Source organism: Malus domestica, chromosome 05 (genome assembly GCF_042453785.1).
Source record: "Malus domestica chromosome 05, GDT2T_hap1".
In the NCBI taxonomy this organism is placed as follows: domain Eukaryota; kingdom Viridiplantae; phylum Streptophyta; class Magnoliopsida; order Rosales; family Rosaceae; genus Malus; species Malus domestica.
This window is the reverse complement of record NC_091665.1, coordinates 32,323,392-32,395,480: the sequence shown is the minus strand read 5'-3', so window position 1 is coordinate 32,395,480 and position 72,089 is coordinate 32,323,392. Positions and strand designations below refer to the sequence as shown.

The following is a 72,089-nucleotide window of genomic DNA, read 5'->3' as shown; positions in this document are numbered from 1 at the left end:
AATATGCACGTATAGATATATAGGTGTTATGTTAAATTAATACCACATCTACATGAGTTGATGTCAAATAAAACTAAAAAGTAATTATTTACCTTGGAATGTTCCCTTAAGGTGGCAGCCATCTACACCTATCAAAGGTCTACAACCAGATACAAACCCCTGTTTACATGCATCCAAGCACACATGAAGTCTTTGAAAATAAGGAGGATCCACCTTCATCATCATGGTGCTGCCTATATTTGTCTTTCTAACCTCTTCGCAATACTCCCATAACTTCTCTATATATCTCTAACTGAAGCGTTGTCTTCTTAATCTTAGGATCATCTTTAATCCTACCCATGTCTTTCAGAAAGAAAAGTTGAAGTTATGTTTTTGTTACATAAACCTTTGAACATGAATGACCAGGAATGTAGCTCTTGATTTGAAAAGTATTTTCACCCTGCATCACAAAAGCAAACAACCTCCAACTGCAACATTGCTTGCACTTAGCAGACAACCTAATCCTATTATTATTCCATATCTTACATTCATATGACCCTGGGACTCCATAATTTTGTATAGCCTGCTTTAACACCTTTTTACTTGGAAATTTCATCCGAATTGTGAGTTTTCCATATCAATGTCAACATTAAACTCTTTGCATCTACGACCATGTCCTTCTTCATCAGAGTTCAGTGGTGAATGTAATTCATCTGAGTTATATTGCTTCTCATCCATGTTCAAATCCTCAACTTGTATATCCGCTTCCCAATTTTTTTTTTTTTTTGTTTCTTATTGCATCCAGTGAAACTCTTTGGTGTATCTGCATTGTCATTGAAATTGTAATCAAAATTGTCATCTTCAAGCATTGCATCATTATCTTCATCATATAAGGAACTGTCTGTATCAAAATCACCAGTGTCACCATCATTATCGCTTTCCTCAGAAAGGGATTTCTCTGTATCAGATTTTTGCTCACCATCACCATCATATTCACACTCCTCAGTTTGTGTCGGTACATCATAATAATATTGAGGCTCACCATGATACAAAGCAATTCTCTTCTTGAAATAAGAATTCATTGCTAAAACCATTTCGGCAATACATGTTTTCATCAACCTGACTAAACAATTCCGTAGGGAATTCATTGAATGATTCTTCATAATTTATTTGAGCTTGTGATAATGGTGGTTGGGTTAAATCCTCAATAACTTGAGGAAAATCTGCACACATAAAACGAAATATCTTTAATATTAGAAAGCCAGAAGGAGAGTTTGGTGTCTTAAGGCTTCACAAAAAACAATTGGACTATAAAACCCCTCAAACAAAAAAAATCAAAACTGATAGAAAAAATATATATAAAAACCCCAAGGCTAATTTCGTCAGAAAAAAAATATATTTCATTTTTTAAGAAATAAAATTTTAGTAGAAAAAATTTAAAACAACAAACGTGGAAGACACAACTTCAACCACGTTCGGCAGTTTTCGAAAAAAAAGGGAAAAAAACACGAAAAATAAAAAAGGAAAAAACTTCCGTGCAAAAACTGAAACCCATTATCTTGCGAACTGAAACCCCATTATCTTGCCATGCCGATAGAATTAAAACCCACTACGGGATCCTGTTTTCTGGAATCTGGATCCGTCTCTCACTAACTCTCTCTCTCTCCCTCCTCCGCAGCCACCTCTCTTTCTCCCTCCTCCGCGGCCACCGCCAGCCGAACCTCCTGTCACTAGCTCCTCCCATCTAACTATCTATCCTCTCCAAACCACCACCGATTTAATCCCGAGGTATACACTTTTTGGTTTTTCAATTTTTTTATTTATTTTTATTTGTTTCATCAGTACAGGCTTTTGTATTTATTGTATTAATAGGAGAAATAACCCAAAGAGATGATAATTTGTATTTGATTTCAATTGCCAGAGTCGAAGCTCTGAAAAGGGAGCAGCATCCAACCGCACCAGCAACTTTCATGTAAGCTCCGATCTTCCTCTCGCTCTATCTCAGTTACCCATTTGTTGTTCATCTGGATCTTGCTTCGATTAAGCTATTTGTGACTTAAACCGTCGCCTTCATTTCCATCTTCTCCAGGTACCCAACTTCCCAATTTAAAAAACTAGGGTTCCATTACCCTTTCGAATTTCTCTCATTTTTTTTGTGATTTTGTTCCTGGGTTTGATTCTTTAATTTGATTTTACTGGAAGTGTTTTACAGTTTTGGGTTGGAGAGAAGGAGAAGGAGAAAAGAGAGGAAGCATTTTAGCGAGGGAAAGGTGAAACTCTGTTTGCTTCTTTTCCCATACAGGTTGTTCTGATTGGGATCAGTTTTAACCCTCTTCGTCTCTCTGCACACACAACCACTCCACTTCTTCTTCTTTTTATTTTTTTTATATATCCAGGACAGTTTGAAGATTTTGCTTCCTTGGAAATCTAGCGGCAAGAAATCATCCGTACGTTTTGGTTTCAAAGTTGTTCTTTATCGTTTCAGTTTAAGTAATTTGATTATTTTTTTACGAAAATTATGCAGATAAGAAGAAGTCCACCCATTGATACTACCAAGTTCCATGTAAGATGTTGGGGATCCTATATTTGCTTTCTTATATGTTTCTACAATTTGTCTCTGTCTGAGTGTTGAGATTTCTGGGCTTATTAGAGCACACTAAACCGAATAGGAATCGGCGAGCGAGAGAGGGTGGGTGGTGCCACTGCAATCCTACTTCTTCTGCTCTTCCAGTGCCTTCCATGTATTTCTCTTCATTATTTCTTGCTTTGTACTCTTTCTAACTTATATTTGTTCCATTTTGTTTCTCAATTTATATGTTGCGGTGAGAAATATGTCCTTTAGTTGTCTTTTTCTGTCGGCGTTTGTGATGATTGCTAATAAAAGAAACGTTTGTGATTAACCAAACGACATAGGTTTTGCATCAGCTGAAGATTTTGCTTCCTTGCAAATCTAGAGGCAACAAATTTTGTTGTATGTTAACCATTCTGTTTTCTATTTGTTTTCGTAACTCTTTTTGCTTTCGAAGTTTACTGCTCGGTTAAATTTTTGTACTAAATTCTTCAAGTTGTTAAGATTGGGTAAATTTAGGGATTCATGAATGGGTCCGTGGTTGAAGCTCAGGAAAATTAGCTCAATCGGATCTGCAAATGGGTTAATGCCTACTGTCTTAATTTTGGTTATGGTGGTATATGTTCGGCTCCGTCCTATTAGTTTGTGTTATTCTGTTTTTTCCTTTTCGAAATCCCCATGTGTTCTGTCAATTCGATAGTGTACATTTCATGAATCTTTTAACTATGATCTAATTTGTGTAAGCATCATTTTCCATTGTTGAATTTCAATGCTATGTTTCCATATTTTCCTTCAATTTTACCTTTATTAAGAATCATCCAAATTGAAATTTCAGTTTTAAGATTTCCAGAGGACTTCAACATATCAACTATGGAGGGAATTGATAGACGCAATATGTCAGAGGTTCTTACCTTATCTGTATTATTCCTCTTCTGTAGAGATGATCTATTTTTTCTTCTTTTTCAAAAATAAAATAAAATTCATTCTTTTTGGCAATTTCTCAATGTCGGTCGACAATGAAGAAATTCACTTCGGACAAACAAATGTTCAAAATTCTCAACAGTCAAATCAAAGTTATCATAGGAGCAATCAACAAAGGCAAAGACGACAATCTATGAATTCATCACAGCGGGCTCAAATTTTAATGCGACGACATGCCAATTATCAAACACGATTGAACTCAGTAAATATAGTACAAAATCAAACGGAAGTAAACCAAGATGACATAGGACCAACATCGGTGGGTAACTATGATTTCTTATTTTTTTGTCTCTATTAATTATATATTTGTAAATTCATACGTTGTATGAATATTTTTGTACAAATTATTAAGACACATCTATTAAGATTGAATGAATAGTTATCTTACATTGTCATTGCCTTTCGTACTACCAATGGAAACATCCACTTAATAATTCTGTTATGTCTATAACAATTTCAACATTCGGATTGTATATATTTACCACAGTGACCAACATTTTAACAAGTACCCCAACAAAAAAAAAACAAAAAAAAAACAAAAAAAAGAAAGGAAAGAAATATGTCTGGAACGGTAAGTGATAAATTTTTTATGTAAACTTGGAATAACAGTTCAACTATAATAGTCAAGGGAAAAATATAAAAACAATTACAATTATGTGCAGCCATCTTCTAGATTAAAATATTAAAATAACAGTTAAACTTGGTAAGTGATAAAAATTTTACGTAAACAGCTTCAAATTTATTGCTTCCAATTATGTGCAGCCATCTTCTAGATTTCACCATTCACCTCCATACTTGGTACTGTACTTTCTAAAGCATATACATTAACAATTACAATGGAAAAAAAACTAACACAATATACATTTAGAGGCGCGTATGCAAAAATGCCTCTCGCACGCACGTTAGTGCGTGCAGAGAGGCTAGTGCATTATTATTAAAGAAAGGCATATGCCGATTACACAATGCTATGGTTATTAGAAAAAAGCATCTAAATTCAAAGGAGCTAACTTTGGTAGTCATGGTTTCATAAGACAAGTTGCAACCAATAAAAACCAAGTAAAGTGATATCCTTATTTTCCTACCCAATCTACCAAGCCATCTCAATTGATTATAAAAGCACACAACAAATCCAACAAATCAAACCCTAGACCCCAATAATAATGAAAGCCGATGACGATCATCACCTTGGTTGTTTGGTTCAATTCGTCTACTTGGCATCTTCTTTAGAGTAGTCACCCAAATCTCAATCGACAACCCCACAAATTCTGACCTAATGGATGAACCCTAAATCACATAGTATTCAATTGGGTGAAACAAAGCATCAATTCTTAAAGATATGCATTGTATTAGTTTAGTGGGTGTACAATAAAATTACATTTTTGCCCTCTCACGTGCCTAGCACGTGTCAATTTTAACAATCATTTAACGGATTGTCTTGAATTGACTAACGGATATAAACACAAGGACTAATTTGGCCAAATTGAAAACATAGGAACTAAATTGACCAATAAAGTAAAACACAGAGACCATGTTGACATTTAAGCCTAAATTATAAACAATAATTAATAAACCAAGAAAAAACATTTATTTATAAAATATATGAAAATGTACATAAAAGATGTCCGAACATAAAAGAAAAAACTACAATCAGTCGTCTCGGTTTAATGCATCAGGCTACTGGGTATCGCAGGGCAAACTGGCTGGGAGGTCAAAGGTGGAGCAAAATCAGGTGCTAGCATCGAGATTTGAAGGCCGGACATCTGTAAGGCTCGTAAGATCATACTCATCTTATCGTCCTGGGCCAATAACTGGGCTGCAATCTCGGCTTCCCGAGCTGCTTCTTGGGCCGCAAGCTGACCTTTTAGGGTTGCCACTTCCTCCGTCAGGGCTTGCCTGTCTTGTGGTCGATCTGAGAGAGGAAGCACCCGTCTCACGAACCCGCACCTTCCCCATACACTGAAAAAAACTTAAATTTAGGACATGTAAATCAAACCCTACTCACGTCAAATTTAGGAAAACAAAAAGATGATAAGAATGAATTATGATACAAACTGTCAAATCTCTACTCTTCCCATATACATTGTCCATATAATTTCCGTCACTTTATCCGAGGCGTGCATCAAGTACAGATAATTCATAAATCAATGATTTTAAACCAAAGTGAGGAAATAAAGTGCATGTGTTTTCCACTATAACAAGAAAACAGCTCAGTGAAAAATACGGACATTGATGATAAAATGTAGAGCAGTATAATAAGTTAATAACTGATTGCAAACAGGAAAAAATTATGACTTACATGGGTACCGTCACGACCAGCTAAGGGAGAGTCATTGACACCAAAAGTCATGGAAATAGTTGGTGGATCCAACACAACTGTGGGCAATGCAGTCATAGTCTATTAGATGTAACCATAAGTCCGTTTTGCATAGAATGTACCACCATGACATGTTATAAAAAGATACAAAGTTTCTCAAAAGCAACGGATAAAAAGTTAAAATCCCTGGAATGATGCTAAAATACTATGGCAAAATAAGAAATACAGATCATAATGTTTTCCATCTTCTTGAGACAAAAGTAGCTAAAGTTATCAAAGCAACTAATTTGACAGACAAAACACAATGGATATAGGCTACCTACAACAAGGGGAGATGACAACTTAGTGAGAGCCCCAGTATCGAGCCTTCTCAAGGTAGGAACAGAAGTACAATGGATACAGGAAAATATACAACGAAGCTATAATTCATATTTACTAAAATAAATAGGAGAAAAATAAAATGAAAAGGAATTGCGGACAAACTAAAAGTAAAGTCTAAAACCAAGATTGCATTAATATACCTCAACGCTTGCAACTGTATGGCCAATAGAAGGGCGGCTTGTTAACCCCGCCATTGACACTATGTCACCAGCTCCAGCACATTCAATTACGACCATATGTGTTCCCTTCTTTTTCATCAGCTTCACAACCTGTAGAAGATGGAAGTAAAAAAAAAAAAAATTAGTATTTTAATATTTTAATATTTTAACATTTCAATCTGAAGTTGAGCCTTTCAATAACGTAAAAAGCTGCAGCACTTGATCACATATATCAAACTTTTCATTGTTCTCTGAGAGACGAAGATGCTTCAGAGGTTGTTTTTTCATATCAGATTCTTAGTCAGAGAAAATAAAGCTAGAAGCCTCAATAATCTAATTAATCAAATTTAAACTGATGGCGAGCGCTACAAGAGCTTGGTGAGCGCTACAAGAGCTTTAACCCAACATGGGTAAAATCTCACTATCATAAAGAATCAAACATTGTCCAGTGCAAAAGAAAACTTCTTGATTTTTAACAACCATGAGGCAAATATAGAACCACAAACCTTCCCTTCTTCAATTTTCTCAACTCCAGAATCTTTGTGACGAAGCCCATGAACTCTGTCACCAATGCGAATGGTGCCAGAAGAAACTCATCCAGTCAATATTTGTCCAAGGTAGAAGTCTCGTTCCATCATAGAAACCTTACAAAAACATCAATAAATGCTATTTTAATTTTGCCAGTACTATGAACAATAAAATGAACGAGAGGAAAATACAAAAATTAGTCATTTATCCGTTGAGTTTTAAAAAAAAATAATAAAATTGTTTGGCCAGTTTGTTTTACCAGGCCAGTGCAGATGACACAGGTTTTACAGTCACAGAATTATAGACTACTACAAATGAAAGTACGCCAAAACGTTCACAAACTTAACTGCATTTGACACAAAAGACAAAAAGATGCAGTGCATAGTGAACAAAATATAGGAAAGTAAGAACACAGCCTTTGTTTAGAACTTTTTTATTCTCTACGAAGAATCAAGAACAACGGCTTCTATCGAATTTGAAATGTGCACATGGAAATCTCAAGTGAAAGCACTTCATAATTAATATTGACTCAACCTGCATATTTCCAGTTTAAAGGGGAAGAGGAGAGCATACAGGGGAGCATTTGAAAAGTTGCATCAAGATTGGCTGTTGGTGGAGGAACATGACTTATAATGGCATCAAGCAGCCGTGACATGTTTCTTGCATCAGCAGGAGGATCTTTGGTGAAAGTGGTGGAAGCCCATCCTTCTTTAGCAGAAGCATACAGCACAGGAAAATCTAGCTGCTCCTCTAATTCAAAAATAGGAATAAGTTTAATTAGTTTTTCATCTGACTAATACGAAGTTAGGAAAGTGAAAATTAAAGTTAGGACATAAAGCAAAACCAAATAGAAATGGGCAGAGAGACCCAGGATTTTGTGTATTGTGATGCGAGGCTTCAAATATCAGATGTGAAATTTTTATTTTCTCAAAATTAAAAATAAATTAAAAAGAGCCAAATTCACCTTAGCAACCAAGCAAAACTCATCCTAAAGGAAACACAGTGTTTCACCAAAGCAAAACCCTTTTCCATGGATGCCAGCCTGGTTCTGCCTATCAAATGTTCTTTAAAAATATTATTTTATTTAAAACAAAAATCCTATATATATGGCGGCCATTTACAGAATTTGAATAATTGATTACAGAATCACATCATGTATCAAGCAAAACCCTAACTGCAAATTCAAAATCCAAAACCCTAATTTATAAAATGCAAAAAAAAATTCAACAAATTGTCTTACCTTAAGATTGGGGTGGCGAAGTGAGCACTTAGCAGCTAGTGGTGGAAGACGATGGTGAGAGAAAGAAAACCGATGGAGGACGACGCGAATGGGAGTTTGGTGGTGGAGGACGCGAATGGAAGGGGAAAAAGATGGTGATTGGCCACTTGGTGAGCGGTGACTGGTGAGAGGCCGTGCGAGATAGCTTGGGGAGGTGGAAGGAGAGGACGACTTACCTGGTTTTTAGGGTTTCGTTCGGCCTCTTCGATTCTGCGACAGAGGGAGAGACCGAGTGAGAGAGAGGGAAGAGAGACCGACTGTTTTCCAATTGCACGGCTTGCACCTCCATTTTGTCCAAATTTGGGAAATTTAAAGAAAGCGCCTATTTTTTACAATTAAACCGCCAAAAATTTTAACACATTTGTGTACATTCAGGCGTCGCGCAAAGTTGGTTTGCCCAAACGATCCATCTTGACGTTGCGCTAAGTTATATTTAAAAAAAATATATTATTATAAAATTTACTGAAAATGTGACCTTATTCCTTTCAAATTCAATTTTTTTACATAAAACCCACAATAATATATTTTTCTGACAAAAAATCCAATCCGAACTACAATAATAAATTTAAAGCTATTTAATAAATATTCATTTCATTCAATTTCTTAAATATTATAATACAAAATAAATAAATTTAAAGTTACTTAATAAATAAATAAATATATATATATATATATACACACACACATCATTCAACTTGATGGGATACGCATTCTACGAAACTAGTTTCAACGATCAAACCATCAAACTTGCTTGTATATACTTTGAGATCGCATACAGCAAAAATCGCAAAAAACAAACATTCAGAGATTAAGTAACGGGACAAAACTTTTCGACGATTATAAACGAAAAATCAAAATTTAACGGTTATTTTAACTCTGATTTTGATGATATTTTATAGCTACACTCCTTGACCCTATATGAATACAATGAACTAATTCAATCGTCGATTTAAAATAATTACACAAGTGGATACTACAAAATCTTATGTTATACTTAATGAAAGTATAAATATACACCAAGTGTTAGTGCATCTATTGTTTTTGATGGGATACGCATTCTATATAACTAATTTCAACTATCCAACCGTCAAACTTGTTTATATATACTTCGAGATCGCATACGCGAAAAATTGCAAAAAACAAACATGCAGAGATCAAGTAACGGGACAAAACTTTTCGACGGTTATAAACGAAAAATTACGATTTAACAGTTATTTTAACTCCGATTTTGATGATTTTTTACAGCTACACTCTTTAACCCTATATGAATTCAATGAACTAATTCGATCGTCAATTTAAAATATTTACACAAGTGGATACCACAAAATCTTATGTTATACTTAATGAAAGTATAAATAAACTCTTAGTGTTAGTGAATCTATCGTTTTGATGGGAAACGCATTGTACGAAACTAATTTCAACGATCCAACTGTCACACTTGTTTGTATATGCTTCGAGATCGCATACGCCAAAAATAGCAAAAAACAAACATTCAGATATCAAGTAACGGGACAAACATTTTCAACGGCTATAAATGAAAAATTATGATTTAACGGTAGTTTTAACTTTGATTTTAATGATTTTTTACAACTACACTCCTTCATCCTATATGAATACAATGAACTAATTCGATCGTCAATTTAAAATATTTACGCTAGTGGATATCACAAAATCTTATGTTATACTGAGTGAAAGTATAAATAAACTCTTAGTATTAGTGAATCTATTGTTTTGATGGGATACGCATTCTACGAAACTAGTTTCAACGATCCAACCATCAAACTTGTTTGTATATGCTTCAAGATTGCATACGCCAAAAATCGCAAAAAACAAACATTCAGATATCAAATAACGGGACAAACCTTTTAGATGGTTATAAACGAATAATCACGATTTAACGGTTATATTAACTCCGATTTTGATGCAAGAACAAACATTCACACAAGTGGATACCACAAAAGAAAAATGCAATGCAAGAACCCCAAAAGAAAAGTAAAAGGAAAAAAAAACTTTGCACGCCGTAGGTACACATGTGCCGCGCAAAACATCTTTGTGCGACAAAGACTTACGTCGAGCAAAGTTTTTTTTTTTTATTTTTTATTTTTTATTTTTTTTGCTTATGAGTACAAAATAAATAAATAAAAATCTACTTAGTAAATATATATACCATTGAACTTGATGGGAAACGCATTGTACAAAATTAGTTTCAACGATCCAACCGTCAAACTGGTTTGTATTAGGGGTGGGTTCGGTTCCGTTCGGTTCGGTATTTTGCCAAAACCGGAAACCGAACCGAAATTACTGTTCGGTTCGGTTTCAGCCCGGTTCGATTTTTTTTTTTTCAGCAGCAAAAAAAAAAAAGTTTCTAAGAAAACAACTTGCAGCCATTTTGTAATACATCTTTTAAAGGAGTATAAATAAAATCAAAGTCTCATTTCAACATAAGCATTCCAAATTTCTAATAGAATCATCAAACAAACTAACAAAGATAATGAAAATAAACATTCCATTCAAAGTTCAATTATAATCAAGCCTTCCAAAGTCCAAGTTAAATAAACATCAAAGTTCAAATCAAAGTCCAAACTTAAAATACACATCAAAGTTCAAGTTTTCCACACCTAAAATAAACATTGCAAAGTTCAAGAAGTCTTCCACACCTAAATAAACATTACAACTAAGATTATAAATTCAATAAACATCTAAAGTTCCATCCTTGCACATACTTCTTCAAGTTCTTAAGATCAACGCTTAACCATTTCGAGTTTGAATGCTAATTTGCTTACTAACGGTTGGGCGGCCTAGGGGGTAACATAACACCTTTTTTTGAACTTTCACTTGCCATTTCTACATACAAATAATAAAACAAATGATACTAATTAAAATGTTATTTAAAATAATCTAACAAAATCAAATGCAATAAATAAAATTACCTTTCTCAATTTCTTCACAAAACTCCATCTCCTCAATGGTTGGCTCATGATGTAATGCAACGTGAATAGACCTAAGCCAATTTTGAGTACATATCAAAGCCTCCACCATTTTTGGACTTAAAGAACTACGATATGGATCAATTATCCGTCCACTTGTGCTAAAGGAAGATTCCGAAGCAATGGTTGATACGGAAATAGCTAAGATATCTCTTGCAACACGTGCCAAAATAGGGTACTTAGAAACCCCATTCACCCTCCACCAATTCAATTTATCAAAGTTCTCCTCTTCTTCTCCTTCATTAGGATCAGAAAGATACTTGTCGACATCATTATGCACAACCCGAGCTCTCTTTACTTTTCTCATTTCACTTTTTTCTTTCAACTTTCTTTCTATTTCGGTCATGCTTGATGAAGAGTCTCCACTTGTTGTTTGAGAACTACCACTACTACTTATATTTTGTTGTGTACTAAAAGACATATCTTCATGAATCTTGTAAAGATCAATCAATAAGTCCTTCACCGCATTTGTGGCACTTTCAATTTTTTCTTCATCCTCACCAAATTGTATCTCAAAATAATCAACAACTTTCTCTAATTTGTGGCGAGGATCAAGCACAAGTGCAATAAAAAGATATTGATTCATGTCCTCAATTGAACCCCAATACTTGTCATATTTTTCTTGCATCAACATGGAGATCATAGATAAAAGTTCATCATTTTTCCTTTCATGCAAGAGACTTTTGATCTTAAACAAATCACCAAAAGTAGTATGAACGGTTGGAGTATTAGAACAACATACTTTTAAAGTGACTTCATAAAAAGGTCTAAAAAAGATTGCAAATATCCCCGCCTCACTCCAATCATCCATCGAAGGTGGCCCCTCCCTCGTACTATCATGATTGTCTTTAACAAAGTATGGAAGGTAATGACCATCATCTACTTTTAATCTATCAAAAGCCATCTTAAACTTTAAAGCCGATTCCAACATTAAAAATGTGGAATTCCATCTAGTAGGGATATCCAAAATTACAAGCCCTTTGCTATCTATTCTCACTTTCTGAACACACCTTTTAAAGCTTTCTAACCTTGGAGGGGAAGATCTTACATACCTAACCGCATTACGAATACTTTGTATAGCCGTATTCAACAATTTTATGCCATCATTCACAACCAAATTGAGGATATGAGCAACACACCTCATATGCAAATATTTTCCATCATGCAAGAGTGCATTAGGAATCCCCCACCCCCTTATTCGGTGCACCAAGTCCCTTAAACTGGAATCATTTGCGGAAGCATTGTCAACTGTAATAGTTAACACTTTCTCTATACCCTACTCCACTGAACATTCCTCCAAAAGTTGAGCAATGGACTCTCCTTTATGATTTGGAATGACACAAAAGTTCAAAATCTTTTTATGTAATATCCAATCATCATTAATAAAATGGGCGGTGAGAACCATGTAATTGGTTTGTTGAATAGAAGTCCATGTATCCGTTGTTAGACACACCCTAAATGTCTTCAATTGACTCTTCAATTTATCCCTTTCGGAATAAAACAAGCTAAGTACATTCTTAGCAATTGTCTTACGACTAGGCACTCTCCATATAGGACATGCTTGCATGCAAAAATGGCGAAAACCTTCTCCCTCAACAAAAGTAAAAGGCAACTCATCTATAATTATCATCTCAACACAAGCCTTAGTTACTTCCTCTTGAGAAAAACCTATAGCTTCTAACTTATCTTTCGTGCTGGCAAAGGTTAAGATATTTTGCCTATTTGTGGCAAATATTTCCTTATTAGGACCGTAGCTTCTACATCTTGCTAAATGGTTTCTTAAATTAGTTGTACAATTTTTATCCGGATCGGCCATATATGATTGGGCACAATACTTGCACAACCCCTTAACTCTACCACCCTCAATTTTTCTATCAAAGTGCTCCCAAACTAAAGACCTTTCATGACTTTTTAATGATTCCAAAAGAGCTTCTTCTTTACTTACTTGGTCACTTGCGTCACCTTCTTTTGGAGTTGCATCGGAGGGATTTCCGGATCCACCAAGAGAAGTAGGGGTTTGTCGAGGTGCCATCACGGCGTTTTGAGGCGGAGTTGATTCACCAACAATGTCCATCTAAAATAAGAGAATCATACAATTAATTATTCAAATAAGATGGGTATGGTAGGTTTTTGCTATGGTTGGTTACTCACTCTTATCATTACAATTAATGAATTAATTATTAAACATAAGGGCTAAGGTAATAGAAAGATATGACTACTTAGTACTTACTTCCGATGGTATACTCGAAGATGAGTTCGTTTGATGATGAGGGCTAGTTGATTTTGATCTCATTGAGTTTGAACTTGAGCTTGAGGCCCTTGAGACCTTTGACACCTTTGACTTCATCTAATTCAAACAAAATAATAAGAGGATAGTAAGTACTACAAACTTATACAAAAGTAAATGTTAATTAAAATATGAAAGGCCAATGATACAAAATCACGACAAAATATGGAAGGCAAGAATCAAACTCCCTTCACAATATATATAACCTGTAGCCAAACTCCCTTCATTAGGGATATTGTTTCAAACACACACATAAACAACTTGCAGCCATTATATATATACAACCTACAACCATGATATATATATATATATATATATATATATATAATAAAAACTGAATCACACATACACAACCTGCAGCCATTATATATATATATATATATATATATAATAAAAACTCAGTCAAAATGCTTCAGCTATGTGCGCACGTGTGTGTGTGGGTGTGTGTGTGAGAGAGAGAGAGAGAGGGAGAACAAACCGGGAGGCCAACAGCAATGCTTAGAAGCGCAATCTGGTTGATACCAGCTCTCAAATTCACACCTTGACTAAATGTTAGTTTTGGGAATTCTAGACTTCATTTCTGACCTATGTCTGTTATATATCTATAGCTTTAGCTAAAGCCTACAGGGGTTCCAAGAAGCAAGAATGCTAGTGTGCATGTTAACATGTCTTAGATCAAATTAATTCACCTCCAAAAAAAAAAAAAATACAAATTTTCAGCAATACAAATATGTTCTTCTTTTCTCTTAATTTCTTTATTATTTTTCTTGTGAGTAATTAATAATTAATTTCTTGGGTTCATAGGTTGCCTTCAAATCCTTGGTTTAATTCACATTTACCTCACTTTAGAACTCAATTGATACCTCTGCAGCAGTTGCAACTTTATGAGTTAAAAAAAACCATAAAGCCTACACGGTACAGTTTGCTCACTTAATTTCTGACCTATGTGCCCCAGTGACATTCCGAAGCATAAAAATACCCAATCTGAAGCACAATCAATCGTGGGAACTCAATTCAATTACTTTATGAAGCATAAAAATACCCAATCTGTTATTACAACTCAATCAATATATTCACTAAAATACAAATCAAATCTCTAAAACTGTATAAGTAGAATTGAAAATTAAAAGTGAAACTAACCTTTTGCTGTGATTGAGAGGATGCTGCTGCGAATCTCTAAGACAGACAGAGAGGATGCTGCTGCGAGAGAGACATATGAGGTGAGGCTGCTGCAAGGGGGAATGAGAGAGACAAAGAGAGGGCTGCTGCTAAGAGAGAGAGACATATGAAGGAGGTTGCTGCGAGGCTGCGTGCGAAGTGCGAAGTGCGAAGTGCGACTGCGATTTGGGGAGGGTAGGGGATTGGGAAAAACAAGAGAGAGAACGAGAGAGGAGGAGGGCTAGGGTTGGTTTACTTTCGGGAACCAGTTTTAGTTTAGGAATAAAACGGTGCCGTTTTAGACTTAGGGTTATTAATTAATAAAATATTATAAAACGACGTCGTTTTGAAGATGTTCGGTTCGGTTCAGTTTTCGAACCCCAGAAACCGAAATCGAACCAACCAGATTCGGTTCAATTTTTTTTTCGGTTCGGTTTTTTCGGCCTCGGTTCGGTTTTCGGTCCGGTTTTTTTCAGTTTTCGGTTTTTCCAACCCACCCCTAGTTTGTATATATTTCGAGATCGCATGCGCTAAAAATTGCAAAAAACAAACATTCAGAGATCAAGTAATAGGACAAAACTTTTCGACGGTTATAAACCAAAAATCAAGATTTAACGGTTATTTTACTCCGATATTAATGATTTTATACAGTTATACTTTTTAACCCTATTTGAATACAATGAACTAATTCGATTGTCAATTTAAAACATTTACACATGTGAATACCACAAAAGAAAAAGGAAATGTAAGAACCCCAAAAGAAAAGCAAAAGGCCAAAAACAAAAAAAACAAAAAAAAAAACTTTGCGCGACGTAGGTGCACCTGCGTCGTGCAAAACAACTTTGCATGACACAGGTTCACCTACGTTGTGCAAATTTCTTTTTTTTTCCCTTTTGCTTATGAGTACAAAATAAATAAATTAAAATCTACTTAGTAAATATATATACCATTGAACTTGATGGGAAACACATTGTACGAAATTAGTTTCAACGATCAAACCGTCAAACTTGTTTGTATATATTTCGAGATTGCATACGCAAAAAATCCCAAAAAACAAATATTTAGAGATCAAGTAATGGGACAAAACTTTTCGATGGTTATAAATGAATAATCACGATTTAACGGTTATTTTAACTCTGATTTTGATGATTTTTTTACAGATACACTTCTTGACCCTATATGAATACAACAAATGAATTTGATCTTCAATTTAAAATATTTACACTTGTAGATACCACAAAATCTTTCCGTTATACTTAATGAAAGTATAAATAAACTCAAGTTTTAGTGAAATTATCATTTTGATGAGATACGCATTCTACGAAGCTAGTTTAAACGATACAACTGTCAAACTTGTTTGTATATCTGTTGAGATCGCATAAGCCAAAAATCACAAAAAATAAAAATTCAGAGATCAAGTAACAGGCAAAACTTTTCCACAGTTATAAACAAAAAATCACGATTTAAAGGTAGTTTTAACTCTGATTTTGATGATTTTTTATAGTTACACTCCTTGACCCTATATGAATACAATGAATTAATTCGATCTTCAATTTAAAATATTTACACTAATGGATACCAAAAAATCTTTATGTTATACTTAATGAAAGTATAAATAAACTCCAAGTGTTAGTGAATCTATTGTTTTGATGGGATACGTTTTCTACGAAACTAGTTCAAACGATCGAACCATCAAAAATTGTTTGTAAATGCTTCGAGATCGCATACGCTAAAAATCGCAAAAAACAAACATTTAGATATCAAGTAACGGGACAAACCTTTTCAACTGTTATAAACAAAAAATCATGATTTAACGGTAGTTTTAACTCCGATTTTGATGATTTTTTTACAGCTACACTCCTTGATCTTATATGAATACAATGAACTAATTCGATCGTCAATTTAAAATATTTACACAAGTGGATACCACAAAATCTTATGTTATACCACAAAGTCATTGACTTTGCGCGACGAAGGTGTACATTCGTCGTGCAAAACAACTTTGCGCGACGGTAGTCTTCATCACGCAAAGCTGTTTTGCATGACGAATGCACACCTTCGTCACGCAAAGTTGGGAAAAAAGGGTAAAGCATTCTTGGTTTGGAGTTAAAATCTTGCGCGACGTACAAAACGTCATGCAAACAGCCTTTGCATAACGGCACTTTGTGGGACGAAGGCTAGCGTCGAGCAAAGCTGTTTTGCGCGACGCTAGCCTTCGTCGTGCAAAGTGTCGTTGCGCAAAGGCTGTTTGGGCGACGTTTTGTGTTTTACGTTGCGCAAACATACTTTGCATGACGAAATTTGTTTCGTTGTGCAAGTTGATGTCGCGCAAACATATTTTTGTACTAGTGTCAGTGGGAGTTTATCAATCAACACAAGTACAAGCAATAAGAATCAAGATTCATAAGCGAATGGTGCTCATAACTGTAGTATTAAAATCCAAGTTGTAATGGAAATGTGACTTTGTTATGAGAGATCTCCATGTCTTCTTTTCTGGATAGTAGATTTGGATGTGAAGTGTTTCTGCTCTCTTATGCAGTCGAGACTTGTGGTTTTTTGCTAATTCAACTACCTTCAAAAGGGTTATTATATGCAACTCTCCATCCAATACAACAAATCCAAATGCTGAGTCGCATAGGGCTTGTCTTGGTATAATTAATTAGTTTAATTATATTGGCTGGTGGGGATGGCGCCTGAAGGTCGCTCGGAGGATTGGGGAGGCGAATGTAAAGGGCTGTCATTGCCTAGGACATCCTCACAATGTATCGCCGAAACTCTTCCCCTCGATGGCGTGCCGTTTCTTCCCGAGCTTCTTCCTGCAAATGCACAACTTCTTTTTGCTATCATTCTTCTTTCCTAGCTGGCACAGGGCCACTAACTCCATCTTTATATGTTGTAGTCTGGAAGATGTCTTGTATGGGGTCCGAGACCTAGATGTAGAAGATCGACCCCTGAAGGTCTTGAACTCAACCCACTCCTAGCCCACGTATCTCTTTGCCTTTCTGTTGCCTAACTTTGTTCATCAGCAACTATATAGACACCTTTTGATCAGGTGTCAACTCATCTGGTTGTTGTTACGAGAGGTTGGTGAGATACTTATCCTTCTTCTACGACATAGAAGCCTACAAAAAAAAAGCATAAACTAAGACTATTGATCATGAATTTAAAAATTTTAAGTGTAATGAATGTTGAAATTAAAATTTTGAATGGAATACTTGCATAAATGTTGTGAGTCACTTGGTTTCCATAATTGGCATGCATTTTCCCCAAGCCTAAACTTCTGGAAAACACGAACCCTTCTCTTGCTGTTCCTCAACCCAGAAAGTGAGGGCTCGAGCACCAGAGTGATAAAAGTACTGCTTCACTTCTCGGTTAGACTTATTTGTCGCCGATTTCCAATGTGAATTTAAAAAATAAATTAAATAAAAAATAAATTAAATTTGAAAAAACAGAAAATTAGAAATAATTTTTTTTTTAAATTCTTAATTATATAAATTCTTAATTACTCAGCTAACCTCTCCGCAAACCTCGAGAATGGAGGTAGGAGGTTCAATAAGAGATGCACAAGTGTTGTAGTACACATGTAACTTGTATTTCCACTCCTTGTATCGTTCAGTCCACACTCGGTTTAAGTACTCAAACATATCGGGTACTCCATGTTGATGGTGAAGTTGACATGAAATAGAAAAAAAAAGTGTATTAATTTAAAAAATACATTGAATAAGTAAAATTAATAAAGTAAAAAAAATCCACACATACCGAGATCTGTCTCATCATCTCCTTCTACACCTAGGAGCGAAGTTTATTCCATGAAGCGCCCACTATAGGGCGCTTGGAGTGGAGGATGACTCTAATGTTGTGAGTCAACTGGTTATTGACTTTGAGGCCCGCTCGACAATGTCATGAGTCGTAAACAATCACGATCTTGTTTTGCATTACGCGGTTGATCCGATTCGAGGCCAAGCCTCTGTAGACTCTCTGCACTTTAACCTACTTCCTGGCTGGTAGTTGTAACAATCATCAAAATCAGAGCCAAAATAACCGTTAAATCATAATGATACGTGACACACACCAACCCCGATATTCCCCGAATACCAGGATATGCACGTGCTGGCCGACATCCGAGGGTGACGAAAGCCATTTATTGAGTGCAAATGCTAAAAACAAGGGATAGATAATACTTATAAATGCAAAATAATAAGGAATATACATTTAAGGAACGTGTTCAGAGCACACATCTAATCTAGAACACTAAAAGAATTAATATAAAAATTGAATGAACACAAGAGTGGATCTTACATCGAAAGGACTCGAAGATACCGATGCGGAAGTGCCTGGATGCTGGGATTGTATGCCTCAATTCTAAGTCCTGAAGGGGGTGCAAAACAAACATGAGTGGACCAATTTGATATATAAATAGTAAAACAGTTATCAACGTACTAACCCCCAGGTTTTATGAAAACACATATATCATGATAAACATTGGTTTTCTGAAACCTAGCATGCCGTGCAATGTTTCAAATCATAACTTGTATATATAATAATCACTAGTGAATTATCCGATAACCCCCATGCCCTATGCTGGCTCCCCGTCTCTAAGCAGATAGTCAAAGGAAAATACAATTCAGGCCCCATGCTGGCTCCCCGTCTCTGTGCTAATAGCCAGAGGAAACACACTCCAGGCCCTATGCCAACACTAAACCATCGCCCGAGACGGACCGGAATCTATCCCTATGTCTCGTAGCGGAAATGACCACTAGGTAAGTACAAAACCATTAAACATATATATATTAAAAAACAACTTCATAGTATAAAGTCATCCATCATCTATACTATAAAGAGGTGTTCGAAACATGTTCTAAATATCATATCATCATCCATCGAATACTCTATAAGAACATAAGTTATAGGAAAAATAGTAATAATTCAAACTAACCTCAATAAGCATGTTATCTCGAAGCGTCTCATAGAACATAATTGTTAAATCATGCTTTTCCATGTATGCATTTCTATTATTAAAACATGCATTTTTAGAAAGGGTCCACTCACAGATACTTCATCGCTGAAGAGCCACGCAAACTAGCGAAGATGGAAACGCCACAATAATTGCCCCTAAGCACATAAGGGGTCCAATTAATAAAACCCTATTATAACAATTGAATTTGGGAAAACGGACGTCGGAAACGGGTTTAGGACGTTGAATTACCTTAAGAAGGGTCCCGGATAAATTTCTTAAACGTCAATAGAATATTCCCTAATAGAATATTCCCTAACGGAATATTCTCCATAAAGGGTTTTGGGCAGACTAGGGTTTAAGGTTAGGACTTGGGTTAGGTTTAGGTTTAGGTAGTTTGGGCTTAAGTTTTTTAACTAAAAGGGTTATTGGGTTAGGGCCCTAGGTTTTAGGGCTTAAAGAGGAAATGGCTTAAAGCCCTGGTTCAAAAGGCCCAAAGGCTTTTAGCCTAAGGGTTTCTGGGTTCAACAAGGGAACGGGCCGAAGGCCCTAATTTAAACATGGCCCAAAGGCCTTTATAATTAAACAATTAAAATTAAAACAAAATAAAAGGAAAATGGGTTTAGGTTGGGCTCAGATCTAACGGGCCTAAAGCCCCAGTTCTAAATGGCCTAAAAGGCTTGGGTTTTCTAGAATGTGGGTCGCCGGACCCATTCGAAATAGAAGGCCGGATTCGGCCAGAATTTACACAAACTTTAAATGGCCATAACTTTGTCAAAACTCAACGAAATCAAGTGAGACAAAAACAAAAGTTGTAGTTATCGAAGAGACGAAGATAATGGTACCTCGCAAGACATCTAACTCGCAGTGGTTTGGCTGGAAAACGCCTCGAACGCCGCGGAGGTTGCCAGAAACTAGGTAAGATTCAAATGAGTATAACTTCTTCAATACTCAACGAAATTGGGTGAAACAAAAAGGAAAGTTGTAGTACTCAACGAGACGAAAAGATTGATACCTTGTACACTGGCCAACTCACCGTGGTTTGGCGGAAATTGCCTCGAAAGTAGCCAGAGTCGTCGGGGGAGACTTGGGTGTTCTCTGGGTGTCCTGGAGCTTCGCCGAGACGGGGGAGAGAGAGAAGAAAGTTCCAGAGGTGATGGTGGTGTCGTAGCTAGGTGGTTGTGGTGGTGGGTGTGTGTGTGGGTTTGACGATGAGGATGGAAGAGTGAGGTCGAGAGAGAGAGGGAGAGTGAGAGAACGAAGAGGGCTGAGAGAGATGGAAGAGTGACGGGAATGGGGGACACAAAAACAGAAGGTGGGCCCCTTGGGCACACCAATTAAGAATTAAAAACCATTTTTAAATAAAATGGGGGTGGGGTGTTACAATACGTTTTTCGTTTCCTAACCTAATCCCGGAAACTTGCATTTGGCTGATGTTGGCATATGATATCTCATGAGTATAGACCTACCAACTACATTGATGGTTGAATTGTTGAAGTCAATTTTGCAAACTGCGAAATTCATCGAAGGAATTGAAGATGAGAATATGTTTGCCAACAAACAAATTTTCGTCGCGCAAAATGTGGCATAATATGTGCCAATTTTCCCCCTTGGTGCGCAACCTTTGCCCAACTAAGGTTACTTTGCCCGTAAAAAAATATTTCGTTGCCTAAAGTCTCTCAAAAAAACATTAATCGGACGACACATAACATGGTAATTGAAAATTTGAAGCAAAGGTTACTTGATCAAGGAAGAGTATTTAATTTGACTTCTTAATAATTTACCTGAAAAAATTTAAAACCCAAATTCCTAGCTAGCCTTAAGTATCTTCTGAATTGTATAGGTTTGATCACTGCCTTCTGCTCCACCCAGATCATGTATATAACCGGAATGTTGTTGCACCAAGGTTATTTTGGGTTGTCACGAACAATTCTATACTTGGACGAACATTTGCCTTTTCACAGTAAACATTAAATGAGTGTTATGAATCTCGTTAGTTGCCTAAGGCGGACGCGGGAAAGTTAAAATGGTTGTGATGGTGGACTCCATCGGATTTCAGTGGGATGCAGATGAGAGGTCGGCAAAGCATTACATGTTTTATGATCGTTCAAGAAGCTACACTGGTAGATAGATAGGATTGAAGAGGTCTCAGGTTCCTTTTCCTAGTCTGGATGAGTCTAAAGCTTGCGCTATACTTGTTTCTCGTCTCATGTGTAAAGATAGATACCTGTATTTTCCTAACTGGATGAGTCTAAAGATGGATAGGTGTATTTGTCTCATGTGGTGGTTTTTTACCGAGGCTCACTGCAGCAGTGTATCAAGTGTAACTTGACATTTCCACGATATGATTGTAAACACTTGTATGTGTTTTTGTTTATTTCTTTGTTTTGCCCCATGATAGTGCTCGGGCAGTGAATCTTTTGAAAATGCTTTTGTTCCGAACGCTTATGTTAACTTTCAAATGGAGTATTTTAAACTGTTAATTGGACCATCTCATGGTGTTTGAATAAAATGTCTTATTCCCACCAAATTTTTTTTTATCATATAGTCTCGACACTCATACTGCATAAAGAAGAAATAAGATAGTTGTATGAGAATTCGTCTATTTTTTTTATTCAAGAAGAAACACAGATAAAGGAAAGGTATAATGAAAACAAATGTGAAAATTAAACTAGGTTTTTCCCCTCTACTTATTCGTTTATTTTCTATCACATTTGATGTATCTTATTAGGATGGGATTTCTGTAGATATTGTGAATCAACTAAATGATTTATGATCTGTAGCCACGCCGAGTGGTGATCTAGCCACGGCATTATGAGGGTATGCATCATGTGGAGAAGGCGGAGTAGTTGTGTGGCCTGCAAAGTTCCTCTGGTTGATCGTTGCACCATCAAGATCATTCGACATAGCAGGGACCTTCGGATTAGATCCACCGGGAGGAGGATGGTCGGCCCTCTGCTTCGACTCCATCAGCATGATGTCTTTGCTCATCGTCGTCATCATCCTTACTGAGTTTCCGTTCACATCAGGCAGCACGCTGCCCGCACTAGCCTCATGCAAGTTCATGCTCATGAGAAATACAACTGTTGTAACTGTGAATATAACATTAAGAAACCTCATAGTGATCTATTGATCTTATACTTATAGATATTAAACAAAGATAGCTAGCTTAAAAATATGAAGGATGTGTTATGTGGAGGGTTAGATATATGGGTATTTATATGCACGAATGTGCTCTTTTTCTATTGTGGAAAGCATTAAAATTTAAATGGATCAGGAGTCAGAACAGAAGAAATGAGTTTGATCTATGATAGTAGTATTCAAAGCAAAATTTTCAAATTTCTTAAGTAGGAATCTCTCCTTACATGTATTAGCACAAGTCTTGCAAATAATTTTTCATTATATTATTGGCATGCACTTTGGGGCACAAAGAAATCAAAATCAGACCCACAATGTATGCTTCTTTGCACTTACTATGGACCTTGCAATGCCTTCACTTCGAGACCTACAACATAGATATCTCCTTATGTTTACAGGTCACGTGATGAGTGTTGTAGAGATATATCTTTTTATGTCTACATGTTACATGATGAGTGCGACTAATACAAAGGAATGTATCTCCGGCAAGAAAGCAGATTCTCTCCTTTTTCTCCCGAACGTTTGACCGAAATGTTAATAAAATATTTTGGGTTGACTTGGTGATTGTATGTTAGGACTTGAATTTACTATATCTCAAGTTTGAAGCCATAGATGTATAAAAGTGAAACTTGCGATACATGTTGAGGTTTAACGCTGTATCTGGTTTGAGTTTGGACTTATGCCCCATTCTTCACGGCCAGTCGGTTCTTCTTTAGCCGCACTAGTCGCTTCGTCATGTATTACAAAATTGGGGAACTCATCAAAATTGGTGGAAACGTTTCTTTACTTGGATTTTCTGCATTTTAGTCTCAAGTTTTGCCCGCGCATCTCTTTTACACCTTTCTTTTAGTTGGTCGGAACTTCTGAAAAGACTTCACTTATTACACGACATTCTTTTTTTTTTTTTTTTTTTGGTTGAAATTTCCAAAAAGACTTCATTTGATGGGAAAACGGCTAGAGTTTCTAACACAAACCGTTTTACTTACTCTTATCAAAAGGGAGGGGAAAATGAGAGTCTGATTCTGTCCTTGGTTGTAAAGTATCAAGTACGGAGGAGTAAATACTCGATGAAGCTACAAACCCAGAAACCGGACTTGGAAATCATAATAAACAGATCAACTATAGATGTAACACGAAAAGGGGAAAGATTGATTGGTGCACAAGCAACAAAGGTATTCAACAGGACTTAATTACACACACACACACACACACACACACACACACACACACACATACTTATCTGTTCTCTGGAAAAAGAACTGATACAATATATGAAACTCAAATGTATTCAACCTTATCTAATTACCGCTTTACTAACAGGTGAGGTATTTGTATCGGTCTGCTAGCTGTACATTCAAGACTATACAAATATGCTAGCAGCAATGACCCCGATGAACCAATATAGACAGCGCTGCACATCAATCGGTACAATTATCAATACAACACAAGTACAAGCAATAAGAATCAAGATTCACAAGCGAATGGTGCTCATTGCTGCAGTATTGAAATCCAAGCTGTAATGGAAAGGTGACTTTGTTATGAGAGATCTCCATGTCTTCTTCTTAGGATGGTAGATTTGGATGTAGGGTGTTCCCGCTCTCTTATGCAGTTGCGACCTTCGGATTTCTGCTGTTTTAGCTGCCTTCAAAAGGGTTATTACATGCGACTCTCCATTCAATACAACAAATCCAAATGCTGACGCTCCACATGTTGACCTTCATTTTCATACAAGATTAAAAGAGTAAAGTACTAAACGATGAAATTGATGGTCAACATGTGCTTCAAAGGCGAGCCCATACTATCACACATCAACATTAAATATCCAATTAGATGATGAAATTGACGAAGAGGTTAAATTGATCTAATTCAGTAACCACATGGTGTAATATGCGATGATTGAAATCTCGTGACTCATTTTGCAAATGACTACAAACCTTGTGGTGTAAAATGCAATTAACCCTTTAATTTAATGGAAGCAAAGTTGTCTTTGCACATTGCACAAAAAGAGAGATTTTTTAGTGTGTCCGGAACATGAGTTGGTATACTATATGTCATGATACAGGGATGAATATACTTTTTAGTGTCCCTCCACTATGTTTATAACACATTGTATATCAGCTCATTCTTTGGGTACATAGAAAAATTCTTGCCCCAAAGAGTGAAAGATGAAGAGAAATGCATGGGCCAAAAGAAGGCGCTAGTTCATTCTGATGTCAGAAAATAGACTAAGGGGTCCCTCGTTTTGCATGGAAAACTTAAAAAAATTGGTGATTTTTACCACCCACTTTTACCTCTCATGTATTTTTTGATTGTTTAATAATAGTTTAGTGTGTGAGTGAATTAAAATAAGTGTGTAAAGGCCACACCCTAAAAAAATATTAAAACAAATTCCTGGCCACATTATCTATGTGAATGGCTAAGATTAAAGGGTACAGACGAATTCGAAAAGGATCTCAACCCAAGTATTTAGAACCTTTTTTTCAGCTACAAGCCTATATCTCTTTTCAAATAATTGGATCTCTGATATTGGTCTCTGCCTGGATTTTAAAGTTTTACTGAGCCAAATTTGTGGTTCCAAAAATTTCTTTAGCTTTAATGTAGCAATAAAGTGAAAGTTTATTAAGTACGCTAGGCACTAGTTTGACGACAGATGGGGGCTTGGCGCTTAGGTGGCGGCAAGACCTAAGTGGATGTAAATAAATTTATTATATATCGTATAAATGAAATGTTTGCTTATACTTAAAAATACATAATTTCATGAAAATATGGGGAACAACCATATAATAATTGAATTTTATGGCTTCATTTTCATTGTATTGCAAAATAGACTATATATACAAGATACAATCATTGTTCTATAAGGAAAACACAAAAAGACACACAACTAACCTTCCTAATAAAGGATTCTAATATTTACAATATAATTACATGTCCTTTTTTAATACTACTCACGGCAACACTCCTCCTCAAGTTGGAGCATAGATATCATACATGCCCAACTTAACAAGTGAGTCACCAAAAGATCTACTACAAACAGCATGAGTGAGGATATCCGCAAGTTGCTCTTCCGAGTTCACAAATGGTATTGAAACAATGTTTTTCTCCAGCTTCTCCTTAATGAAATGACGATTAACCTCCACATGCTTTGTTTTGTCATGTTGTACCGGGTTCTCTGCAATCTCCCGTGCAGATTTATTATCACAATACAAACTTGTCGCCTCCTTTACTTTGAAACCTAGACCATCAAGTAACTTACGTAACCAAAGGACTTCACATATTCCATGTGCCATTCCTCTGAATTCGGACTCAGCTGACGATCTTGACACCACGTTTTGCTTTTTGCTCCTCCAAGTAACCAGATTTCCACCAACAAACGTAAAATATCAAGAAGTAGATTGTCTATCAGTTACATCACCTGCCCAATCAACATCAGTAAATCCTTCAATCCTCAGATGACCAGAATTTTTATACAGAATTCCTTTTCCTGGAGCCGACTTCAAATAAGCTAAAATCCGCATAACAACTGCCATATGATCCACACTTGGTGAATGCATAAATTGACTCACCACACTTACTGCATAGGCTATATCCGGACAGGTATGTGCTAAGTAAATTAGTCTTCCTACCAGTCTCTGATATCTGCCTTTATCCACTGGTTCTTGATCCGGATAAATTCCCAAGTAATGTTTCTCCACAAAGGGAGTATCCACGGGTTTACACCCAAGCATCCCTATTTCCTTCAATAAATCCAGAACATATTTCCGTTGAGACAAGAAAATACCTCTGGACGAACGAGCAACTAAGGAAATATTTCAAGTCACCTAAACTCTTCATCTCAAACTCGGCAGAAAGATCCTTCTCCAGTTTGACCATTTCATCTGAATCATCACCTGTTATTATCATATCATCTACATAAATAATTAAGGCTGTCACTTTACCACTTCTCCGTTTCACAAATAGTGTATGATCCGAGTGACTTTGATAATACCCAATCTGCCTCATAACTTGGGTAAATCTACCAAACCACGCACAAGGCGATTGCTTAAGTCTACAGAGTAATTTTCGCAACCTACATACTCCGGTTTTCCCTTCGGCATAGTACCCTGGAGGAAAATCCATATATACCTATTCTTCCAAGTGCCCATGAAGAAAAGCATTTTTTACATCAAACTGTTTTAGTGGCCAATTCAAATTTGCAGCTAAAGACAGAACTCGTACTGTATTCATCTTCGCTACTGGAGAAAAAATCCCCTGATAATCAACACCATAAGTTTGAGTATAACCTTTTGCTACTAACCTTGCTTTATACCTGTCTACCGATCCGTCTGCCTTGTATTTGATCGTAAAGACCCATCTACACCCAACTGGTTTCTTTCCTTTAGGTAGCTCCGTTACCTCCCATGTATCATTCTTATATAGTGCCATCATTTCCTCATCCATCGCAGCAGCCCATTTAGGATCCTTCAAGGCTTCCTCAACTCGGGTTGGTGCTTTGATTGCTTCCACCTTATATACCCAGGCTTGACGTTCTGGTGCAAGGTTTGAGCATGACACATAATTAGCTATTGGATACTTCACTTTTCCTTCAGGAGAAAACCTGTCAGGAGGAACACCACAATTTTTCCTTGGAGGCAACTTATATGTACTCATAACATTATCTGGATTAGTTACATAAGTATTAGTAGTACTTACCTCAGGAATATTTAAAGAAGACATATTGGGTGGCACTATTGAGCTTGAGAGAGAGGGGGTTGGGGGTTCGGTAGCTAATGGTTGCTGGAGCAGTGAAACTGGTTCGGCAGCTTCCTACTGACACTCTCCATCACACTCTGTAGCACATTGCCGAGAAGACTCAACTGGTTCGGTGCTACTTGGCTGAATGATACTCACATTCTCGGCAGTGTCTTGTCGAAATTCACTGTCTTCATTCTCGATAGTGTCTTGCCGAGAGCTTTCATAGTTTTTTTTGTCAATAAATACTCCCCCTGAGCTACATATTTCCAACCACCCAAGATCACCACTCATATTCTCCCCCGGGTGATCGGAAGGTGATGGAGTCGAAGCATAAAAGAACTCAAATTCGGAAAAGGTAACATCCATAGTTACATATATATGACGAGTTTCAGGGTGGTAGCACTTATACCCTTTCTGTTGAGGAGCAAATCCCAGAAAAACATCGAGCTTACTACGATGAATCTTATGAATATGAACATAGGCTACACACCCAAATACATGAGGAGAAAGAGTATTAGTTGACACTACTGGAACAAATTCTGTCAATACTTGGAGAGGTGTACGAAAATCCACAACCCGGGATGGCATACGGTTAATCACAAACACGGCATAGGTGACAACTTCAGGCCAGAACTGTTTAGGTACAGATGCACCAATGAGCAAGGCACGAGCAATTTCCAAGATATGACGGTTCTTTCTTTCAGCAACCCCATTTTGTTGTAGGGTATGAGGGCAAGTAGTCTCATGTAGAATTCCTTGATCCCGAAGAAAGCCGGACAACTCGGAACCAATATACTCACCTCCATTATCAGAGCGGAAAACCTTAATAACAGAGGAATATTGTGTTGCAACCATTTGAGAGAATGATCGAAACACCATACCCACATCACTTTTATTCTTCATCACATAAATCCAAGTCACACGAGTGCAATCATCAACGAAGGTAACAAACCATTTAATTCCAGACAAAGTACTAACACGAGAGGGACCCCAGACATCAGAGTGCACAAGTTCAAAAGGAAACAATCTTTTATTCATACTAGGAGGAAACGAAATGCGATGACTTTTCGCGAGAATACATACCTCACAATGTAAGTCTGATTCTTTTATTTCATGAAATAAACTAGGCAACATACGCCTTAAATACCCAAACGAAGCATGTCCTAACCGACGATGCAATAACCAAACTTCATGTAAATTACTGGTACGGGATGCTCAAACTGCATTAGCTCTGCCAGGAACGACGTCCTCCACATAATATAACCCCTCTCTCTTAGTGTCATGCCCAATTATCTCCTTGGTCTGAATATCCTAAAGCAAACAAAACAGTGGATACATATGTACAACACAGTCTAATTGCTCAGTAACTTGAGGAATAGATAACAAATTATGAGACAATGAGGGAACAAGTAGGCAGTGATGGAGGGGAAGGGCTAGCGTGAGGTTCACAGTGCCGGCCCCCAAAACTGGTGTTATTGTTCCGGTAGCAGTTGCAATACACTTTCATGAACTGGTTGTCATACTAGTAAATAAATTCTTATCAAAAGTCATATGATCGGTTGCACCCGAGTCTAGAATCCAACCTGCATTCGTCATTATAATAACTCACGAGACAGTAATACACGACAATCATAACACCACACCACATCAGCCTTTTTTTTCTGCAGAGGAAATCGCAGCAAAAAACCACACGGCTGCACAGTTTGACTTACTCACGACAGCAGTAGAAAGCTTCCATGTCTGTAGCTCTTACACGACATATATCCCAGCAATTGCAGAACAAACACACACTGCACGACAAGCACACTGCACGACGCGCGCACACACACTACACGATAACTGGTCTTGATGCAGGTAGGCAGCGACAAAAAAACTAAACCTGCTGTGATTCTTGTTTCCCACGATAGCAACAATACACACACGGGCAATCTTGACTCGCTACAAAGTTGCAGCAGAGATCACAGATTTGCAGAGATTTTTTTTCTTCTGGTTTTACGGTAGCAGCGGCACGGTGGGAACTTTAGGGTTACGCTTGGCTCTGATGCCAAATTGAATTTTACGGCTTAATTTTCATTGTATTGCAAAATAGACTATATATACAAGATACAATCCTTGTTTTATAAGGAAAACACAAAAAGACACACAACTAACCTTCCTAATAAAGGATTCTAATATTTACAATATAATTACATGCCCTTTTTAATACTACTCACGGCAACAATAATGTGTGTTCATTAAAAACATTTACTTAAAACAATAAAAGCAAAATGAAAGTTATCTATTTTCTGTCTATGTGAGAGTCGCAACCTAGGCGATTCTGGACAGGCTAGGCGAGCGCCTACGTGGTCTAGGTGGGTGCCTAAGTAGGTCTATGTGCACTTTCTTAATTTTCAAACACCTAAGGATTAATCGGGACAGTGGCCAACTACTTAACGCCTAGGCAAAGTCTAGGCGATGTTAGGCGGAGATTTTTAGAACAGTGATGAACTATGGAAGCTTGCTCAGGATATGCTACATGGGTAAGTCTAAATTATTTCTCAGATTTGTCGAGTTCTAGTGTTGTTAATGCGATTCTTAAATTTATGAGATTTTTCAGAGTTCTAATGTTGTTAATGTGATTTAAGGTTGTTTTTAATTTCATATTTTTCACAGAATGTGTTACATGGTAAGTCTTACAACATTAGAGATTATCATTTTTAATTTTTAGATAGTACCCATATAAGAGTCATGTTATTCATATATGTGAATTTTATATCATCCCCTTTACATTGGATCAAATATATATGTCATTTCCTTAAAAAAATAGTAATAATAAAATGTTATAATATAATGAACAACAAAATTAATATTTTATGAATCCAAGTTATATTATTAATGTTAAATTTAAGTAAATTCATAACATTGATGTAGATCACTAACAGCGCGTGGCAATAAACCCCCGAAAATTCTTGAACTATATAAAGTCCAAAGAAATGATGGGGAAGAATCCAAACGGAGCCGCTCAAATTAGATGTAAATATCAATTTGATACCTTTTGATTTGATTTTGGATGAGCTTGCATGTGGATATGGAGCTATTTAACACAAACATGCACAAATCACAACAACATTACATGCACGAACGAAAGGCATATGAACATACCTCGCACAATTGATTGACATCTAGATCTAGCTATTGTCATCATTCGAACACATCGGCATATATACATTGACACGACTGCGTGCATGCTTGAAACTTTTAGAACCAAACTTGAAGCCCTCCAATCTATCTATAAATACCAACCCATAAAAGTTTGATAACACAAAATATATCAGTGTGTGAGAAAAAAGCTAGAATGGCAGAGTGTCCAGGTAAAACTACTATAATTGTGGGATTACTGGTACTTCATCATGAGTTTATTTATTTGTTTTGTTATATATGTGTGTGTCTGTGTGGGTGCAGGTAAGTCATGGCCAGAGCTGGTGGGAAAAAATGGGAAAGATGCGGCGGCAAAGATAGAGCAAGAGAATCACGGTGTTCGGGCAATCGTGTAACTGGAAGGGTCTGCGACCACCAGGGACAGAGGGTGCGATAAGGTCTGGGTCTGGATTAATGAACGCGGAGTCGTCACTAAGGTTCCTCGTGTTGGTTAGGAGAGCTATTAGGGTTAACAAGTGTTATAATATTCAATAATATCTGCCACGATACTATGCGATGGTGTTCCATGTACTTTAATGTTCATGAATGAATTGCTACAACTTTACCACCGTAAAATTTGATCTTGGTTTACAAGAAGTTTATAAATTGTTAAGAACATTAACTAGAGGTACACCTTGCAATATTCAAGTTTCGTTTGTGCAGTCACTTGATCTAATTCTAGTACGACGTAAGCTTTTAGTTAACCGTATCTCTTTGAGAGAGATGTGTATCATCACTAATAGGGGAGTAGCAAACCATATGTTTGTAGCAAAAAAAAGAAAAAAAGAAAAAAAAGAGAGGCATTTGATTACTCTCACTATCAACGAAAGTAGAATATATACAATATATTAAGAGTTTGTATCGGATGAAGTTGTAATATAGGGTTTTTTTAATTGTAAACGTTTTTAAAGAAAATGTTTAGTGGTTTCAAAAGCACTTCAAGTGCTTATTGTTTGGGTTAATATTTGAATTTTGGGTTGGAGGAAGAGAAGCCCAAAAGGAAGCCCAGAAGACATGACTCTGCCCGAAGGACAAGCATCATATCCATTCGCCCAGCCTAAGGCAAAATGATGATTCCACATTAAATGCAAAGGCTAGTAGCTTGAAAGAAATGACATTTGATGGAAATTAGCCTACTCTCAGCCCAAAAGCATTTTCTGAATGGCAGAGTACGTAAATTACTGATGAGTCACTACCCCTCAGTTGCTTTCGGGCAGGAGCCAAGTTGCAAGCAGTCAGGATAATTCGGCTATAAAAGGAGGAAGAAGGCCCAGAGACAAGGACACTCAACCAATCAAACAAACAACTACACAAACTCTGCTTAAGCCAGATTTGCCTACGAAGTTGTAGTCAGCCCCCAACCTCAATCATTTTCAGGATCAGCCCTCACAAAAGCCATCTTTTGTCTAATTTAATAGCTCTGCTACTTTTTCAACCATAGTAGTATTGATTCTCTTATGTTCACCCTGCTCATCATTCACTCCCTTTTCTCCCCAAACCTTTGTACTTACAAAGAAGTGACGGTGTACAAGATTCAACCTTGCCCGACAAGGTTAAATCTAGCTCGATTCCCTTTGTTTTGTTCCTTACCTAATAGATCTAGTATTATCATGCATCATTCGATATATATCCAAGTTATTTCCAGTCTTTTAGTGGTTCAAAGCGTATCATTTAGGCATTACTATTGAAATAAAACAATTCAGCCATATCTGGATATTCACTCTTTAAAGCATACAAGATGAACAAAAGTCCTTGACCTCAAGGCATAAAACAGAACTTAATGTAGACTTAACCCATCTACGATAATCATTTGATAACAAGAAGTCAGAGTAACTTGGGGCGCAAGTAATCAGCTTAAATACACTTGTTTTACATCTGCCATACAAAGATGGTAGTGGCACGCGTAAGAACTTAATGTTAGTTTTGATTGTGAACCTCCAAAGCCTATACCTAAGGCTTTGCATAGGCACATTTTTGAAACTAACTTTGTTCTCCTTTTGCAGCATTGTAACGAGCAGGAGACCGACAATCAACCAAAGTGCCAACTCCTCAGGGAGCTGTGTGCTCGAACCAGGAACGCCCACCAGTGATATTCCTGCCCGAACATAGTTTTGGCATGCCCGGTGGGATCTCATCTTATATGCCAATAAGGCGAAGGAAGGATCAAACCTTCAGGTGGGGAGCAAAACAGAAATCACCCCACTACACACCAAGATCCAGCATGGAAAATCTCCCCGAAGACTTGCAAGGACTCGTCTTAATAGAAAGCCCGACTTATTCTGAGAAGTCAGAAAGAAAAGTTACAAAGAAAGACCTATAAGCCACCATGATGGCTGTTATAAAAAGCATGGAGAGAAACTCCCAAAGCATGGAAAGAAGCTCTCAGAGCATGGAGGGAAACTCCCGAAAGACAAGGGAAGACATAAGCAGACTCTATTCCTTAACAGGAAATTTTCAAAAAAGGCTAGATCTGGAATACCCTACTTTAGAAAATGATCATGCTAGGACAATGACAAATGAAGCCAGTCTCGTGAAGGAGCCAATTATTCCTCTATTTCCTATATTTGAGGAAAAGAAGGATAAAGGGAAGAACAAGGAAGAATCCAGAGCGAGTCATCTGGTTTTGGAAGAAATTCTGGTAACAGAATTACCCGACCCCCTGTTTTCACTAAATAATAGGGGGCAGGTCGGGCAAGAGAGAGCAAAATATGGGATGCCTCAGTTGATTGGGGAATCTAGTAGGAAGGGAGAACCCGCCAAGGTAGACAAACCACTTCCTTATAGACCGCCGCCAATGACTGATAAGGGAGGAGAACCTAAATGGAGGAGGCCTGACACAAGGAAAGAGAATACCTCGGGCAATGATTGTAGCCCGAAGTGGGAACCACGTCCTCATACTCCGCCTAATAATACAACCAATCAACAACTTAGAGATGAGTTAGATGAATTAAGAAGAATGGTAGTAAGGAATGCCGAACCACAAGCTCGCCCACTATTTAGAATTGCTTATCAAAAGCCCTACCCAGAGGTCATTGATGAACAAAATCCCTTTCCTCTTAACTTCAAAATGCCCGCATTCCCAACGTTCAGTGGAAAGGACAATAATGTGTCATCCAGGGATCACATCTTTAAATTCTCCAACCATTGTGTGGCGTTCGAAGACAATCCCAATTATAAGATGAGGTTATTTGGGAATTCGTTCGTAGGCTTAGCATCTCAATAGGACTCTTTGTTACCCCCAAATTCCATCGCTAAGTGGGGGCAAATAGAGATGACTTTCCATGAGCAGTTTTACAGGATGGAGCCAGAAATGACCATTAACGATCTAGTCGAAGTGAAACAATATGAGCATGAATCTATAGAAGATTTCATTATGAGGTTTATAAGGATAAGGATGAGATGCTAGTTTCCCATTAACCATATCCAACTTATAGCTATTGCTCAGAAAGCCTTAAGTCTACCCTTGAGAAAGAAGTTTTATGATGTATAGTTTAATGAACTGCAAGAGTTGGTGATCGCTGCTACCAAATATGAGAAATTGTTGCTTGAAGACCAACAACTGAAACACTCCTCTAAAGCACCACCTTTCTATCGAAATAAAGCTGCCATTCACCAAGTAGAGTTTGAGGAACGACCAGAAGAAAACGATGGTCATGGGAGAGAACTTAGAGAAGCAATAGACATGTATGCGGCAGAGATGACCACTCCCTTTAAACCCTTGATGGTAAAAGGATTGGTCCAACCGGTTAAAGATCAGAAGGTAGTGATGAATGATGGAGGATTTATCCCCATGAAACCTCCAAAATACCAGAGTTATTCCTTTGACTTAACCAAAGCTGCAGAAATATATGAGGAGCTAGTAAGAGCAAGAGTGATTGTGCCCGACAGTACTAAGAATCTACCTAAACACGAGGAGTTAAAGGGGAAAAAGTATTGTAAGTTGCACCACACCTTCAACCACTCTATCACCAATTGTGTCCAGTTCAGAGATTGGATACAAGATCTCATGGTTAAAGGGAAGTTGCTATTAGAGAAACCTCATACCAACATGATGATTGACACAGATCTTTTCCCAAAAGCCCTATTCAACGTGATCAGCTTAACATGGGCCAGAAGGGAGAAGCAAAAAGCCACTTGGGAGACAAAAGTAGGATGAATAATCCTATGGAGGGAGCTCTCTAACTACCCGACAAGTCCAAAACAGCTGTAATAAAGGGGTGGATGTTTGTACAAATCAATACCAACAGAGACATGAGATAGAGGTATCCCCAACAGAAACCATAATTGATCTAGAAGTTGATCAAAAATTAGAAAGGAGGAAAGAAACTTCTGCTATTGAAAATCAAAAATAGGGATGCGGATTAAAGAAGATTCCATTTCATAAGGGGATTACAGAAATCTTAACCCAACAAATTTACATCTTCGGCTAGAGCAACTATTCTAGAGAAGTAAGTTGGCATAACAGCAAAAATTATATCTGGCTCTCCTAAGTACATATTGCTATTTACTAGTTGATTCTCAGAGTCCTCAACCTCTTAAGAGGCTTTCTCCATCTCCTCTACTTTCTGGGAGAATTGGTTGGTGAATGTCATCTTTTCAGCTTGAATAATGAAAGTTGTTCCTCCAAACTCTGAATTTCAGAATCAACCACTAAAATCCTTGTTTCCATTGTTGATTCATTCTCTACCAATTGTCGGAGCACGATTGTACTCTTCACATGCTTTTCTTGAAAGCAGTTTACTCTATTAGATGCTCGCTCTGCCTTAAGATGCTAATCCATTAATGCTCGTAAATTCTCGAAGAAACTCATAAAAGACTTGTATTGAGCTGGGGGCAGTAACTCAGCTTGGTGAAGTTCAGAAATGGCTTTTTCTGCATCATAAAGGACCTTAAGATTAAAAGAAGCTGTGAACCCTCTTTTTGTCTAGTCCTTGAAAAGATTGCGAGCACGCTGAAATGAAGGAAGCTCAGAAGATGTTGGAGAAGATTGTAGTTTGTTTTTGGTCTGACCGAACTTCTTCATTAGATCGGGCAACGATGTTGTTGATGAAGTCGGGGGCAAATCTCTAACACTTTCAGTCATAACAGTAGGGACAACTTTAGGAGGTGGAGTGGGATGGTCCTAAGAAGCAGGAGCAGAAGTGGAAGAAGTTGCTACAATAGTCTTGGCTCGCTGTTCAGGCCTAGAGATAGAAGCATCTGTAACTTCGAAGATCGAATGAGGGTGTGGAAGATCTCATTTACGCACCAAGCGTGGATGAGACTTGCCCGAGCCCTCTCCGGAATCCTATTGCAAACAAGACATAAATGATAAGAGAGAGGTTGTCCAAGCCAGGAAAAGATAAAATACAAAAAGTCAATATACCTGAAATAAACCCGGAGCTCTAGAAAGAGGTGGAGATGGAGTAATTTCTTGTGATTGTTAGAGGGGGTTATCTTCACCTACTGGGGTAGGAGATGAAGTACCCAAGACTTCAACAGAAGCCTGCAAAAGTAAAAGAAGAAGTGAAGGCCAGTAGCTAAAGAAGAGAAAAAACGGGAAGTTCACAAATATACTTGTGGAGGAAATTGAGGTTGAGAAACATGTAACTCAGGAACCTTGGGCGGATTAGTAAAGAGTGCCTGAGAAACCTGTGGATTAGTCACCTCAGACACTACATGGATCTCAGGAACTATTGGCTCTCTAAAAGTAGAAGTTGGTACGTGCTGAAATTCTTGTACCAGGGTAGGCTGAAAGAAATGAAGGATAGTAAGTACAGAAAAAGAGTTTTAAACATGGGATGATAGGAACAAAAACTCACTGAATCACTGTCATCTTCCACATAGTGCATCATCTGCCCGGTTGAATGATCAAATTGAAAGATCGGAGTCAACTCTAACGAAGTGGGTTTTGCTTGGAAAAAAGGGGCATGCCTTGATCGGGCGGAAGGAGAAAAGGTTTCGGGCGGAGAGATCTTTTCTGCCCGAATCTCCTGATACAGATAATCGGGTGAAAGAGATATCAGAAAAAGAAAAAGAGGGAAGAATTCTAAGAAAATAGGGGCAGTCTATACCTCTAATTCTCCAAGAACCACATCCTGGTAATCTTTGGCCCTTCGCTGCTTTTCTACATCCAATGGAGCGTCCTTTAAAACCAAAGAGGGTTATTTGGATACCGAAGGTCTTGATTACAAAAAGGACCAAACCGTTGGTTCCCAAGCGTAAGGTATGGATGAAAGATTGAGGGAAAAGATACTTACTGAGGGCTTTTTGTTTTTTCTTACCCACGGCAGCAATAGAGGTCTTTGAAGCAGAAGTAGCTTTGGAAGACTTGGAGGTTTGGGCACTTGTACTTTTCCTGGTTGGGGCTGCCCGCTTAGGTTTGAGTCGTTGTTCAGGATCAGAATCAGAAGTATCTATCTCTTGCTATAAAAAATTAATATAAGATGTTGACATGGCTTAACCGTAACTGTTCAAATAAAAAGGAAGGGAAGGGAAAAAAAGAGGAGAGAGAATTATACTCCATTACATATATATATATATATAACTGTTCAAATAAAAAGGAAGGGAAGGGAAAAAAAGAGGAGAGAGAATTATACTCCATTACATATATATATATATATGTTATAAATATGTCAAAGTTAGAAAGATAACCTTTTAGTGAATGGAATGAAGCAGGTGTAAAATGTCACACTGAAAATGATAGCACAAGAGAATAACAAATAAAAGATGGAGGAAGAGATTTCTTTCTTTCTGTTTTCTGCTGTATGTTTTTCTATCTACTTTAACCGTAGTAGGAGCGCTCTATTTATAGAGCGGCTCCATACAAACAAGTTCATACAGTTTGAAAAATTTACATCGCATGTTTTGAAAAATGACATCCTTCATTGCCAAAGTCTATTCCAAATTTCATGGGCATTGAAAACTTTACCAAATGCATTGTGGGCATTCACTACCCACCAGCATTTTCAACACTCCCCCTTGGATGCCCACATATCAACATCAGTTGCCTCATTAGAACCTTGCTTGGAAAACCCCAATGAGAAAAAACCATAGCGAAGGGAAAAGAGTACAACTTTACCTGGATTGTTGATATAGTGTTAAGTATGCTTATGTTGCCTCGTTAAAACCTTGATAGGAAAAACCCAGTGGGAAAAAATCCTAATCGAAGGAAAAAGAGTACAACATGCATGTATTATGGATGCTCCCCCTGATTTCGTATTCTCCAAATTTAGCTATTTGGTAAGTCGACGTAATCCGATACTTTGCACTAACTTCTTAAACGTGCATTTTGGTAGGGACTTGGTGAACAAGTCTGCTAGATTTTCATTAGATAGGATTTGTCTGACTTCAATAACTTTAGCCTTCTGAAGCTTATGTGCACTGAAAAACTTTGGAGATATATGTTTAGTTTTATCGCCCTTGATGAATCCTTCCTTCATTTAGGCAACACAGGCTGCATTATCTTCATGAATGACAGTTGGAGTGTCTGTCTTTGAAGGTAGACCACATGAATTCCGAATATGATGGATCATTGTTCTTAACCAAGAACATTCACGACTTGCTTCATGTAAAGCAAATATTTCTGAATGATTTGAAGATGTAGCAACTAATGTTTGCTTTGTCGAGCGCCATGAGATTGATGTATCTCCATTCTTGAACACATATCCAGTTTGTGAGCGGGCTTTATGCAGATCAGAGAGGAAACCAGCATCTGCATATCCAATAAGGACTTGGTCATTTGTGGAGTTCTTTAAGTAGAAGAGACCCATGTCTGTTGTCCCACGAAGGTATCGCAATACATCTTTGACACCATTCCAATGACGGATTGTTGGAGCAGAGCTATACCTGGCTAACAAGTTGACTGAAAAGGCTATATCTGGTCTAGTACATTGTGCTTGTCAAGCCCCGATCTCGACATACGTCCAGGATCGACACGTAACGTCTCCAATTACTCATATAACTTACATACCCCATCTTCGGAATATGGCAAATCACAACTCGAGAATCAAATTGCAAAGTAATTTTTCGTTTACTTTATGGCTGCATCTAACCTCCTCGTTAGACTGCCTACGTACACTCAATAGGGATCAAGCCATTCGTAGTTCCACAATCGTTAACTCTAATCTTTCCATAAAATACTTCTAACAGAAAATCATAAGGCACCATACCATATTACACATCAACCATACGTTAACAACAATTATCATATTTCATACACGCATGTAACCCATTCTCACACAGATACTTTCCAATTCATCCATCATATAAATCACTCTGTTTCACATACTACCGCAAATCATAGTATGTAACATATCAAAGAACCAACGAAGCACAATGTTATTCTCAAGTCACATTAATCAATTACTCTAATCATAATAATCTCAATCATACCCAATGTCATTCCACAATCACATCAATTAATTAATCATGAATCAAAGATACATGATCTTAGCATTTAATTGTTTAATCAATGAATGCAGTAACATATCATTTCACAAATTTAACCAAGGAACTCTAACAACTCCGAAGGAGTCACCTAGACATCCAACGGTTCGTCTGGATCAAATCACAACAGCTCATAATCATAATATCATACAACACCATGAAAAGTAGGGCTAGAGCGACACAGTTCGGCCGAAGCCTACATCTCTGAAGCTATCTCGATCCAAACTCAATAAAATCCAAGGTGAACACGATCCCGAACCATCTCTCAGTGGAATCACGAAGTATGAAGGATTCCGAACTAGCTCTTAACAGAATCACGAAGTCTGAGGGATTCCGGACTAGCCCTTAACGGAATCCAAGTAGATATGATTCCGGACCATCACTCAACGGAATCGCGGAGGACAATGCATAACCACCACTAAATGAAACCCAAGTTAGATACGATTCCGAAACATCACTCAACGGAATCACGGAGTAGAAGGGATTCCAGACTATCACTCAACAGAATTGCAGAGTAGAAGGGATTCCCGACCATCACTCAATGGAATCCAAACCAGGATACAATTCCGGATCATCACTCAACGGAATCGTGGAGTAGAAGGGATTCCGGACCATCACTTAACGGAATCCAAACCAGAATACGATTCTGGATCATCATTCAACAGAATCGCGGAGTAGAATGTGTAACACCAATCAATAAAACAAGACATGGATCAAGTTACTCAATGTACAAAGACTCAACGAAACGAGGATGAATAATGACACGAGGGTTGAAACATGTTTCGAAGGCAACAAACCCCATAACAATGGTTAATGGTCCACTACTAGCCCTTGCATTTCATCACATCAATCCAATCATACAATACAAACCATATTTCCAATGCATAAGTCAAATCATACTTAATGAAAATAGATCAATGACAAAAAATAAAATAACACTTCAATAGAATTCACATTTAATTAACATGGGTCTATGGCATATATATATAATTCACATTTCAATATGCAATTCGAATCACATTTAATAAAAATAGATCGATGGCCAATTATAAAAGAATCACATTTAATAGAAAACACATTTATAAAACCATGTCATATCCACAAATGATATTAATACCATCACTAAATTAGTAGTAAATAAGATTAGATAGGAATCTGGAAAGAAACTAGGTGTGGCAAAAACAGTACTCTGCTTCTCCACAAAATCTGCAGAAAACAGCACCATTGGACCAAGTTTAGGCTCCCTTTGGAACATTCAAAACTAAACCAAATCATGTAATATTATATGGGTTTTGAAGCTTGTGTTCTGTACTTTAAAAGCATACAAAGTTTGTAGAAAACGGAGCTCTAAATTGGAAGTTATGCCAAAAGTAAAACAGAGTCTTGAAACTGGACACCCAATTTTATGCTGCTGTTTGGCAGCTCGCGACCCAAGTTTAAATAAGGTTTTGATCAACCAAAACTCAACATATCTGAGTGAAAACAATTGGGTTACGACCATGAACATATGTACTTTCAACAAACTAAAAATTTTCTCCAAAGGAGCACATAAAGGCCTAGAAATTAAGAGCCAAAGAAGGCTACTCGAAACTTGAGTTTTCTTTGCAAAGAAATTTACAGGTAGTCCAGAAGTCATGTATACAACATCCAAAACTAACATGACTCAAAATTAACAAGAAATTGACCTTTTGAACCAAACCCTTAATCAAGAAATTTGATCTACACGCCCAATCCAAAATACCCAACTTTAATTCATGTTTAGACTAGTTCATTGAATGATAGAAACCCTAAATAGAATTAAGAACTCCAATATATCATGGCAGTTTCAATTCAACTTAAGAAAGTTAAATTCGAAAATCAAGATAATGAAGTAACAAGGAATTTACCCTTTAAATCTTTGAATCCTTCCTTCATAATCACGTTCTCTAACTCCTATCTCTCTGATTTTTGCCTGAAGAAAGAAGGATTTTCTTTCAACAGCTATGGAAGAGCCACCTCCTCCCTGTTTCTTTTTCTTTCCTCGCAAAGCCCGGAAGAACGTGGAAGAACGTTCTTTTCCCCTTCTCTTTCGCAACTCCCTTTTTCCTTCTCTCTTCCCTTTTTTTTTCTTCTTCCCTCCTTTTTCTTTTCTTCCTCCCGTGCTGTCCTCTAAGTCCCCCTTTTCTTTTCTTTTTTTTTCTTCCGCCCCCTTTTTCTTTTCTTCCTCCTGTGCTACCCTCAAAGTCCACCTTTTTTTTTCTTTTCTAATTGGTCCACCTTAAATCTTACATGATTGGGCCTCTTTCCCACAAAGTGGGATTTTAATTAATTGAAACTATAGTTTAGTAAATGATTTCAAATGGCCATAACTATACCATTATAATCCGGACTCGCAAACGGCTTTCGCCTATGCGTTCGTGGTTAAGATCTATTCGAAAACGTTACTTGTGACCTCGAAAGGTCAACAAATTTTAAATAATTATTTTCTAAACTTCACTCTTGGTAACTAATTTAATTGAAATCTAAATTCAATAAATTAATATAAATTTTCGAAAAATAATATAAAATTTCAATAATGCAAATACGTAGATTATAACAGTGAAATCCAAAAACGAGATTTCGCAGTGCTAAATACAACAAAGCACCTATTGCACTCAGATATGGTACTTCTGGACCAAGGACCAGTTCATCATCTTTTTTTGGATGGAATGGATCTTTCTTAACGTCCAAAGAACGAATGACCATTGGCGTGCTTAGTGGATAAGCTTTGTCCATACCAAATCGCTTCAGAATTTTTTCAATGTAAGCTGATTGGTGGACCAAAATTCCACTAGCACAATGCTCGATCTGCAGGCCGAGACAAAATTTTGTTTTTCCAAGGTCTTTCATTTCAAATTCGCTTTTCAGATATTCAGCAGTTTTATTGAGCTCTTCAGGAATTCCAACTAGGTTCATATCATCAACGTAAACTGCCACTATAGCAAATCTAGAATTGGATTTCTTAATGAACACACAAGGGCAAATGACATTGTTGATGTATCATTCTTTGATCAAATACTCGCTGAGACGATTATACCACGTAATTGCGTCCATTACAGAAGAGTACGTCTCCTCATAAGTAATTCCAGGTATTTGTGAAAAACCTTGTGCAACGAGTCGTGCTTTATATCTTGCAATCTCATTTTTCTAATTGCGTTTCCTTGTAAATACCCATTTGTAACCCACGGGGTTTACACTAGGCGAGGTTTGGACTACTGGTTGAAAAACACTTTGCCTTTCCAAAGAATTTAATTCTGACTGGATTGTATCTTTCCACTTAGGCCAATCTTGTCTCTGTTTGCACTCATCAACAGAGCGGGGCTCAAGATCATCACTTAATATGATTTCAGTGGCTACTGAGAATGCGAACATATCGTCGATGATTATTTCATTCTGATCCCACAATTCATTAGTACATGCATAATTTATAGAGATTTCTTTGCTCTCATGTACTGCTGTCTCTTCAGGGACATGTGTCTCATCAAGGATATTTTCTTCTTCTGGAAGTCCAAAATCATGAATTGTAGATTTGTCATTCATTCTCTCTTCCTGAATGATTTCATTTGGATTCAGCTGTGCCCTTGTCTTTCTCTTTCGAGAGGCTGAATCTTTTGAACCTTGAGGTCTACCATGCTTCAAGCGTGCACCAGATGAATCATTCGCTACCACTTTATTTTGTCCAATAGGGACATCAATTCTGGCAGGTGCATTTGCAGCTGGTATATGTGATTTTGTCACTTTCATAGCATCATTAAATGCATCTGGCATTTGATTGGAAATGCTTTGAAGATGAACGATTCTATTTGCTTCGAGGATCAAAATGAGACAAGGTGGGAACAACCTATGTCAACTCTTTCCATTCTTCTGGAACGGTCTTTTCTCCCCCTGATTATGGGAAGACCGTCTCATCAAAGTGACAATCAGCAAAATGAGTTGTAAACATATCACCTGTCAAGGGTTCCAAATATCTAATGATAGATGATGAATCAAAACCCACATAAATTCCCAGTCTATGCTGAGGTCCAATTTTAGTGTGTTGCGGGGGTACAATAGGCACATAAACAGCACAACCAAAAACTCGTAAATGTGAAATGTTTGGCTGATGTCCAAACACGAGTTGTATTGAGGAGTATTGGTGGTTGGCTATAGGTCTCAATCAAACCAATGATGCAGCATGTAGGATGGCATGTCCCAATGCAGAAACTGGTAATGTGGTTTTCATAAGTAGAGTGCGAGCTATTACTGAAGTCGCTTGAGCAATGCTTCTACCAAACCATTTTGAGTATGGACATGAGGAATAGGGTGTTCAACATCAATGCCCAATGTCATGCAATAATCATCAAAAGTTTAAGACGTAAATTCACCAGCGTTATCAAGTCGGATTGACTTAATGGGATAATCTGGGAACTGTGCTCGTAACTTAGTTATCTGAGCAAGAAGTCTCTCAAAAGCTACATTTCGAGTAGACAATAGACAAACATGTGACCATATGGTAGATGCATCAACCAAACACAAGATGGTTGAATAGGTTCACAAATATCCCCTTGTACTCTTTGCAGAAATGATGGGGATTCAATATCAACCTTTAGTTGTGATGGTCTGATTACCAACTTCCCTTGAGAACAAGCTTTGCAAGGGTTATCATTTGTGATAGCAATGTCCCTACTCAATAATGGATGTCCATTAGAGTTGGTAATGATTCTACGCATCATGGTAGATCCTGGGTGACCCAGACGGTCATGCCAAAGCATGTAAACTTTTGAATCAATGAACTTCTGGTTCATGACAGTATGTGATTCAATTGTCTTTATGTATGTATAATACAATCCACTCAACAAACCACGCAACTTCTCCAATATACGCTTCTGGGTATCATTGGAGGTAATACATAGATACTCCACATTTTCTACACTTTTCGTTTCAATGTGGTATCCATTTAAACGTATGTCTTTGAAACTCAACAAATTTTGAGTAGATCGAGTAGCATACAACGCATTCTGTATGGACAATATTGTTCCATTTGGTAACATAATCTGGGCTTTCCCTGAGCCTTCAATTACATCTTATTTGCCTGATATTGTTGTTACCCTTATTCTTGTAAGTATCAAGCTTAAGAAATACTTTCGATCACGAAGTATTGTATGCGTAGTTGCGCAGTCTGCAAGACAAATGTCTCCGCCATTTCTCATGTTTTGAGAATGACCATAGTTTTTATCCATGCCTTCTGAGTAAAGAAATCAGAGTTAAAAGCAAGTTATAACAAGAAATTTACATGCCACTTTTATTGAATCTGAAATGCCAATTTTAAACTACAAGTTCAGCATAACAAAAGTACATCAAACATAAACGATTCAGTCGGACCGGTATACTTCATTCCCCCTTTCCATAATGAAGTCTGAAACATCTAGGTGGGTTGTGTTCAACTGTCTTGATAAGTCACACACTTGATCAGGTATATCCATTGGTTTAGCCTGGTCGAGAAAATTGGTTTCGACACCCTTCTCCTTGAGGGAGGCTTGATACAGATCCACCAGATGTTTGGGGTATAAAAAGTATGCGTCCAATGCCCATTGCCACCACACCTATGGCAGGCTCCTTTGGAGTTCCTGGGAGCATTGTTCATGTGAGCTTTGCCTTTGTGGCGATTCACATTTTTAAAGCTCGGGCCTGAATTATGCCTCGGAACCTAGTTGTGAAACTGACCACCATGGTTCTTTCTTTTCCTGTTCCACCAACCTTGTTTGTGGCCACGTCCTCGTTTATGATTATAGCCACCAGAGGATGTGGCGTTCAGTTCGAGGGAAGTAACATTCACTTCTGGGAATGGTTCAAATCCAGTAGGTCAGGAATTATGGTTTTTCATCTAGAGCTCATTATTCTGTTCAGCTACCAGGAGCACAAATATGAGCTGGTTGTATTCAGTGAAGCCTCGTGCTCTATACTGCTACTACATGAGCACTTTAGAGGCATGAAATGTGCTGAAAGTCTTTTCCAGCAAATTTTCCTTAGTAATAGTATCCCCACAGAGCTTCAGCTGAGAGGTAATTCTGAACAACGCAGAATTGTATTCTGCCCCTGACTTGAAATCTTGGATCTTTAGGTGAGTCCATTCATAGCGAGCTCTTGGAAGAATCACCGTTGTCTAGTGATTGTATCTGCTTCTCAATGCATTCCAAAGAGTTAACGGATTTTCAACTGTTAAGTACTCACTCTTTAGTACCTTATCAAGATGGCGACGAATAAAAATCATAGCCTTTGCCTGCTCTTAAGAGGATGAGTTGCTCTCTTCCTTGATGGTATCTCCAAGATTCCCTGCTTCCACATGGATCTTGGTATCCAGTACCCAGGTAAGGTAATTCTTCTGGTAATGTCCAGGGTAGCATAATCAAGCTTCGCCAAGTTCGCCATTTTCTTTTTTTCTGAAAGAAAATGAGATGTGTAAGAACTTGCAATAATATGTATTCCTGGAGGAATATAGTGTTATAACTTCTAGTTCTTACAAATTTTTCATTTTGATCTTCAGGCCAAAATGATAAGCACTTGAAACTTCTGGATTGAGATTTTCAGGGTGAATGAGGAGGGCGATTGTACCGCACCACTCAAGTAGCAGAAAAATTTAAATACGCATAGCAGTGTGGGTGATTATACCGCACCACCTAAAATTGCAATGAAATTAAACTGCAGGCAAATTAAATATGCAGGGTAGGGTGAGCGATTATACCGCTCCACCTAAAATTTGCAGTAAAATTAAATCTGTAGTCCAAGATAGGCGATGATACCACACCATCTTGGATGGCAATAAGATTAAATTTGCAGTTCAAGATGGGCGATTGTACCGCACCATCTTGGATTGCAGTAAAATCAACATAAATAAATACTGGGTTAGTAATCAATATCTATATCAAACAAGAAATCAAAGATGTATGTAACCGTTAGGTTGAGAACTAGAAGCAGGCATGGAGCAAACAGTTCATTGCGAGGGTATACTGAGCAGTTGAGGCAGAGAAAGAAGATGAACAGTAAAAACCTTAGAGGAAACTTTTTTTTTTCTTTTGTTCGGCGAAGAGAAATGATTTGCATTCGGCGAAGAGGAATGAGAAATAGTTATATTTTAGAGATTTGTGCTGATAACGTGTTATAAATATGTCAAAGTTAGAAAGATAACCTTTTAGTAAATGGAATGAAGCAGGTGTAAAATGTCACACTGAAAATGATAGCACAAGAGAATAACAAATAAAAAATGGAGGAAAAGATTTCTTTCTTTCTGTTTTCTGCTGTATGTTTTTCTATCTACTTTAACCATAGTATGAGCGCTTTATTTATAGAGCAGCTCTATACAAACAAGTTCATATAGTTTGAAAAATTTACATCGCATGTTTTGAAAAATGACATCCTTAATTGCCAAAGTCTATTCCAAATTTCATGGGCATTAAAAACTTTACCAAATGCACTGGGCATTCACCACCCACCAGCATTTTCAACAATATATATATCTATAAACACGCTGAGCTTTGACTTGAGTACCCTTTTTCTCATTTGTTTTCCTCAAGTGCGAAAATTAAATTAAAACACAAAGTCTCCGGGCAAATGTTACGTCAACGAGAGTCCCAAATTAAAGCTTGGCTAGCAAAAGGAGGAACAAAATCTAGCCCAATACAATCATAGTTTTGCGAATAACCAAAATTAGCAAGCGAATCAGGCATAAAATTGGCTTTACTAAAACCATGTTTAAAGAAACAAACACGAACAAAATTACGTTCCCTCTTCCTCGTTTGTTTTATAATTGATTGTTGTTATTTTAGTGATTTGTCATCACTATTTGTTATAATAGAAACGTAGATTTCAACCCAATTTCGTTAAATTATATTGTGGATAGAAAAATCTTACGTAACTACCACTCACTAGTTAATTAACTCATTTATCTAAGTATAACTTTTGCACATTTTTTTTACCTATCTTTTTATACACTTTGTTTATTTATGTTTCTTAATTTACCTAATTATATATAACTAGAACCAAACAGAAATCGATGTATATTGAAGAAAAAATGGAAGAGAAGAAGTTATTTCCATTCTTTTATAATATATGTGTGTGTGTGTGTGAACAAATATAGATGTACGGAAAACGTTTAAAGCGGGGGCCTGCAAACTAGTGTTAAAAACTTCCAACAAATTGCAAGGAAGTTGCATAAATTGAGTTTTTATTTCATCTAATTATCTAAAATTATGACTTGACAATTGGGTTCGTGTAATGAGTCAGCGCCCTTTTTCCCAGGAGTTTCAACCTCCGTCCGTTTCTGTATAAAACATCACACAATCTGCAGCGTAAGCACTTTGCTCATCACTATGTCACCATAGAAAACAAAGACTCTTTTCTGAGTACTTTTAAATTAACTGAAAACATTTTTAGTAAAAATAGGGAATCAATTAAGTAAAAATGCAAATAAATTTTAGAAAAACACTTGCAGTGCTTCTTGCAAGAAATACATAATTGGTGCTTCTTGAAAGAAATATTTCAAATACTTTTGAATTTCCAAGACATACTCACTAAGATCGTTTTAAAAAAACTTCTTAACGAACCCGCACGCTATTATCATAAAGCGCATAGCAAGGGTGTCATTTGTGTGAGGGAATCAAAAGCCCAAATGCCAAAATCAAATTAAAACAAACAAAAAACATTGTGCCAGTGAGGTCAACATGAACAGGATAAGGTTTCCCGACAAAAATAACCGAGTTTACAATTTTTTTTTTTCAGACGATAAATTTGTTAAATTAGATGTTAGATAAAGAAGCTGACAAAGTTCGAACTCACATCGTGATGTAAGGGTAACGCTCTTTTCCACCACTGTGGTAGATGACCACTTGTCCGAATTTACTTTTTAGCACTCATTATAATTAAACAAAAGCCACACGTCTATTAAACTGATTCGGCGCTCATAACGCGTATAAACGTAGGTTGACATTTTTGCGTGCTATGAAAAATGGCAATCATACAAAACAACAAAAATCGACACCTCATTGCAGGTGAATTTCAATTTCACGTGTATTGGTATGAAGTTGTAACTAGAGAGCATGAAATACATTCTGTTTTTTCGTTTTTAGTTTTTAGTTTTTAGTTTTGTGTTAAAAATAGAGAGGAATATAGTAGAACAACAACGGGTACAAAAATGTGGAAGAAATACATTTTTCTTTGAATTTTTAGAAGCATACACAAGAAGAAAACTGATTCAAACTCAAAACTATTTTAAGCTTTTTCACTTTTAAGATTTCGTATTTATCCATTTTTATTTATTCTTTTCTCTCACCACTTCTTCTCTATTATTCTTTTTCCTTATATATTTTTTCATATCTACAAAAGTCCCAAATTTAAAAACGAAATAGATATCAATGTGTACTGAGTTTTGGTATATGCGTATGACCTATGTTTTCCTTTTTGTCTTATTGCTTCACATTACTTTGCAAAACTCTCCTAGGTCGAAAGTGCGCATGAAAACTCTGTCTAGCAACCGCTCTAGATTAAGGTTAAACTGTTAGCCTTACAAGGTTATACAATTAAAACACAAACAAATGAGTGACTGACCTGATTCCAATGACAGTTGTCGAAGATGTAGCAGCCATGCAATCAAGACGTGATCGATAAAATTTCAATCTTTATGTTTGCCGTGACAAACAGAAAACACCAACTCTTCTGTAAACTCCTAGCTTTATGACAATGCTCTATGGGAAGCCTTAGTTGTCGTGTCTAGGGTTAGCAGGGACCAGTGTTTATATATTAGCCAAAAAGTCTTAGATTCCATCCATAAGGGAAAGCTAAAACTCTCCTTTCTTGGCTCTCAAGTAAAATATCATAATCATATATTATTAAGGATTCCATCAATCATATTTCCAATATAAGACACCTTATATAGAATTGATATTTTTAAGAGATCAAATCACAATTAACATTATTCTCCAATATTACATTCCTATTACATGTAGTAGACCACTTAAAGGTTGATTTATATTGGATAAATCCAACATTCTCCCACTTGGTCTACAAAATGTAATATTCACGTTTATACTTGAGATTGGAGACTAATGTCACTTTAGTGGCCATGTAACAGTGATTACATCTCGTCCTTAATGTAGCTTCTGTCAAATGCATTTCTTAACATGGAATTAACAAGGTTGTAGGGTTGACACAACCCAGAACCTTCATAATCACTCATGCTAAGATCCACATTTACATGAAACACAAATTATGATCAAGAGATGAAACTTTAAATTAACCAAAATGTCTTACTTTATATCATCTCAGGTCCACCTTATTGTAACACACATGTTACACTTTATGCTTCTTCAAAGCCTTTAGTTTGCCAATGCAAATATCCTTCATCTAATGAAACGACCATAACCTGCAGGTGTGAATACATCTCCAAAACAGTCATGCGTTACTTTCATTAGATAAGTAACAATACAAACAATGTTTGTAGCCAACGGACACAACTGAAAATACCAAATAGGCACATGTCCAAGTAAAATATCCCAAAACTTCATAAAACAAATTAATTCAACACTTGTGAGCAAGATGAATTAATATGTTTTTGACATTGATCTATGCACCATACCAGTTACTTTCATAGTGATTTCCAACACCTGCGGGCAAGATGGAAATCCTCACAACTGAGGCAGTGCACAAACCATGCCATGCCATTTAATATGCAATTTGATAACAACTTGATATCCGATATATATTTCATCAGATAATTGACTAGCACACGAAAAATGTGACTTAATGAATCCAACTGGAGATTAAAATGAATACATGGATTCTACACATACCTTATAGGTCATCTGCAAATGTAAGGCATTACTAAACTCAAACTCCCACTGATCTGCAACATCATTACTTAATTTGCAAATCAATACTTAAATCATATTTTTGAAAATATGCCTTTGGGAATAGCCTTACTTAGTCAATGAATGCATATTACCTCAATGAAAGGTACAACAAAGAATGAAAGCATTCACCGCTGTTACACAAAACATGCATCCAACAACCATCTTATATGTATTAATAAGTTCACATTCATGCTAAGTCCTTATGAGCCCCAAAACAAATGATCAACCGAGAAATCCAAATGATTGCAAGTAACAGAAAAATGTACGCATGTAACTTAAACATATTATAGATATTCGAGTAACCCAAATTCATGAAGATAGAATAATGCTTTAATAGATTCATGCAAGTCCACTTAATGCTCACAATTTTAGAATAACTCCCACTAAGTTCTCGGAGTTTATACTTGCAAATAAGTTAATGAGTGTGAAGCCCAATTTTCGTTCACTAATTCTCCCACTTGGGCAAACACTCTTTCAAAAATGTACCTAAATAAAATTGCTTTATATTTTAGACACAATAAAATAGACATTACAACCAACACAAAGTTGTCAACCAGAATTTCAGTAGCAAGGTACACTCACTTTAGAATTAATCATAATTAATTTACAAGCTTGATTGCTACCAAATTTATACTGATCAAAATAGACATACTAATATTCATAAAATAAAAATATGGAGCTATTTTGGGTCAAAATAGTAGTCTAAAGTGACGTCTCAAAAAGACCAACACAATCTGTCAGTAAAAACTGTCTATACGAGTATGGGTTAGTAGTAAATTCACCATAATTAACATAGATGGCAGAAAATTACGAAAATTTGCAGACAAATAGTAGACATCTATATGTTGAACATATCCAAAATTCAGGTCATTTGGTGACCATTAGACGTGTCATTCACCCGATTTAATTCAAGACACGCAATCTGCCAGAAACAATTATGTGCATCTATCATGAATTTATGCATCCATAACAAATTCAATTTCATATCATTTCAATTTCGATGTCCAAAAGAAACTTTAGTAGTCAAAATTCATCCTCTAAACCGACATCATAGTTTCAATTGAAAAGATTTACAAGCATAAGACTTAAACAAATGTGTACCTTAGCAATCCTTGATTAACTTTCATGGGTCCAATACTTTGCATCAACAAGTCTCATGAAGAGATAAAATATGTCATGATGCAACCGATTTCCATGCCTTAAAACCACAACCTATTATGGGCTCATAGTGGAAATATTTTAACTGATGGCATGGAACTTTGTCCCCAATAGACTTCATGAAACTAAATTAATTTACACCTGTAGGCAAGAAAATTAACTAGTTTCTAGTACTAGATTTTATGTCACAAAAGTACCTTCATGAAAAACTTCAACACCTGTAGGCAAGATGAAGATTTTCACAACTTTTGTAAAATAAAACCCATACTATGCCATCTTAATTAAACTAAAAGAAATAATCCACACCTGTAGGCAAGAAGATTATCCCTTTTATTCTAATTAAGATGCAAAGTTGACTGAAGTAACTCAAAAACACAGTCTCATCATCAACTAAGTCGTTGTGGCTTGCTTTAGTTGAAAAGACATTTATCAACTTCGCCCTGAAACAATACAAAAAGTCACATGAATTAATCAACTGTAAGTGACAAAATTATGATAACCTGATTCGAGCGTCAAGTCTTGCCAACAAATGGCACTAATTCCTTCAGGACTCCCTTTGACATTAAATTAATCTCAAGAAACCTGACAGCATACTTGAAAGAGATTAATCACATATAGAACAAGTTTTATTCCACCACACGAATGTCAATACTTATCATTATGGAGTCAATTACTTAAAACAGAAATTATTTATGTAATGGGAAAGAACAATACATTCCTTTAATTTAAAAGCTAAATCGCTCAAATATATATCAAATGGGTTCCTTTCCTTTTATATATTTCTTTCCGTAGTACAAAACTACTAAACATAGCATTAAAATCATGCATTAGCTTTGTAAATACCAAATTAAATAAAAGGAACAACCAAAATTCTTTTCTTCCATAGAAAACATCTCCAATATATGCCCTACATTAGCCTTGAAAAGTTTATTTTCTTCTCCCCTTATGACACATAAAAATTTACTAATCAAAGCACTGTTTAAATTCTTTAGGCATAGGAAAAACCACAAACAATAATACATGTTTGGAAATTCATGCTTATCAATTAAGCCACATACTTTGAATGGATTACATACCTCATGCCTTCATATGTTCATCACTTCTTTGTAAACATATATATAATCACATGACCAACCAAAATTCTCATATAAGAATAGATAAAAATACAAATGAGAATTGTCACATAATTACTACAAACCTTATTCACTTGTATTATACCCTCATTCTTGTCATTGGATGCTTTCTGTCATTCTCAGTCAATCCATAAGTTATGCATTAGTCATGTACAATTAAATGACTATACTGAGATAGGAAAGCAAAATTGTAGACAAAACTAATTTGATTAGTCATGCAAATTCCGTATGGAGTTAATATCATTATAAACCGTACTTGAATTAATCCCCCATCATACTTAAGTGCTAGCATACTGCATTACTAATCAACACATTTGTGTCTTTATATAAGATCATCTCAAGCTTAAAGCAATATAGGACAACCCAATCCTTTTAATAAAACACGCCATATGTCAATTTTGCTCCATGCTTGCATACTTAAAATTGAATCCATATTAGATATTTCCGACAGCAACCAATGACATGGCTATCCAATTCAGTCTATATATATTTACTACACATAATCATGTAATGCAAAAACAGAACCTGCAATAATCCGTGAGGCATTTGAAGGGTGGTTAGTGTCCCCTTGTCGCCTGTCCACCCAGGACCCACCTCACACAGGTGTTCTCGCGTGTGGCAGTAATAACCCGCCCTAAACCTGCGGTTGGAGATTTTGATTCCAGCAAGCTCGCTCTCATGTGGCACTAACAAAATTAGCCGCAAACAAACAAGATAGATTTGCACTTTTATATGCATGCATCTTGGCATGTCTTAAAAATTCTACTTTTCCCTCGTTCTATATGCCACTTATATGCATATAAGAATTAATCATGTTCAAAACATATATTTTCTCTTTGTTTTGATAACCAAGTTTAAAACTTAATAGTCAAAACTAACCATATGCATGATCAACTAATTAATTCGCAATTGACACATATAATGATCAAAATTGTTTGCTTTGATAGGAGACTTTACCGAGCTTGCTAACTTGAGATGTTTCATATTCTTTCTTGACAACATTATTACAGAAGTACATATTTGTATATCCTTACAAAATTGACAACAACGTTAGCCAAAATAGTTGTATCTACCACTAAATCAATTCAACCAAAAACATTGGCATGAATATCGAAATAGAAAGTTTAAAACATGCCATATTCTTCCAGTCATAATTAATTCAGTAAAGATGAGCAAACGATTCCAATCTTTCTTTATGAGAACTAAATACAAGAAAGAAAGCTTGAAGTGCTTGAAAACCTACCATTCAACAATGATTAGTTTACCAATTTATGTTTCATATATCCGATAGCAAAATATGTGATTCCCTGCAAGGCTACACATGTCTTGGAAGTAACTTAACGTCCGTTAGTTAAAGTTTAAGACCATCAATGCACAAATAGCTAGGTTGATATTTGGTGGGGGTCCTACTCCAGCCTTTGGGGTTTGGAACCAATTAGAGTGGAGATGTGACCGTGTGTACTGCGATGCCAGAGTTCATGATACTGACGACCGTGTTTTTTTATGCCTCGGCGCTTTATCCGCTCTTTAACCCACCTCCATCAAGATCTCATATGCGATGCATATGTGAAATAGAAAACGTTAAGCACCATGGTATTCCAATTATACAATTCCATAAAATAATGAATCAACTATATCAATCTTCCTTTATTATAGTTAATTTGATATCATCATTAGGTGCTTCAATTAGAAAAGCCTACGTTTGGAATAAGGTTACCGACCAATACACGGACGGTTCTCACGTGAACGTCCTTGAACCAATGCAGGGCGTAGATCTCGTTCATGACCGCAGATGTGTCTGATTCAAGAAGTCCTCATCGACCCGGAACACAATTTGAATTTTAAGATCAAAACCGCAATCCAAAAAGGAAAATATTATATAATCAAACTTCAAACTTAATAGGTTTTAATCATATAACCAGTGGCTCTGATACCAATTGTTAGCCTTACAAGGTTATACAATTAAAACACAAACAAATGAGTGACTGACCTGATTCCAATGACAGTTGTCGAAGATGTAGCAGCCATGCAATCAAGACGTGATCGATAAAATTTCAATCTTTATGTTTGCCGTGACAAACAGAAAACACCAACTCTTCTGTAAACTCCTAGCTTTATGACAATGCTCTATGGGAAGCCTTAGTTGTCGTGTCTAGGGTTAGCAGGGACCAGTGTTTATATATTAGCCAAAAAGTCTTAGATTCCATCCATAAGGGAAAGCTAAAACTCTCCTTTCTTGGCTCTCAAGTAAAATATCATAATCATATATTATTAAGGATTCCATCAATCATATTTCCAATATAAGACACCTTATATAGAATTGATATTTTTAAGAGATCAAATCACAATTAACATTATTCTCCAATATTACATTCCTATTACATGTAGTAGACCACTTAAAGGTTGATTTATATTGGATAAATCCAACATAAACACATATCTATCACTATACTTAGATACACAATCCTAGTGTGTGGTAACACTTATGTATATTGAAGAAAGTTGGAGTTTAAAGCTAATTGGCAATATGGAGAGTAATTTAACTTCTTATAAACCCTCATAATGTTTCTCCTTTCACTGATATGAGACTCTTTTACCTTCACATCTTCACACGACCCCTCACGTATAGCGAATTTTCAAGTCAAACACTTGGACAACAAGAATTGGGTGACATGGAGCACGTGCTCTGATTCTATGAAGAAAGTTAGGGTTCCACCATAAAATCAATTGGCAATATTAGAAGTAGTTCAATCTGTTTCATTTCATAATGTGAGACTCTTTTACCTTAAAATCCTCAAATATAATATATATAATTGGTTTCTTTTGACCAAAGTGGCGGGCTAAAAAAATGTAAACAATTTCGGATGAGGATCCTCTTCAGATCCAGTTTGTGGTGATCTAGGGATCAATCAATCATGTCCGTTCATCGTACATCGTACGGTTAATTTCATTAAGTACTATTTATATTCAATTTTAAATTCAAAATTAAAAATTCAAAATAATTTCTAAACGCACGATGTACGATGAACGAACTCGATTGATTGATCATCCGGATCCCCACAAAGAGGATCAGGAGAGGATCCTATTCCAACAATTTCCTCATAAATTGTGTAATTTGGCTTCCTTTTATTTTTCCTTTTTCCTTAACTTGTTCGTTAAGAATGTCTCAAATTGTGTATCTTTCATGCGGTCAGCCCCCCTTTTCTTAGCAGTTTCGAAGTTGAATTCATGTCCCACTTGTAGTTCTTAACTCAATCTCTATATAAATTCAGCACAAGAAAGCTTATTCCACACACCTTATCTTCCATCTTTCCATAGAGAGAAAGCACATTCGACATCATTTTTCGGTCACCATATAAAACCATGCACGCTATGAAGTTATTGATGCTTATTCTCTTGATCATTTTGACCGCCAAATTACCCTCTGATCATGTAACAGCTGCTGCTCGACCTCTGGGCTGCACGATGAAGCCGAAGACTTTTGTTCCAAAGACGGCGCTTCTGCCACAGGCTAGAGGTTCAGTGCCACCTTCTGGTCCCAATCCGTGCATCCCCTGAACGCGGCAACGGCCATTGCAACTGATTATAATCAACGAGTGGAAGCTCTTCAGAGATCATCTGAAGCACCTACTCTAAAAAAGTCACAAGCAAGCGATGAAATGTGCATAATACACACACACACACACACACACATTATTCCTTTTGCTTTTCATACCCTCCTCTCAATTTTAAGCCATCGGATGCAATAAACTGGAGAAGATGTAAAAACTGAAATTAACAAGGGGTGTGTGGCAAGTAAAAATAGGTGTATGCTTGGCCGTGTATGTGTATTTTGGATGTATACATGTATTTTATTGCATATATATTTTTTTCGGACAACCAATTCGGGTTCATGCCAGGGCGCTCAACCATGGAGGCAATCTATCTCTTACGAAGATTGATGGAAAGATATAGAGATGGGAAAAAGGATTTACACATGGTCTTTATAGATTTGGAAAAAGCGTATGATAGGGTCCCAAGAGACATTCTTTGGAGGATTTTAGAGAAGAAAGGAGTACGAGTAGCATATATCCAAGCTATAAAGGATATGTATGAAGGAGCAAAGACTGCCGTAAGAACTCATGAAGAACAAACCGAAAGCTTTCCCATAACTGTAGGATTACATCAAGGCTCATCCTTAAGTCCTTACCTTTTTGCGTTGGTAATGGATGAGTTAACAGGACATATTCAAGATGATATTCCTTGGTGTATGCTTTTCGCAGACGATATAGTGTTGATAGATGAAACTCAGGAAGGGGTAAATGCAAAGCTTAACCTTTGGAGAGAAGTGTTGGAATCTAAAGGTCTTCGCCTAAGCCGATCAAAGACAGAATATATGGAGTGCAAGTTCAGTGCAAATGGAGGCCAAAACGAGTTAGGGGTGAGGATCGGAGATCAAGAAATACCAAAGAGCGACCGTTTTCGTTACCTAGGATCTATCTTGCAAAAGAACGGAGAATTAGATGGAGATCTCAACCATAGAATACAAGCTGGATGGATGAAGTGGAAGAGTACATCCGGCGTATTGTGTGACCGCCGTATGCCACTGAAGCTCAAGGGAAAATTTTATAGGACGGCAATAAGGCCGGCGATGCTGTATGGCACAGAATGTTGGGCGGTGAAGCATCAACACGTACACAAAATGGGTGTAGCAGAGATGAGGATGCTTCATTGGATGTGTGGGCACACGAGAAAGGATAAGATTAGGAATGAGGATATCCGAGGTAAAGTAGGAGTAGCCGAAATTGAAGGAAAGATGAGATAAAATCGGTTACGATGGTTTGGACATGTGCAAAGAAGGCCTACTGACGCTCCGATTAGAAGATGCGACTATGGGACAGAGGTTCAGGGCCGAAGGGGTAGAGGAAGACCTAGGAAAACTTTGGAAGAGACCCTAAGAAAAGACTTAGAGTACTTGGATCTAACGGAGGACATGACACAGGACAGAACACAATGGCGTTCTAAGATTCATATAGCCGATCCCACTTAGTGACTTGGATTTTCCAAGTCTCCAACCGAGAAGTTTTCCTCACTCGGGAAATTAAGGGAACACTACCTCAACCTACATGCTCCACTCACAAAGCTTCAACATACAAGCTTCAACAAAAGAAAATTCAAAGAACTTAGCGAAGAAGGCTTTGGTGTATTTAACATAATACGTTGAAATGAAGGAAAACTTATTTATTGATAGCCCTGATAAGTTACAAATATGTACATATACATGAGTCAAAATAAACAAACAAGAGGGAGCCTTCACAAAGGTTGTTTAGGAGAAGTCTCAGCAGTCGGTAGAGCCCCAGAAAGAGAAGGCATCGGAGGGGGATCATTCGGAGCCTCAGTACTGGACAGAACCCTAGAAGGAGGAGGCATCAGAGGTTGATCATTTGGAGCTTCATTACGCGGTACAGCCCCAGAAGACGAAGGCAATAAATGCCTTTGGAACAAACCCACAAATCTCTGATGATCAAGTAAAACCTGACCATCAGATTCCTTCATCTGGTCAAGCTTCCTCTTCATGTTTGTAGCATAGTCATGTGCGAGCCGGTGCAACTGTTTATTCTCATGCTTGAGTCCTCTAATCTCCTGTTTGAGACTCATCACTTCAGCCGCCAATGATTCAACTTGGCGGGTTCGAGCAAATAGGCGTTGGGCCATATTAGACACAGAACCTGCACACTGAACACTGAGAGCCAGAGAATCCTTAACAGCCAACTCATCAGACCGTTTGGAAAGTAGTCTGTTATCTATGGGAGTGAGAAGGTTCCTGGCCACTACCGCAGCGGTCATATCATTCTTCATCACGGAATCCTCAACGGTAAGAGAACCAGTAGGGGAGACGAAGGATGGGCGCCATATGTTGTCTGGAGAAGGCGGGGCTGCCTCTTCAACAAGGTTCAAGTCAAAACGACGGTCGGAGGGGCCAGACATTTTCAAAGGTGTTGAAGAGAGAAGAGGTCAGACAAATCAAGATCTTAGAAGTGCAAGAATGGAGCTTCTACTGGTGGAGATTCAAGTGTCCTTTGGAACTTAATGCCAGCCCCTATAAAAATCTGCACTTGACGAAGCTTCAGAAATCGAAGAGGCGCCTGCTCAGAAATCGAAGAGGCGTTTGCTTTCTCAAAAGCTGGGCTGCTCAAAGACCACGAAGGCCTATCTCAGAAATCGAAGAGGCTTGCTTTCTCAAAAGCTGGGCTGCTCAGAGACTACGAGGGCCGATCTCAGAAATCGAAGAGGCACATACTTTTCCAGCCTTGTCAGCACCTGTCACACGCACACTCAGCTCTGCGGAAATTATGGGCATTCTGTCGAAGATTTCTGGTAAAGTAGAAAGCACATGAATCGTACTGTTCAATCACCCACTTCCCACACGCAACAGTAGCTCATGGGTACCACAGATAACTTTGCCAAAGTTATCTGACAAAGTTGAGACACGTGAAGCTTGCAGCTCCCACTACATCGCTCTGACCAAGAAGGGTAAAAGAATAGCAAAGAAACAACACTAACAAAGTTTAGACACATAAATTTTGAAGGTCTAGCTACCATATTATTACCCACAAGGGTAAAGGAACAGTACCACTGCTGGATAATTGGAAGGTCCCGGTGTGTCAACCTCTGTACTTCGTGGCACAGTAGACTAGCAAACATGCCCAACCTTTACTCACATTCGAGAAAACACTCCCAACAAGATTGCTTGCTCCAAAATCGAAGAGGCACCGCCTTCCGAATCTCGAGAGCCAGACTTCCAACATGATTACTTTCTCAAAAATCGAAGAGAGGGTAAAGGAACAGTACCACTGCTGGATAATTGGAAAGTCCCTGTGTGTCAACCTCTGTGCTTCGTGGCAAGGTAGACTAGCAAACATGCCCAACCTTTACTCACATTCGAGAAAACACTCCCAACAAGATTGCTTGCTCCAAAATCGAAGAGGCACCGCCCTCCGAATCTTGAGAGCCAGACTCCCAACATGATTACTTTCTCAAAAATCGAAGAGAGGGTAAAGGAACAGTACCACTGCTGGATAATTGGAAAGTCCATGTGTGTCAACCTCTGTGCTTCGTGGCAATGTAGACTAGCAAACATGCCCAACCTTTACTCACATTCGAGAAAACACTCCCAACAAGATTACTTGCTCCAAAATCGAAGAGGCACCGCCCTCCGAATCTCGAGAGCCAGACTCCCAACATGATTACTTTCTAAAAAATCGAAGAGACACCGCTCTCCGAATCTCGAGAGCCAGACCCCCAGCAGGATTGTTTTCTCAAAAATCGAAGAGGCATCGTTCTCTGAATCTCGAGAGCCAGATCCCCGACAGGATTGCTTGTTCGAAAACCGAAGAGGCACCACTTTTCCAACTTCAAAAGCTGGATCTCCTTGGATAAAGCTTGTCTGTAATCTTCACACACAACATCAGCTTTCCAGATACCACAGACCACTTTTTCAAAGTGCTCTGACAGAGTTAAAACATGTGAAGCTGACAGCTCCCACTACCGTGCTATGACCAAGCAGGGTAAAGGAATAGCATTATTACTTGATGTTAGGGAGACTCCTATATATGTCGACCTCCATCCCCAACGGACAGGCAGACCTGCAAAAATGCTCAACCCTTCCTCTTATCTGAGAGGGCACTCCCAACGAAGCCTTTCGAAATATTCAGCTTTCTTTCCCCCCGATAATACCTCTGCAAACAAGCTATACTAGAGCAAGAATATCTCATATCATCAGGGTTAAAAGCAAGAGTATCCCATATCATGCTTTTTCCCTGTCTTTTCCTTTGGCCTTGTTCTTACCTGCAAGACAAGGAGAAAGAGAGCAATCAGTCAGCACTTGGAATCAAGCTTCCAGCCAGGAACTGACTGCCTGGAACCCCTTACCTGAGTACTTACCTGGCATTGCTCTCAAGTACTCATCTTCAACATCTTATGCTTCCAGGGAAGATACCGCATCTGCCTGATGAACAGATAGAGCAAGTGAGAAGGATACAAAGAAGCATGTGGAGACAAGCGTAATAGCACACGTGCCGATACATCCACTACTCTGTCAAAAGCAAAAGTATCCCATATCAGCAGGGTCAAACGTACTCTAGATTTGATGGACTTGTTTTGACCCTCAAATTCTTCAGTCGGCCTTATACTCTGGAGGAAACCAGAAAACCCTCCAGCCCAGTTCAAGAATAAGCCTGTGGAAAGTTACTTCTTCAAAAGCAAAAGTATCCCATATCATCTCTTCTCATTTTTCTTCTCTTTGTCCTTCATGCTGCCTGCAAGATAGGGAGAATGTGAACAATCAGCCGGAGCTCTGATTGCTTACCTTGTCTGTCACCTCTTTCAGCAGATCCCCTAGCTCGGCGACTTGGGGGACTCCTACTACATGGTTTGTATCGCGCTTGACCAAGCCTGAAACTACAAGTAAGCTTCAAGTGAAATTGATACATTACCTTGTGCATCTCCACCAGTTAAAGATACCACCCCTGGATGGAGGAAGAGTACTTCCAGAAAAGATGCCACATCTACATATGAGACAAATAAGGCAAGTCAAGACGATACCACACCCCGGTACTTAGAAGTTTCGTGATTACGAGATCATTCTCCCACAATATTTTCTAATGTCATTTGTACTAAATCATTCACTTGTACTCACTAAAGGAGAGCTTGAACCTATGTACTTGTGTAAACCCTTCACAATTAATGAGAACTCCTCTATTCCGTGGACGTAGCCAATCTGGGTGAACCACGTACATCTTGTGTTTGCTTTCCTATCTCTATCCATTTATATACTTATCCACACTAATGACCGGAGCAATCTAGCGAAGATCACAAAAAGTGACCGTTTTCGCTACCTAGGATCTATCTTGCAAGAGAACGGAGAATTAGATGGAGATCTCAACCATAGAATACAAGCTGGATGGATGAAGTGTAAGAGTGCATCCGGCGTGTTGTGTGACCGTCGTAGGCCACTTAAGCTCAAGGGAAAATTTTATAGGACGGCAATAAGGCCAGCGATGTTGTATGGCACAGAATGTTGGGCGGTGAAGCATCAACACGTACACAAAATGGGTGTAGCGGAGATGAGGATGCTTCGTGGGATGTGTGGGCACACGAGAAAGGATAAGATTGGGAATGAGGATATCCGAGGTAAAGTAGGAGTAGTCGAAATTGAAGGAAATATGAGAGAAAATCGGTTTCGGTGGTTTGGACATGTGCAAAGAAGGCCTACTGACGCTCCGGTTCGAAAATGTGACTACGGGACAGAGGTTCAGGGCCAAAGGGGTAGAGGAAGACCTAGGAAAACTTTGGAAGAGACCCTAAGAAAAGACTTGAGTACTTGGATCTAACGGAGGACATGACACAAAACCGAGCGCAATGGCGTTCTAGGATTCATATAGCCGACCCCACTTAGTGGGAAAAGGCTTTGTTGTTGTTGTTGTTGTTGTTGTACTAATTAGCCAGTAATATTTGTAAATTAAATAAGGAATATAAAGTTTTTTTTAAGGTAAGGTCATTAATCAAATATAACGAAGAACATCATCCATTAGGAATACAATTTCAAACACAACAAAAAGACTATACAAAACTTACCCTACATAACCACATCTAGCCAAATAGAAAGAAACACTCGTCGACAAAACCTTGCATCTTTTTTTATGAACTTACAAAGACGACACTCCTTCAGCAAAGATGCCTTGCTATGAGACATCACGAAAATGTCGTCATAGTCCTTTGTTAGGCGTACAAACAACGAGACCACAACCAAAACAAACAAAAAAAAAAACCGTCAAAACATAAAATAAACTCTTCAGAAGTACGATTCCTCAATCATGAGAGACCTGCTCCTAGCGAACAGGAAAGATAAGCTCACAAGGTCTAAGCCTTATGAGCCGGACGTAATAACACTATCAAGAAACATAAGTTAAACATTGTACCATCACCTGAAGACTTTGTAACGACAAGAAAACCTGATTGTGAATCCTTTGAACCACTAAAATGACCACACGAAGGCAAGACAGTGTCACCCTTTGATGATCTTGTAATCGTTAGTAAAAACGTTGCTACAAGTCAACTCCAACAAATGCCGAGTTTCCTCCGCATAATTCTTGCCAAGCACACAAACAACAAAGTCACCACCTTAGAACTTTGAACAATAATTGTTCCCTTAAGATCCGGTGTGTAATAAATCATAACTGCTATAGAACCGTAATCTCTCCTCCTCAGAAAGACAAAGTGACCACAATTACCACAAGACTCTCCTCGACAAAGTGAGAGATCGACCACTACCTAAAATAGGAAAAGAAAGACAATGACGAGATGAAGAAGGATTGCTGCCGACTCCAAAGCCAAATGCTGACATCGGGGGTAGTGGCTTAGACAAACTTTAGCCGCAAGAGGAGGAAAAAAAAATTATATTTAACGTTTCTAAACTGAATCGATGGTTGGTTTTTAACGTCATCACATACGTCGCATTATTGTCACTCACATTAGCTTTGCGGCTTATCCGGGTTGTTGTTTGCCCGATGCACCATTTCCCACGGTGTAGGGGCGATTGTGCAGGTGGTAGTAGATATGAGGAGCTTTGGGGTAGCAACCTGAGTTCAAAGGGCTTGGAGTGTTAGGTTACCCCTATACTTTTCCTTAAACAGATGTGATTATGGTTGTTTTCAGTTCAGTATTTCAGTTTGTATTTCCTGGCATCCCCCTACAGTCTACTGTCGCGCGTCGATCCTGGATGTAGGTCGGGATCAGGGCGTGACAAGACGAACTAGGCGGATTTAAGTAAATGCATTATATTTCGTGTAAATAAGTGTCTATTTATACTTGAAATATACATAATTTCATCATAAATTACAAAATATAATGACATATATATTATGAAGTATTGAAACATAATGAAAAAATGAGGAACAAGCGTATAACGTGTGTTCATATAAGTATTTAACAAGTCTCTTGTAATTTATTAAGAAAAATAAAATGCAAAATGAAAGTTATCTATTTTCTGTCTAAGTGAGTCACAATTTAGGCGGTTGTCTAGGTGGGTCTTGGAAGTATGCCATTTTCTGGCGGGCTGTTAGCTCGAAATCTGGTGGACCTGCCTTGATTTGGGGTGATGGGCATTGCAGAGACACCAAGGGCGGTGGAGCTGGGGACGTGAATTCTAGTCGGGATAGTAGTTTGGAGGCAATGCAGAAGAAAAAAGAGGTGAAGAAGTGGGTGCTTGAGAAGCTCCACGCGTGTTTTGGCGGTTTGAATGGGGATAATTATGCAAGGAGGTTGGATGGGGTGTTAGATGTGGAGATGTTTCATCTCACTTCAATGTGTTATGCATTTCAACTTGATTCGATCTCACACTGTGGTCCAGGGGAGTCATACAAGTCTGGAAAATCGATATGGGTTTCGGATGCCGGTAGTTGTTTACATCATTACCAGTCAAGGTCATTTTTAGCAAGATTGGCTGGGTTTCAGACAGTGGTGTTTGTACCAATGAAATCAGGAGTTGTGGAACTCGGTTCGGTCAAATCAACTCCGGAAGAACAAAGTTATGTGGATACGGTCAGAAGTGCATTTGGGGAATCTAGTCCTATTCAGGCAAAGGCATTTCCAATGATATTTGGACGGGAACTAAGTCTTGGGGGTCCAAAATCACAATCAGTCAACATTTCCTTTACTCCAAAAATAGAAGAAGACAAGTAAGAATACCCGCACTTCGCAGCGGGTTTAAAATAACGTTAAAGTTGATAAATGATTAGCTAGAAACATTGAGAATAGTTTTGTTCATTACTTAAATAGTAGAATATGTACATGGCATATTTGTATCTACTCCACAATAAGAACCTATGTACAACCAAAAAGGCCTATACTCAATTTCACGGTTGAGTTTAAAATCCTAACACAGCAGTAGCAAAGAAAATGGACTAAAAACAAAAATTGACAGCCAAAAAAGTTAGGCATTCCCCGGTAATCTGACTTGAAATTACAGGAAGACAAATAAAATTGGAAATGAAATTACTTCAAAAGATTAGACAATCCGCCAATTGCTACCACTCGATAATTTTGTTGAAGATACAATTCTGTTTCATTTCCCTGCAATAGCAAGTACAATTCTGTGTCAGTTCTCTACACTAACCCAAACCCACTTCTTCAATTCCTTCTTATTTGTTTATCCTAAACAAAAGGAACCTTATGATATTTAAACCTTAATTATCAATTATATCAAGTATTTCGGAAATACATAACCAACGAAATTCCACTAACGAACTAAACAAATGGCTCTTCAATACATTGTTCCATAATCACAACTTACCTTCCAAATTGGATAAAATGCAATAAGCAAGAATTGCAATATTCTGAGACTTCTTCGGGTAAAGCACACACCTAATTCAGAAATTTTCCAATAAAATTGGACAAAATGCAATAAGCAATAATTGAATATCACCACTTACCTTCCAAAAGTGCTTCACAGACTTCATCAATGGTAACATTAAGCCCCCTCAACAAAATTGAAAAAAAAAAAAAGATTGTTATTGTAAATCTTGACATTTAGTAAAGATGAATGAAGGAAAGTGTAGTTATTGAGGAGGGAGCAATGTTCTTAATTGCTAAAAAAATTGAATACTTTCTCCAAATGCATTTAATAAGATACGTTAAAAACAAACATATATTGATCTATGAATATAAGTGTACCATCAGTGAAAATAAATTTTCAATTGCTCATGAATAATTAAAACCGACACACGTTAAGAGCAACATATGAGAAGTAGACTTATTGAATTGCTCATCTCCCCAGTAACTCTTGTACCACAATTCTCAGCATGCAAGTATGAATAAAGGGTGACGGAAATATACACCTTCTGCCGAATTGTAAACTGAGAGAAACATTAAGCATAAATATAGGAAAAGATTTATAAGATCTTCGAAAATTGTAGAGAAATGAGTACGTATGCATGTATAGAATATTTTCTTGAAATGGTTGAAGAACCATTTCAATCAAAACAGAAAGTTATATGCAATTTCTAACACCCCAGCCACCATTATCACTGTTATCTCAAATGTTCACATAGTGTTTCTTTCTTTCTTTCTGTTTCGTTTAATTTGCTCTAAGGGAACTTCTTTATCTTTGTGCAGTTATAAATTTATAGTTCCCATATCTTGCTCGCTTCATTTGTGTGTGTGTTTATGTTTCTTCCATCGAACAATCATCTGAATAAGTGAATTTTTCATGTCTACATTAATTTTCTGGACTTATACTCCTACAATAGGCTTATCATATCTAAAGAGTTATGGGAGATCCATTTATTTTAATTTCCAGCCAACCATTTTCCTAAGAATGGCGTGTTATTTCCCCACTTTGCTGGAGTCTTGAAGAACCAAACCTGCTTTAATCCTACATTTATAATTTGTAATGTTTGAATAACTTAAAAACGCATATTCATATCTAAATTCACACAATGAAAAATCAACAAAATAGTAAAAAGATAAGAGGACAAAGACCAATTACATACCTCTGTTTATTTTGATCATCAGGCATCCAATATTTATTCCACCATGTTATAAACTGGATCACACCTACAAATAAGTAAAGTCCTAGCATGTTGCTCCCTAAGCAACACCAAGTCCATCAGTCTGCACAAATCCTCTTGCAGAATACACAACTCAATTGAATCATTACGTATGATAAATTAGTAAGGATTTAAAGCAAAGAAGTAAGTACTATTACCTACCTGTGCACTTGAAAGAGATTTTTTGTTAATCACCTGCAACATTACTAAACACCATCAAATTCCAAAATAATTACAGAATAACAGAGCTAAAACTTATTTGAAAGAACTGCCCAACAACAAAATCATATGAAATATTGAAACTATGATATTTGCAAACCTAATGGATAAACACAATCACACAAACAACACAACATTGAGCAATTTCCTAACCAAATAACGCAAATAGCTTAATCCCCAACTTTTGCTATGTAATATATTCTACATGAACCTATCTTTTGTTTCTTATTGAGATAACTCTGCCATCTAAAAATCACATTCTTTATCAAATTCAACAATTGGGTAAACATAGATTGAAAAAATGAACTCACATCGAGACGGAAATCATTCGGAAGCTGCGCCAAGTAGTCATCCGAAAGATCAAAGCTGTCCTGCACAGGAAATAACAAAACCGAAAAAAAATCAAACTTTAAATTACAACTACATTAAGCAATGACAATAAGTAAAGGTTCAAAACTTGACCTAAAGGATCGAAATTCGAAATGGGAAATGGATGCTCACGGCTAGTTCTTGGAGTAAAGATTGAAAAATTGGACTGTTGGGTTGGAAGGATTTGGGGGAATCTGATTTTGCGAGGGAGAATAAGGTAGTGGGGGATTTGGAGGGGAGGGTTTTGGGGAAATTGGAAACTTTTAGAGAAGAAGAAGAAGAAGAAGAAGAAGAAGAAGAAGAAGAAGAACCAAAGTTGGGTTGATGTATGAATAGGAAAGAGAGCTGAGGCGTGGGAGGGTAGCGGTGGTTGAAACTTGAAAGGTGGAAAAAGCGGTGAGCGACGGAAAAGGTGGAGGAAGCTGGGAGTCCCACGTATCACATAATTCATCCCAATTTGACAACAAGACAAAAGGCCAAACTCGGAATACCATAAAATAATTGGGGGTAAAATCGGAAATCCACTGTGCTTATTAACAGTGTTTCGGTTCATTTTCTCTTTTAGTATATATAAATATATAATATAATTTTACATCTCCTCCAGAATCGTTTGAATTACAATCAGTAGATGTCGAAGTGAGGATAGTGAAGTAAAACTGTTTCCGCAAATGAACCGAATGATGGTTGACGGTTTCAATGTTCAGACAAGAGTCTCAAGTTCGGAGCTGCTCAAGGATGAGTCCTCGGCACAAATTGATGAGGGGAAACCCAGAAAGAGAGGGAGAAAGCCTGCCAATGGGAGAGAAGAACCATTGAATCACGTGGAAGCAGAACGGCAGAGGCGCGAGAAGCTTAACCAGAGGTTCTATGCACTAAGAGCTGTTGTTCCTAACATATCGAAGATGGATAAAGCCTCTCTTCTTGGTGATGCCATTACCTATATCACCGATCTCCAGAAGAAGATGAGAGTCATGGAAACTGAAAAGCAGATGGTAAACAACAAGGGAAAGCAGTTGCCGGTTCCAGAGATTGATTTTCAGGAACGCCTCGAGGATGCAGTTGTGAGGATGAACTGCCCATTGGATTCTCACCCGGTTTCTGAAGTCTTCAGAACACTTAGGGAACATTAAATTGTAGCTCAAGAGTCTAACGTTTCCATAACTGATGAGTGTCTTCACCTCGTGATGATTTGTTATATAACTTCAGATTGATATTATTGTACGAGTTGTTTAGTTTATGTATGAAAAAGAGCTCTTTGTAATTTTGAACATGTTCGGAACCAAAATGGATGCTATGAGTTACTGTTTTACAGTTTATGCATGCATGTTTAGATGAATTGGCCAGAGCCAGCCCTCAAGTAAGGGGAGATTCCTACACGTGACTTGGCCACGTGATGAGTGCTACACGGTGATGTGGATATATCCTAGTTACACCCAAGTTTTTCTGGTCATACGATTTGCTTATTCCAACTCCATAATTTAAAGGGTATTGAGTTTGACTGATAAATATGTACCCCTTTTTTGGGGGATGCTGGGAACCTTTGGTCATGGCTTCTCTGCCAGTCAAGACTCGTAAACGACTCAATCAAAATCAAGAAAAAGGAAATTTGTTCAGTCGTGTTAAAACCAGCTGAGGAGTGACACCTATTCCCCTACTGTGTTAAAAATATTGTTTGAATTTGACTCTCTGCGTTATGCTTTCCTCAGGGCTTGCATCAACCACCAAAAAGTTTACTTTTTAATCCTTCTTCTATATGCCTTGTAATTCAAGGCGGATTCTTGCATATGTCACGGCGGCTATATGATATATTCCTGTCTGAGTATAACACTCATCGTGTCCTTGTCAGGTGTATTTCCCCACCTGAGTATAAAGCTCATCACGTCTTTCTCATAGAAGACTATTAAAATTTAAACTATTGCTTTGCACCCAAACTATAGTGTGTCACTGTTTGGCATTCAAGTTAGCGTGTATTGATTAATTACATATGGACCAGCATGCCATGGTTGAACCTTCAAGTTCCATTGGCCCAAGTCAATTTCAAGCTCCGAATTAACATTATAGCTTATGTACTAGTCAAGGGCATGAGCAATTTGAAATTTATAGGGCCGTATATAACAGGTCTCACCTCCACCACACTTCATCTCAGATTTCATTTCCTTATTACAAACTACTGTGAAAACTCATTTTCACTTTCCAAAGCAATTTTCCCGAAAATGGGTCTGTAAAACGTTACCACATGAACATGGAAGGAGCCAATGAAGGCTCACAGGGAGCATATGCCCATACTCAAGTTATTCGTTTGTTAAGTTGCAAACTACAATTATATAATATACACGCGTTATCTTTGAAGAAAATATATGTAACTAATATCTAACATACCTTCATACTGCATATACTTCATATCAAATATTATATGAGGAAAAGTGCTCTTGTTCTGTCATTTAGACCGAAAAACCTCTCTTCTGCATAATCATGTATTAATATTTTTCTTATCACTTTGCCACTTTCCACTACTAAATGAATTTTTTGTAATATTGGAATTGTGATCCATCATCATTTGAAATCATCCCTATTATCATATTGGGTATAAGCCATACTATAATAAGGTTTCCTTAGTTGATTTTCGGGTTGCCCCGACTAGAAGAAATTTCTAGCTCCGTGCTCGAACCTAAAGTTCCATTTGAGTGTCAAATTAAGATGAGGTTCTGTTACAGGAGGACTTTATTCTCAACTCTTTTTGTTGTTGTTGTTCTGTTTTCTTGTCTTCAAGTTGGAGAAATGAGGCAATTGAAGGCAGAGCAATGGGCTAAGAACCATGGTGTTGACTTGCGTTTCAGTACCTCCAGAGGGGTCGCCGCCGCCCCCCCCCCCCCACCCCCAAACCGGCCCTAATCCCTGCACCCACATCCCCGGCCGCAGCTCGGGTATTTGCACCTGAATGAGATGAATGTAGCTTACCACTCTGCATGAAGCCTTCTTAGCCATGCATTCCTCACTCTACTAATGTCGAGAATTAACGTTCCGGCCGGTGCTATTGAGACTCAGAAACGGGAGCAACAGATGTTAAAAAGTTCAAAATGTGTATATTGTTTAGCTAGTTTAGTATCCCTGCGGTACAAGTCATGTATAATAACCTATTTTTTTTCATTATTTTTGTTGGTCAATTGGCTAAAAAGTTTTGGTTGTAATTGTAACCCAGGAGACTATTAGAAAAAACTAATGAAAATGACTTGAAAATTTTGAGTTTTAACGATAAGGACAAAATAAAGGGTAAAGTGAATAGTACCATGATTGACTTTTTGGTATAAAAATGTGGTTTTTTGTTAACGTAAACAGTACCGAGAGTTTTTCGTTAAAGTTCTTTTTTTTATATATTAATTGAACTCATTTTATTTGTTATTTATTTATTTTGAGGAGATGGATGAACAAATCTCAGTTTTTAAATGTCATGTTATAAATCAACTGCTAAAACAGTAAAATCCCACAGATTGGTGATGTTGTATCTGCTACACAAATAACAAGACTTCCCTGCTGAACATTTCAGCAGGAATCCCTGCTTACACCAAATCCCAGGTGGACACTGTTGCGAGTTATATATTAGTTAGAGTGTAAATAGTAGTTTATTGTCCCACATTGGTGAAGTATATATGTAATACCAATTGTAACTCCTATATATACTCCACTTTGGAGATTAATGAATGTATAAAAAATTCTCAAATATTGTCATATATATTTTTGGTATTTACCATGTTTAGTTCAATATGGCATCAGAGCAGTTCGCTCTTGATGACCTATGTGCTTTAATTTTGTGCTCACATTTTTTGTGATTTCCTTCGTAAAAAAAAAAAAAAAAAAAAAAGAAGTGAATAGTGGCGCTCTACAGTACAGTGCCTGAACAGTGATCTGCTTTGTGAATAGTGGTCCTCTACAGTGCCGTAAACAATGCTTGCTACATTGCCGTGAATAGTGCTCTGCTACAGTGCCATGAACAGTGCGTTACTACAGTATCTGGTAAATTGTTTGCGTATCTTTTGTGCCTTTATTGTTCGTGATTTTTGTTCAATGGCTCAATATAATCATAGTGTTGTTATGCATCTTGGTGGAACAAATAAATGGATAATAGATACTGGGGCCATTGATCATGTGACTAGTGACTCTAGAGTGTTTGATGAGTTATGTGACTATGTTCGTGATCCGTATGTTACTAGTGTAAATGGAGCACATTCCCCTATGAAGGGTGAAGACACTATCTCTCTGACCCCAACCTTATCATTGGTCCGTGCTTTACTTGTTACTGATCTTAAGTGCAATCTTTTGTCGGTAGGAAAACTTCTTGATACCTTATATTGTTCTGCTCACTTCTACCATACGTATTGTTATTTTCAAAATATTCAAACTCAGAAGATAATTGGTTATGGTAAAAGAATAAAGGGTTTGTACATCTTGACTATGGAGGATACTGTTGTTTCTGGTTCAAATAATCATCAAGTTTTAAGTGCTAAAGTGGATGACAGACATCAAATTTGGTTGTGGCATCGACGATTGGGACATCCATCATTCAGTTATATGAAACATCTATTTCCTTCTTTGTTTCGCACTTGTAGTGATTCAGAGTTCAAGTGTGAAACATGTGTCATGGCTAAGAGTCATCGTGCTTCATTTCCTGTAAGTGATTCTAAAGCTGCTTTGCCATTTGATTTGATACATTCTGATGTGTGGGGTCCAGCGAAAGTTACTTCTAATGGATTCTGTTGGTTTGTTACTTTTATTGATGGTTGTACTCGGTTAACTTGGGTCTTCTTGATGAAGAATAAGAGTGATGTTCCGTTACTTCTTCAAGAATTTTGTACAATGGTGTTTACTCAGTTTCAGACCAAAGTTATGGTCTTCAGGTCTGATAACGGGGGAGAATATGTGAATCACACTTTGGCATGTTTTTTTCGTGATCATGGTATTATTCACCAGACGACTACTCCATTTACACCCCAACAAAATGGTGTGTCCAAACGGAAGAATCGTCAAATAATGGAAGTTGCTCGCTCCTTGATGTTGGATAAATGTGTTCCTAATCATTTATGGGGTCATGCTGTTTTGGCTGCTGTGTATTTGATCAATCGTGTTCCAAGTAGGGTTCTTGATTTTCAAACACCGTTCAATGTGCTACAAAACCATGTTTCTCTTGTTTATGTATCAAAGCTTCCTCCGAAAGTATTTGGGTGTATTGCGTATGTGCATGTCTACTCTCATCAGCGGAGTAAACTTGATGCATGTGCTCTCTGGTGTGTCTTTATTGGGTATGCTAACAATCAGAAAGGCTATAAGTGTTATCATCCTCCGACTCAAAAAACTTATATTACCATGGATGTCACCTTCTATGAGGAAGTTTCGTATTTTGTGAAGCCCTCTTCCGACTCTCCACTTCAGGGGGAGAGGGGGAGTGAAGTGCAGATTCGAAGAGATGGTATGGATGATGTGTTACAGGTAGAGTTGGGAACAGAACCTATTATGTTGCGTGATACTGATCAGTCGACTACAGATAGTGATCGGTCAACTGTTATTCCCAAAACTATTTCTACTGACGATAGATCAGATATGCCCAGCGAGTTGCCTGTTAGTATGTCTGACGAATTACCTTCTAATGATCGGTTGCCTGCTGCTGATATATCTAACGAGTT

At 37.4% G+C, this 72,089-nt stretch overlaps 1 long non-coding RNA gene and 1 pseudogene across 2 annotated transcripts; one reads left to right on the top strand and one right to left on the bottom strand.

The window, feature by feature from the left end:
- Window positions 1-5,095: 5,095 nt before the first annotated feature.
- Window positions 5,096-8,500, bottom strand: LOC103405632 (uncharacterized). 2 transcript variants are annotated; one of them, XR_011581503.1, is made up of 6 exons: window positions 8,151-8,500; window positions 7,445-7,660; window positions 6,889-7,026; window positions 6,365-6,493; window positions 5,826-5,902; window positions 5,096-5,485 (listed from the first exon to the last, which is right to left on the bottom strand). It is a non-coding gene; the product is annotated as an uncharacterized lncRNA (long non-coding RNA). The 2 variants fall into 2 exon arrangements; XR_003773500.2 differs by having other exon boundaries at window positions 7,484-7,660.
- A 36,276-nt stretch (window positions 8,501-44,776) lies between these two features.
- Window positions 44,777-67,684, top strand: LOC103419891 (transcription factor MTB3-like; annotated as a pseudogene).
- The last annotated feature ends 4,405 nt before the right edge of the window (window positions 67,685-72,089 follow it).